This window comes from Homo sapiens, chromosome 13 (assembly GCF_000001405.40).
Source record: "Homo sapiens chromosome 13, GRCh38.p14 Primary Assembly".
NCBI classification, from domain to species: Eukaryota; Metazoa; Chordata; class Mammalia; order Primates; family Hominidae; genus Homo; species Homo sapiens.
The window spans coordinates 22,658,074-22,730,162 of NC_000013.11; the positions used below are offsets into that span (position 1 = coordinate 22,658,074).

Genomic DNA, 72,089 nt, shown 5'->3' on the forward strand with positions numbered 1-72,089 from the left:
TCTGGAAGGATTTATAATATGTATCTTTATTCACATTTTCTTTTGTGTCCCTTAGAGGGATGGTATATACATTTTTTAATCTAGTCATAAGCTTTCTGTTAAATGGATTCCTCATTGCCAGAGAAACTTGATCTAGTTCCTTAATTTTCTAAGTGTTTGTTACTAATAATTAGATACTATAGTATTTAATTTGTAAACAAAACCATTCTGATTTGTTTTGACAGATTTTAATTGCTTCTTGAGTCCAAATAGATGAAAATAATTATCAGTTTACCCCTACCTTTTCTTTCTGTTTTTATTATCTATGATAGTAAAGAAATTTTTCTTTTAATTCCAAACTCTCATGTCTTATCATTTAATATAAGTCTGATATTTTAGGTGTTCTATATAAGGTTAAGCAAATATATCCTCCTCTTCCTTGCTTATTAAGTGTCTTTATCAGATTGTACACTCACTTTTCAGTGTCCTTATTAAACATCGTAGGGATACTGGTAGATTCTGAAAGTCTTACTCTGATATTTATTGTCTATTTTAAACTTGTAATAATAAAGTTCCTCAAGTTTTAGCTGAACACACAACTACCTCAAAAGAGGCTACTTCCCAACTTTTGTTGAAATTAGGCCATGCAGTTAATTTCTGGCCAATGGAATGTGTGCACAAGTGATATCAGCAACACGTGGCTTACTTCCTTAAAGGTAACTCCTTTTTCTAGGCTCTCTACCGACTTCCTCTAGACTTTTTCCTTCTGGCATGTTGGGAAATAGCAACAATTGGAATAGCCACCTTGGACCGAGAGATGGAAGCTAGTTGTTGAATTCAGTAGAGTCCACCTACCTGATTGAAAGCCCGGACTCACTCAAGAAGCAGAGTAGTTTATCAGTCAGGACCACTGTCTTCCTGAGACAAGAGACTCAGGTAAGGGAGATATATATGTACATATATATATATATGCACAAATACTTATATATGTATGTATAATTTAAATAAATTTAATGTAAAATATAAATATGTTATATATACAGGTATACACAAATTATACATTTATACATAAATATTTAAGCAATTGTGGTCTAGTGTTTCTTTCTTAAAACAGCTAAGTCTATACCCTAATATACATATCAATTAATATAGGCTAGTCTAATAATCTTTCCATACCATGCAAAATTTATTGACTACTATTTAACTTACGGTTTTTACATGTGGTTTTATTAATGAACTGGCCTGTACTTGAGAGAGGCAAGATGGCGTGAGAACAGGGACTCTGAAGCCAGACTTCTTCAGTCTGAATCAGGTTTCTCTTTCTTTATGGCTCCAACCTTGAAGATATTTACCATCTCTGTGATTTATTTCCTTCACATTTAAAATTGGGAAAGTCATCACATGTATTCCAATGATTGATGTGATAATGAAATAAGTAAATATAAGTAAAGGACTTTAGATAGTACCTGGACAGAGTAATGCTCAATGAATTCCACCTATTATTACTGTTATTGTAAGTGTGAATGTGTGCATTTGTTGTTGTTGTTGTTGTTGTTAACAGGTTTTAGTGTCCTGGTTATCCTACTGCCTTTATTGAATCAATGTTTGTTTTTTCCCATTTTTAATTTCTTTGTCGTGAAACAGTTTAACTAGCATCGCCATCATCGTTTTGAAGTTTGTGGGTTTTCCTTTACACAGTTTTAATTTATCCTGATGAAGTTGGGCTGCCTCTTTTCTTTTCCATGATTATTTTATCTTCTGTTGATCTTATTCTAGGATTGGCTATTCCTGGAAATTATCTCTTCTAAATCACCACCATAGGGCTGAGGCTTCCTGAAAGTTAGCATTTGCCTAAAACCAAAGCTTAAACGCCCCCATATAGATTGTGGCACAGGTCTCTCTAAGTCCAAGGAATTGCTCTGTGCCACATCAAAGTGAAATTATTGGGACAGTTCAGATTAATTATTGAAATTATCCAAACTTCTCAACTCCCGTTTCCTTTCTTCAGCACAGGCACATGACTTGTGAACAAAGGTGCCTGTTCGGCCTGTTCATGCACACAGCATGATAGTAATAAGACAGTACAGGCTACAGAAGATGGGGAACCTGAGACAAGTCATGTTGCTGCAGTTTTCAAGACATGTGCTCTTCTATGTCTTCCTGTCACCCCTCTCAACACTATTGAGAATGTCTATATGTAATGAACATTATGGGAAATATAATTAACTACAGATCAGTCACCCTTCTGCCAAAAAGCAACAGCTGAAGTGATGAGGCTACATGGAAAAGGAGTTATGGTTGCTCTAGTGGTTTGAATTGCTCCCCAACATTGGCCCCAACAAAGAAAAAATGATATCAAGTTCTAAACCCCAGTGCCTATGAATGTGACTTCATTTGGAAATAAAGTCATTGAAAATCTAATGAAGTTGAGATCATGCTGGATCAGGGTAGGCCTAGATCCAATGAGTGGTGTGTTCAGTGGATAAAGGAGAGGGAAATCTGTACACAGAAACACACACACAGAGAAGACCACTGGAGACGGAGGCAGAGGTCTGAGGGATGCAGCTATAAGCCAGGAAAGGCCAAAGATTGCTGGCAACCACAAGAAGCTAGAAGAGGCAAGGAGGGGTTGTGCTTTTCAGGCAGAGCTTGGTCCTGCTTCCTGATTTCTGACATCTAGGCTCCAGAAGTGTAACAGAATAAATTTCTGTTTTAAGCCAGTCAGTTTGTGGCACTTTGTAATGGAGCCCCCAGAAAATTATTACCGATTTTGATATCAGGATGTAGAGTGCTAAGTAACACATACCTGAAAATATGGGAGTGACTTTGGAATTGGGTTATGGATGGAGGTTGTAAGCATTCTGAGGCATATAAAAGAAAAAGCCTAGATTGCCTAGATGAAGTCGTTGGTAGAAATATGGACAGTAAAGACACTTTGGAAGAGGAGTCCAAAAGAGACTGCAAGTGTAGAGAAGGCTTCTGTAGTCTTAGTGGTACCTGTGTCTTTACAAACATAATGTTGGTAGAAATAGCAGCATTAATAATGCTCCTGGTAAGGTCCCAGAAAGAAACAATGAACATATTATTGGATAGCAGTGGAAATGCAATCCTCATTATAAAGTTGTAGAAAATGTGGCTGAATAGCTGCATTACTATTGTGAAGAAGGAAGAACTTGTAAGTGACAAACTTGGCTACTTAGTGGAGGAGGTTTCCAAGCAAAGTATATAAGGTGTGGTCTGTTTCTCCTTGCTGCTTATAATAAATTGTGAGAAGAAAGAGATAAATTAAAGAAGGAACCATTAACAAAAAGGGAAGCAGCACTTAATGATTTGGAAAATTCTCATCCTATCCATATTACAAAAGATGCTGAAGCATGCTCTGGAGACAACATCAAGGATACAGCAGGACAACCTTCTAGGGGGGAGGTGAGGCGTGTCTGCTCAAGGATCCAATCAACCATCATGGCAGCAGTCAGGAATAGTGATTCATTATCTGGGAAGAACCAGTGGACAATTCCCTTGTCTGCTGGTGTGGTTTCCCTTGACATACGTGAAACACACAAGGGTTTTAATAATGTTATACAAAAAATAAAATAAAATAAAAACCTGCCACTTTGACTGAAGGGAATAGAAATGGGATAAAAGAAAGGACAATTGTCATATTCAGGGATTTCATAGGCAGAAAAATGGCCTATAGAATTACTCGTCTATGAACGCATGTTGTCTTTCAAGAAAAAGGGAAGAGTGACTCTAAAAACAACGAGGCAGAGGCCAGAGGCCAGAGGCAGTGAAGTTGTCCCAGAGGACAGAAATGTGTGCCCCAGGATAGGCCTGAGAAAATCTATCCTATGCCTGTCCCACCACTGCATTTTAGAGGCAGAGAACTTTTTCTCTGGTGTCATAAGTCCACAGCTAGGGAGAAATTTCACTCAAAAATGAATCATACCCAAAGTCTTCCTGAAAGTTAACATTTGCCTAAAACCAAAGCTTAAAAGTCCCCATATAGTTTGTGGCACAGGTCTCTCTAAGTCCAAGGAATTGCTCTCTGCCACATTAAAGTGAAATTATTGGGACAGCTCAGATTAATTCTTGAGATTATCTTACAAGTGAAAGACCCAAAGTCTTACCCATATTTGATTTAAATAATTTAAATGATAAGATTTGGGACTTTTTGAGCTAATGATATTTAGATGATATTTTGGACTTAGAGTTGATGCTAGCACAGGTTAAGGTTTTGGGGGATGTTGAAATGGGGTGAATATAATTTGTATATTGAAAGAATGTGAATTCGGGGAGGGGACAGAGGACGGACTGTAGTGGGTTGAACTGCATTCCTCAGAAAAACGTTCGGGTCATAGTCCCCAGTCCTCGTGAGTGTGACCCTATTTGGAAATAGTACATCATTTAGTGCTTTTCTCCTGTGGTTGCAACAAGTATGTTCGTTCTCAACGTTTCCATTCAGCATTGTTCTGGAAGCCCCAGTCAGAGGCATAAGGCGTGAAGCAAGAAAGCATTCAAATTGGAAAAGAAGAAGTAAAACTATACTTCTTTAAAGGTGTGATTGGTAGACATAGAAAAACTTTATGAGATATTCCAAAAAGGGGGAAAAAACTAATTAATAAATTTATCAGGGTCACAGAACTAAACGGTCGATATACACAGATTCATTATATTTCCACATAGTAGTAAAAACTGAAAATGTGTATTTAAAAGTATAAATTGAAATTTTAAAATAAAATTTAAAAGCATTTTAAAAATCAAAACATGTAGGGATAAATTTTACAAAATATGGGCAAAAATTTAAAAAGACACTTCAAAAGCGAAGACACTTACAAATGCCCAGTAGACAAAAGTACCCAACATCTTTAGTCATCAGGGAAATATGAAATCAAACCACAGAGATGCAGTTTCACTCCAACTAGAATGGCCAAGGGGTGGCAGATGTGAAGCAACTTGAGCACTCCTGCGTTGATGGTGGGAGGAATTATCAACGTTGAAGACGTGTTTGGCAGTTTCTTGTACAGTTAAACATACTTTCACCTTTGACCCAGAAATTCCTTTTTTCTTTGGCATTTACCTAAAAGCAATGAAAACATATATTCATAAAAATACTTATTCAACACGTACATAGCAACCTTATTCATAATACCCAAAATTCATGAATGGTGAATGGAGAATAAACAAATTGTGGTACATTCTTACAGTGAAATAATAGCAAAATAAAGGAAAATCTACTACTGATACATGCAACAACATGGATTAATCTGAAAAACATCATACTGAGTGAAAGAGGGCAAACACAGTAGAATCTATGACTGCATGATTCAGTTTATATCAACTTCAAGAGCAGGCAGAAGCTCATCACTAATCTTAGAAATCACAACAGCGGTTGCCGCTGGGGTGCACTTGAAAGGAGCCTGAGGTCAGCTCTTAAGCATTGAAAATGTTGAGCATCTTGTTTTGGGTGGTGGTCACATGGGCAATCAATTGTTAAATCTCACTGAGCATTTAAAATCTAGGCATCTTATTTTGTGGAAATTACACACCCATGAAGTAAAAACAAAAAGAACAGTACTATCGGGGAAAAAAAAAAATGAGTATTTGCAGAAAATTTCCAAAGCTTTGAGTTGAATAAAATCCGAAAGAAGCATGTATTTATGTGAATTTTAAATCTCTTGTCTAAGCTGTCCTAATTCCCAGTTACGATATGAGTAAGAAAAACTGGAAATATTTTACTTAAATCATGATAACTTAAAAAACTTTTTTCAAAATCTCCTTCTTTATGGAAGAATTCACTTTTAATTTCCCTAATATTTCTCTTTCTAGATATGTTAGCATTAAAGCTCCTTTCTGTCTTCTGTGCCTGCATTGTCTCCAAAAGGCAAGCTGAACAAATTCCTATATTTCTAAGAGTTTCCTCCAGTGACAAGCAACTGGACTTTCTACTCCAGGCAAAAATAAATAAATCACAGAGATTTCCCAGAAGGCAAAATGTTCCAATTCTGTGGCACCGCTGTTCACTACCTACACATATACGAACCCAAAGATGGAATGTTCTTATTTCAAATCTACTCTGTATATCATATCAGACCATGGGGTTTTTTTCCCTTTCTTTTCTTTTTTTTTTTTTTTTTTTTTGAGACGGAGTCTCGCTCTGTCGCCCAGGCTGGAGTGCAGTGACGCAATCTCCGCTCACTGCAACCTCTGCCTCCCAGGTTCACGCCATTCTCCTGCCTCAGCTTCCCGAGTAGCTGGGACTACAGGTACCCGCCATAACGCCCGGCTAATATTTTGTATTTTTTAGTAGAGACGGGGTTTCACCGTGTTAGCCAGGATGGTCTCGATCTCCTGACCTCGTGATCCGCCCGCCTTGGCCTCCCAAAGTGCTGAGATTACAGGCTGAGCCACCGCGCCCGGCTTCAAATGCACTTTTTTTTTTTTTTTTTTTTTGAGGCAGAGTCTTGCTCTGTCGCCCAGGCTGGAGTGACCCAGTGGCGTGGCTCACTGCAAGCTCCGCCTCCTGGGTTCACGCCATTCTCCTGCCTCAGCCTCCCCAGCAGCTGGGACTACAGGCGCCTGCCACCACGCCCAGCTAATTTTTTGTATTTTTAGTAGAGACGGGGTTTCACCGTGTTAGCCAGGATGGTCTCGATCTCCTGACCTCCTGATCCGCCCCCTCGGCCTCCCAAAGTGCTGCGTGAGCCACCACACGCGGCCAGTTTTTCCCTTTTGTTTTCTTTTTTTTTTAACACACTTTACTTTTACTTCCAGGTGAGTATTAATTTAAAACTCACTTTAGATAGTTTAGATAATATGGACAAAAACTGAAAATATATTTCTCAAGAGAAGATATACAAATGGTCAGTAATTAAATGTAAAAGTGTCTCATAAATTTATTTTCTGTATGCAAATTTGCTTATTTTTTAGCTATTTTAAAATATTTTTAACTTTGTTTAGTACCTACATTAGACCCGTATAGTTAAAGAAACTTAAATACAAGTGATAACCTAGTTAATGTGTCTCATTTTTTAATAAACACTGAAATAATATCTATTTAATCCCAACTGAAACTGAGTCTGGGGCATCAGCTTTGTCTTCGGGATTGTTGTTTGACATTAATTTAGCTATTTCCTTCACACAGATTAATATTTCCAATTACAGAGTGTTGACTCTTGTGTTATTTCCACATTACAGTGTTTTGGTATTCCACATTAGAAAGTTTTCTTGTTTGTGGTTAAAACAATTGATAACCTGGGAGCAGTTTCTCCTTTATACATGTCTCTGAAGCCAAAAAAGACTAAATGGCAACTGGTATACATTATTCATCACAAAGAATAAAACAATATAGATACACTTTATTTCATTATTAGACTTCACAGATGGACATAAGGTTATACTTGGAATATTGATGATGGTCCAGCCTTCAGCAGCTTTTCCCTCCTTTGTATCACATACTCTGAGTTGACAATGTCTACATGGGCTTAGAAGCCTGTTCTCTTCGAAAAGGCTTTGAAGGAATGCAGTTACTTCATTGCTGTATAGTAGCCTGTACCTCAGGATATCCTAGAGATGAAACAAATAAATATTGGGATTTGCTATGTCATGTTTGATCCCTCAGTGAGAGCATAATGACAGTGCAGAGCCTGCTCCAGACATCCTCAATGCTGTAGCTTTCCCTCCCCAAAAGTAAACAAATGTTTGGCAGAGAATCAGTTGGTCCATATGCTTGTAGGTGGCAGAATATTTACACAGAAACGTGTTCCAACCTTTATTTTCACCTCTCTCTTTTAAAGTGTTTGTTTCAGCTTTCATGAGAAAGGATTTCCAAAATAAAAATACTTTCCTACAAAGGCTTTAGCTGTCACCTTAAATTATTACCTTAAGAGCCCTTAAAATGTCATGTTAATAACAGCAGAAATATAGGAGGAAAAGACCTGCACTGGAGAGTAAAATATATTTTGGAAAATTTGTATTTTCTAGAACCTTGTCTACTACTTGAGGTTTTGTAGAGAGGTGGTGAGGGTGGTATGTGGGGTTGGGGGGAGGAATGGAGTATATTGCTGGGGCTCAATCAATGAGAGAACAAGACTAATAGAACTTTAAGAAACAATGTGCCTGATTTTACAGATGACTTCTGTACAAGCATCCTCTTGATTTTTAGAAATGCAGTTGAAACTTGAACAACACAAGTTTGAACTGAACTGGTGACTTATATGTGAATTTTCTTCAGTTTCTGCCATCTCTGAGACAGCAAGACCAACCTCCTCTTCCTCCTCCTCCTCAGCCTACTCCAGGTTAAGATGACAAGGATGAAGACCTTTACGATGATCCATTTCCACTTAATGAAGAGTACATATAGTTCCTCTTCCTTACGATTTTCTTAATAACATTTTCTTTTCTCCAGCTTATTGTCATTGTAAGAATACAGTGTATAATACATATAACATACAAAATATGCGTTAATCAACTGTGTATATTATCAGTAAGGCCAGCAGTAGGCTATTAGTAGTTATTTTTGGGAGCCACAAGTTATATGTGGATTTTTGACTGCTTAGGGCCAGAGCCCCTAAGCCTCGTACTGTTCATGAGTCAACGGTGTGCCTTTTACTCATGCATATCTTTTACTGTAAATAAAAGATGAAGGGCACAGTGGAGTGCACCTGTAGTCCCAGCGACTTGAGAGACTGAGGTGGGAACCCAGGAATTCAAAGCTACAATGAGCTATGATTGTACCGCTGCACTCCAGCCTGGGCCACAGAGCAAGACCTCATCTCTGTTAAAAAAAAAAATGATTAATTAAAAAAAATTAAAGATAATGAATGCATCAGGAAAATAGGGTGATTTATTCTAAAGCACATTATATGCCCAAAAATGGCCAAGATTCTGAGGCTATTTAACTGATTTCCATTGAGTGAGTGCCTCTGAATAACTGAAGTCTAACTGAAGTCCAGAATTCAGCCTACCTAAAAACACTTTGAATGTTGATATTTCAAAGGCTTGTATTCCCAAGAGTTTCTTTGAATTTGTAAGAAGTAAATTACTAAATCAGATTTATATGTATGAGGTGATTTTATTCCCACCTGAGGATGCTGAAAAACAGATATAAATATTTGTCTATAGAGAATGGTATGCATATTTATTGAGATCTTTAGTTTACTTTTAACATACGTGTTCAAAGAAATCACAGGCATGCTGCTGTCAGTTTTCCAGCAGTTCTAAACATCAATAAAAGTAACCAAACAGGGTGCATATTTTTATTGGAAGCCTGGTTTAGCAACTTTAGAAATATTTTTAGTAGGAAAATATCATAAAAGTATCACAGCCATTCTGTTACAAATTCGGCTAATATATTATCTAAGGGAAATAACCCAAATTTCTCTCCTACTCACAGAAATTCCATACAAATTTGTGTGTGCGTGTGTGTGTGCACACATATGTATGTGCACACATTTGAGGCTTATAAGCTCAATCGTATTTCACAGGAATGAACACTAGTTCTTTTAGATTTTAAAGCAGATTAATGATATTAATATTGAAGTTTACCAGAAGATTCCTGAAATTTTCTAGAACTGATTACAGAATGTTTGAGATGGTACACTTGACTCATTAACTTATTTAAATACTGAGTGATCCCAATTCCTTTTTAAGACCAAGACAATGCTGGTTTTCTAATTTCTCAGTCAGGAAAGGAAATAGAACAAGACCAGCTTTGTGATTTACCTCCAGCGAACTGCATGGTGAAAAGAAGTTTTAGAAATCCCACTGTAGAAGACTGTATGGAGACACAGAGAAAAGGAAGGAGCATGTAAAACAAGCTGAGCCTTCCTACCCCTGCTTCCATCTCACGGACTCATAGTGGAGACACGATCCGCAGATAGCTGCCCCCAGAGGCCCCTTTTGTTTCAAGACTTTCTCGAGCTGAGATTACTGACCCCGCCTCATGGAGATAAGAGAGACCTAAGATACGTCTCTTGTCTCCACTCATTTTATTACAATTTATTTTGTTATCACTTGATATATAACATGAGTCCTATTCTTCCCCCTTAAATAGGGGAGATCTCTAGGTAACAATGTGAGAAAGTAAAACAGGCAGTTTTCATAATTCTGCTTGGTAAACCTTTTCCTGAACAGAGTTTCAATGCAGAGGAAAGAAGTAGATGGCATTTGAATATAGAATTCTTATTTTTAGGGACAATACACAGGTTATGTTAGACTCCTATCAAATCAAGTAATTACCTTCTCTCTGGCTATTAGGTCCTTTTCCCATTTTTTCTTTCTTTCTTTTTGTTCAGTTAATCTTTCAGAGAGACTTCAAGGCCCTAACTGTCTTCCTAGAAAACCCCAAAACTAACGAGGAGTAAGCTTTTCAATCAACACTTTCATATAAAAGCCCAGGTCAAGGATCACATTACCTAGAGCTTTGCTGACAGACTGGCAAACTTTACTCTAGGAAGTGTAGCAAGATTCATTTCCCCTGGTTCTGGGTCAATAGGTATAAAACAATATGATTCGCTTCTCTCTTCGTTCCTATAGTATTTCTCCTAAGACCTGATCCTCATGCTTCCAAACAGGAAACAGGAGGACTGTTGGGATTAGCCTGTCACCTGGTCACTTAACCCCACTCTCAGCAGCCTCTAGTTGTGACAGACGGACCAACAAGGAACTCCCCACAAGCTCCCTTTCCAGGGCTTCTACCCCAAACTGTTGTCATGAAAGAAAAACAAGTCCAACTGCACTTGTTTATCACAACGCTCCTACCTCATTTGGAAAGAAAAATAAACAAGAATTAGTGAATTTTTATAGACTGATTCTGCAGGAGAAAAATTAAATAGATGAATTATTATCACTTTGTTTTGGAGTCTTCCATGATCCTTCAGATAACAAATTCCATGAAAGAAAGGAAAACTTTCTCATCAAGTCATAATTTTATATTTTTTTAAATAAAATTTTCCAAAAAAAGTAACATGGTATAAAAGTGTAAAAGCTTAAAGAAATATATCTGGGCTTTGAGACTCCACTGAATATATCAACATATACTTTCTATTTTGCAAAATAGATATTAGAATTTAGATATCTAGGGGTGCCAAGACTACAGATGTTTCCTTCGAGACCTTTTAAAAACAGAAGTCTAATTTTATTAAAATCTAATGAAAATCATAATGGCAATTTAAAAGTTCCAGATGTTAGAGTCATCAACATTGTTCATCTTTTCTTTTCTTTTTTTTTATGGAGACGGAGTCTCGCTCTGTCGCCCAGGCTGGAGTGCAGTGGCGCGATCTCGGCTCACTGCAAGCTCCGCCTCCCGGGTTCACGCCATTCTCCTGCCTCAGCCTCCCGAGTAGCTGGGACTACAGGCGCCCACCACCACGCCCGGCTAATTTTTTGTATTTTTAGTAGAGGCAGAGTTTCACCGTGTTAGCCAGGATGGTCTCAATCTCCTGACCTTGTGATCCGCCCGCCTCGGCCTCCCAAAGTTCTGGGATTACAGGGGTGAGCGGCCGCGCCCGGCCTGTTCATCTTTTCTTTCACCTTTATCACTGTGAGTGACCTTGTGATGCACAGTGTGGTCAAGGGGTGAGTTTAAACAAGTATTCATCCCATTAGTGTACAATATAATACTCAGAGTCATAAATCAAGTGCTACACACGGTCACATCATCAAAATTCATCCTTTTTTTGGCACATTTAATTTTTAAATCACTTACACAAAAATTTAAAAAATTCAAAATTGTTATTATTTTTGTTTCTCCGATGTGTGACTGACAAGCTTTTTCCCTCAGTCACTCTCTCTACCCGCCACCTCTCTCTTTCTCTCTACACACACACACACACACACACACACACACACACATATGTACACACACGTATATATGTACTATATATATATAGTGTCAAATGAACAAATGAAAGAAAATGGCTCCTCTAACTCCATCCAGCTCAGTGCTTCTAAATAAGGATGTTGCTTTTTGACTTTCGCCCTACCCTCCTCTGGGACGCTGGGTGCCAGTTGGATAGCATATCCATAGCTCTCACTTGAGAAAGCAGGAAAACTTAAAAATATTTGCCATTTTTCAACATTCTCCCCTTTCCTCTCCCTCTGCACATCCGGGGTAGATACACCAAGTACTCATGGTACTGCTATTAGTACTTTCTAAATGCTGCCTACACAGAAAGTTGTCTCCATTTTGCCTGCTTGTGTGCTCCCAGAGCTTAGCTTAGACCCAAGCTTCCCTATCAGAGCACTAGCAAAGATCTACAGTGAGGTGGCTTCAGGCTGCTAGCCTACCCTATTTCCTGCAACATCTTCCTCAGCCCGGACTTGGTACTCTGTCATATTGTCTGCGGGACACATGCCCCAACAAAATCACAATTTTTTTTTTCATTTAGATACTGTTATTCTAAAAAGTGGCATTATGCTATGGAAACCAAAAGTAACAACAATGTATTGAAATCAGATGACATTACAGATGTAATGAGGGACATTTGTCCCATGTGAACCTTCATGGCCATGTAATTACAGAAGACCAGCATGACTGGCGTGTCCGTGTGGCCACAGACAGCTGCAGGAGGAGTGCCATATGGGCTCCAATGCTTGCCCCACATGCGTATCTTTTACAAAACAAGCATTTGTTATTTGATTTTTCTCAGATGTGCCTTTCCCTGACTATCTAATATGCCAAAGAACCAATGCAGAAGTTACTTCTTTTGACTACAAATATGGCTGTAGATTTACTGAGAGTTTGTCTAAAAAGTGTAGAATTACACCAAAACAACGTTGATCTAACCCAAGGTTCTCTTGGAGACAAAGTAGGAGAAGCTGCATATCTGCTTCCTTCCCACAGGAGCCACAGATCTGCAGAGCAGCTTCAAGAATTCTTTGTTTTGTTTTGTTTTGTTTTGAGATGGAGTCTCGCTCTTTTTTTTAGTAGAGACGGGGTTTCACCGTGTTAGCCAGGATGGTCTCGATCTGCTGACCTCGTGATCCACCCGCCTCGGCCTCCCAAAGTGCTGGGATTACAGGCATGAGCCACCGCACCGGCCTACGAATCCTTCTTAGAATGTTCATCCCATCTTCTCCGACCTCTTGCCTTGATCATCTTGTGGATTTCCAATACTCTGTAGCCAATTCTCTGACCTACTTTCCTAACTTCTTCACACTTTGCCTTAGCACTAGTTCAGAACTAGTCCAGGGACACTGTGGATTCTTCTTACGCAGGCAGAGATCAGTGGAAAAAAATGAGAGTATGAAATGAAACATCGTTGGCCAAGCGCGGTGGCTCACGCCTGTATTCCCAGCACTTCGGGAGGCCGAGGCGGGCGGATCACAAGGTCAGAAGATCGAGAGCATTCTGGCTAACACGGTGAAACCCCGTCTCTACTAAAAATACAAAAAATTAGCTGGGCGTGGGGTGGGAGGCGGAGCTTGCGGTGAGCCAAGATCGTGCCACTGCCCTCCAGCCTGGGCGACAGAGTGAGACTCCGTCGCAAAAAAAAAAAAAAAAAAAAAAGAAATGAGACATCCTTGAGGGGCATTTCTCTCTGTAGAAGGGAGTTTAAGTTTCCATGTGACCACCTGGAACAGGTGGTTTCTGTCCTCCAAGAGACCACGTCCCATCTGAACTCAGAATCCCGGGAATGTCAGACAAAATTTCTTCCTTCTGACGAAACTTGAGTAAGAGAGGGAGTGTTCTCTGTATCCAGAGCCCACCAAGGACACACCCCTGGTTAACAAGTTGGTTTTATACCAGTTGCTATGAGGGGGAACACACAACATGGGCAGGTGTCAGAATGGCTTGACTGTGGGACTCGGACTGTTTGATGATTTGGGGAGATGGTGAAGAGTTGGGGATTTCCTCTAGATCTGATGTTGTCAGGAAATGGAGATCCATGATTAGATATCTTAGTAAATTTTAACTGAGAGAGAAAACCATCCAAAGGTTGAATCTTTAATTGGTAAAAAGCAGTAGTCACTCCTAGTGGCCAGGCTAGGGGGATGTTGGGTCACTCTTGTGGCTTGGACAATGCTAGTGTCTACCTGGATTCAGACATGATTACAAAGTGGTCTTGCTTTTGACTTATCTGCCGTGATCATAGTAGCCTGGCCTGAAGTTGAAGTGGTTTATGTTCAACTGAGGGACACCATTGCCCAGCTGTGCGTGCCAGGCCAGCTCCTGGATGCCAGCTGCTGCTTTTCTCTTCCTCAGTCCCCTTGATTTGGCCAAAAGCAAACAAGTTAGGCCACAGGGTCTTAATCAGTCCCCTCGGATTTTCACCATGCCTGATATTTTTCTGTGCAGGAAGTTGTTTAGAGAACACAGTCTGTGGTTGGACTTGGATTAATTTCTCCTGCTTCAGGAGATTTGTGGGATCATTGGACATGACAGTAGCTGCCTAGTAGCACTTTAGAGTCTGTACAGGACACTTCAACTGATTGCAACAAAAGCAGTTATCAGGGAAAACAAAAAACAAACAACTCTTAGTCCTTGAAACAAGTTTTGAAGCCAGGGGTGGAGATTATAAAACCCAGTGAATCCAGCTGAATCTGTTTTAGAGAACCAGGTGACTTTCTTTTTTCTTAGTTTCATCATGAGCTTATTTGTCCTGCAGTATGTAGATGTAATGAAAAGTGTTCCCTATAACATGGATTTCCTCTTGGCTAGTTAAGGGGAAAACAAGCTCTATGTGATTATCTGTAAGAAGAGTGGTTTGTTGGATTTTTAGGCTTTTGTTAGAGTCAAGGAGAGATTTTGGACTAACTTTCCATTTCAGTATTTCTAACGCGACAATTGCTGTTGACCACAGCATGCATATAGATTTATCACAATTGTCACTTCAGGAAATTTTATAAATAGACTTGTATAGACCTCACTTTAAAAGTTTCTGGGTAATTTTTCAACGGAAATATTATCAACGGGAGGTGTGATAACTTTAAATATTTGCAGACCTCTAACAATTATCCTGAGCCCACGGAATGCTTCTGTGTGATGGGCAGGTGTCAGTCTGTTGTCAATATAGGAAAGAATGATCTGGCGATACACGGACTGCATTAGGAATGAAAGTATTGTTTACTGCAATAGGAAGGAGCCTGTTTTGTGTCCCTTTATGAAAACAAAATTTTTTTTTTTGAGACAAAGTCTCACTCTGTCACGCAGGCTGGAGTGCAGTGGCACCATCTTGGCTTACTGCAACCTCCCACTCCCGGGTTCCAGCAATTCTCCTGCCTCAGCCTCCTGAGCAGCGGGGACTACCGGCACCCATCACCATGCCCGGCTAATTTTTGTATTTTTTTAGCAGAAACGGGGTTCCACCATCTTGGTCAGGCTGGTGTCAAACTCCTGACCTCGTGATCCACCCACCTTGGCCTCCCAAAGTGCTGGGATTACAGGCGTTAAGACACCATGCCTGGCTGAAGACAAATTTTTTGAGTCAATTTTAAATAAAGTGTCTGGAAGAAAACAAATTCAGCAAAGTGGTCAGGGTAGCCCCAATGTTAGTGTTCTCAGGATTGACCAGTCCTTGTTGATAGGACTGTAATGACCTCAGCAGAATCATTTTGATAACACGAATTAAGGTTCATATCTTAGAAGACTGAAGGTTGGTAGTAGTAATGTGAAGGAAATTTAGGTATTAGATGGCAATATAAAAAGGGAATCTATTCTGTGAAGAATTTGAAAGAACACCTTTGGGGGTGTGGTCTCAGACCCAGCAAACAGTATTTAAGAACCCATTTTTCCCTATAGGCTTAGAAAAATGTTCAGAGCTTTGGATTTCCTCACGTCAAAGAAGAAAACCATAGAAATAAAATATAAATATACATTTATATATTATTATATAAATGTATATTATATAAATATATATTAATATATTATATAAATGTATATTATATAAATATATATTATATTATTATATAAATATATATTACATAAATATATATCTATATATTATATAATATATATTTATATATTATATTATATATTTATATATTTATATATTATATAATATATATTTATATATTTATATATTTATATATTAAATAAGATATATTTATATATTATATAATATATATATTTATATATATTATATAATATATATTTATATATTTATATATTATATAATATATATTTATATATTATATATTATATAACTATATTTATATATTATATAATATATAAATATAGTTATATAATATATAAATATATAATTAATTTATAAATATATTAATATTTATATAATCATATTTATATAATGTATATTTACATTGTATATATTTATATTTTATTATATTATAAATATTTATATATTTATTTATATTTTTAAAAATTTATATGTATATATGTGTGATAAAAAAGAATGATTATTATTAGTGCTCTAAAGGTGGCCAGATTAGTGGTAGAGTGAAGAGATAGAAAAGTGTGTGAATCAGAAATTAATCTTATTTTACATCTCGGGTGGAAAATATCTGCTTCTGTAGTCAGTGGCTTCTGAAAGCCTCCAAGGAATCCTTGGTCAGGAAGCAGTGAAGTATGTCTTTTATGTGAATCTGAAGATCAAAACCTTGAATTTTCCTGATACGTCAGTCATTCACAGTACCTGGTGAGATCTTTTTCATTGAGGCTCAAGGACAGCTTTTCTCTGACACCTTCACAGTCTTGCCAGGGTCGCACCGTTGGCGGGCAGTGTGTGCCTTGGAAACATTGTCTGCAATGCATCTTGCAGTGAGCCCACCAATGTCAGGCCATCAGTCTCTGCTCTTGTGAAAAATATTGTGAAACATCTTTGCTAAAATTCGATTTTCAGAATAGCCAACTTCTTAGATAATCTTAATGCATATCAAGGCTTTTTAATTGTCCATTTATTTTAGAGAGGTTTTTGGAGATGTCAGGCCATTTCTTGGTTTCTGAAGCAGGTTGAAGATATTGACACATCTAAAATCATGTACCTACTGGCCAGGTGCGGTGGCTCACACCTGTAATCCCAGCACTTTGGGAGGCTGAGGTGGGCAGATCACAAGGTCAGGAGATCGAGACCATCCTGGCTAACACAGTGAAACCCATCTCTACTAAAAATACAAAACAAAATTAGCTGGGCGTGGTGGTGGGCGCCTATAGTCCCAGCTACTCGGGAGGCTGAGGCAGGAGAATGGCGTGAACCTAGGAGGCAGAGCTTGCAGTGAGCGGAGATCAGGCCACTGCACTCCAGCCTGGGCAACAGGGAGAGACTCCATCTCAAAAAAATAAATAAATAAATAAAATAAAATAAAATCATGTATCTACTATCAATAAAAGTGTGTGTGTGTGTGTGTGTGTGTGTTTCAGGAGGTCTGGAAAGTGGTAAGGACATTTTTGTGTGTTGATAGATTATTTAACGATTCTCCTTCAGTCAGTTGTTTTCTGTATTCAGTTACTTAATTCTCATCCATATATTCTGGTCTTACCTACGAAATCTGAGAAAAGGACAGGTTCTGGAAAGATTTCTTAAGATATAGACATATTCAGTAAAGAAACAGACTTGGGATGACCAGGCTGAATTGTTAATAAGACATGGAATGGCTAGCTTAAGAGCAAATATACAGAAGTTAATACAGAGGGGGGATAATAGGATTGGCTTTATTACTAGGGTAATATACCAGGGATATGAGTTGATGTCTCAGTTTATGTAGTTTACTTGTTTTTTATTGTTTTCTTTAAATCTCTTGGTGGATTTCCTAGTTTCCCTAAGTATAACACTTCAGCATATCTTAAGAGACCTGTAGACGTCCTTCTTTGAATGATATAACCACAAGAAGCAGCTATGGATCTCAAGAAGCGATCTGCGATGGTCCAGAACTGCAAGAGTGGGCCCATTCCTGGGGATCGCGACGGAAAGGAAGGTTTCTATGAAGAGCCGGGCTTGCTTTGCAGAGCTGACGTTTTGTTATTGAAGAAACCTTTTCAAACTGGAATTTGGAGAGGCATTTTCACTTCTTATAGATCTTGAAGGCATTTTCGTTTCTTGTAGAATGCTCAGACACTAGATTTCTCATAAGCATCATTTAAAACATGTTACATTTCAGAAAAAGTTGACCAGAAGCGTTCAGTTTTTGCCTGCCTGTTTTTAATACCTCATGATGTGCTATTGGGATTTATGGTTTCACTTGTCATATTGGCACCTGCGATGGAGAAGATCATTAAAAACTTTTTTCAAGTTTTCATTTATTGTACCCATAGAAAAATTATATTTCTATTAATTGTAGTTGGAAAATTTTGAAAAGTGTGTTGTAAGCCATTCCAGATAATATCTTTCTTGTTGTATAGCTATTACTCAGACCTATCTAAAGAAACGGTTGAGTGTGAATTACCTCAAAAACAAAGTAGTCACTTTAAAATTTGAAATGCATTATGCACCTGAGGTGCTGACAGCAAAGCCCGTGCCAGGCATTTGATCCACTGATACCCATTTTCCAAGTACTCCAGATCCTTAGATCTGCGTCTCTTCCATTTTTGCTGTGGCCAACTTTCAAATAAGGGATCGGGAAACAGTTTAGTGATCATAAATCACATTGATGGTTGGAAAAATAAAAAGTGTTCCTTTGCTTCTTCAGATGTGTTTCCATACATTTTTACACATCTTTTGGCTAAATCAAAAATCCAGATGCAAAATGATTGGTGCTTACAAATGCAGTGTCTATTTGTGACAACCCATGGAAGAACAGAGGGCCGGGAAACCAAACAAGGCTCTTCTCTGGCATAACAAAGGGTAGGTCAACACTGCCGAAAGCAACGGGCGACAGATTGCTTAAAAGTGGATGTGGGCCAGGCGCAGTGGCTCATGCCTGTAATCCCAGCACTTTTGGGAGGCCAAGGCAGCCAGATCACGAGATCAGGAGTTTGAGACCAGTCTGGCAAACATAGTGAAACCCCGTCTCTACTAAAAATACAAAAAATTAGCCGGGTCTGGCAGTGTGCACCTGTAATCCCAGCTACTCGGGAGGCTGAGGCGGGAGAATCACGTGAACCCAGGAGGCGGAGGTTGCAGTGAGCCAAGATCACAACACTGCACTCCAGCCCAGGTGACAGTGCGAGACTCCATCCAAAAAAAAAAAAAAAAGCGGATGTGGTTGCCATTGCTGTGTCTGCATTCCACCAAATGATTTATTCAGCCAAAATACCGCATTCGCTGCAGTGGATAATATTAAGGAAATATTTTGACCTACTATTAAACGGTACATAGTAACAGCTTCACTTTGACTTTTAAAAAGTCCAGTCTTTCTGATAGGACAATTGACTATTCTTTCCTTATTTCACCTTTTCTTTATTTCCCAATGTATTTTTAAATAATAAAAGCATGTTACTTTTCTAATCATAAAAATATATTTAAAAGTCCCTATCCTGTCTTGGAGACGCTATTTAAATCCTACTGTTGTCCCTGGTTCATCCCCTCATGACAACACCTTCTCCAGCTCCCCTCTAGCACATATTTCTGGTGGTGGGGACTCCTCATTTGATGTTCATGTGTTAAGTATCAATTTGAACATAAGTCATTTTTTTCCCGATGTAATTGCAGGAGCTTTGGCTGTCAGGATAATTTATGCAGGCTTTGGTATGTCTTGGAGTAGTAATACAACATTAGCACAAAGTAGATATTTGGTGCACACTAAGCTTTCTCTTCTGACGTTTCTTCTCCCTGCTTTCCGTAGCCCTCTTTCTATGCCTTTTTAAGGGGAGGGGGGGACAAAAGAAAATGTACCAAATTTCAAACCCTTAAACTCTGGCTTAGAACATTTCTGTCAGGCTTACTATCTTTATATTCCTACCACCCACTCTGAACTTCGTCTTGCATTGAGTAAACACCTTCCCTCCTTCTTGTAGAATAAAGTCTCTATTTATTACCGCCAATCTCCAGATCTCTGTCCCCACCTCAATCTTAATCTGGAGAGAAAGATAGTACTTTTATTAACTTTATGTTGGATAATAATATAATGGTGGTTATTTTAACAGCTGAAATGTTCTAGTTTCTTAGGGTCTTACCTTTATTTTACTAAGCATATTTCCTTTATTTATACTTATAATTAATTGTGCTCATTTTGTTATTTTATTTTACTTTTATTTTTGCTTGTTGTGATGGTTAATACTGAGTGTCAACTTGATTGGATTGAAGGATACAAAGAATTGATCTTGGGTGTGTCTGTAAGGGTGTTGCCAAAGGAAATTAACATTTGAGTCAGTGGGCTGGGGAAGGCAGACCCACCCTTAATCTGGGTGGCCACAATCTAATCAGCTCCCAGCAAAGCTAGAATATAAGCAGACAGAAAAATGTGAAAACAGAGACTGGCCTAGCTTCCCAGCCTACATCTTTCTCCCGTACTGGATGCTTCCTGCCCTCGAACATCAGACTCCAAGTTCTTCAGTTTTGCAACTCAGACTGGCTCTCCTTGTTCCTCAGCCTGCAGATGGCCTGTTGTGGGACCTTGTGATCATGTGAGTTAATACATAATAAACTCCCCTTTATATGTATGTATGTATGTGTGTGTGTGTGTGTGTGTGTGTGTGTATGTGTATACATATATATATACATATATATACATATATATATATATTCCACTAGTTCCACTTAACATTTCAACCCCAACTCCTACCTCTGCTTACATCCCTTCTCCTTATCTTGATGTGTTTGTTTATTGTTCTATAACATGTCACAATTTTACATACCCACTGTGTTTACTGTTAATGTTCTGCCTTCTCATGATAACATGTGAGCCTTAGGAGATCTGGATCCCTTGTCTGTTTATACACAGATGTTACCTTAAACACGTATAACAGCAAGTGGCATATAGTAAAGTACAATAACTTTTTATAAAGTCTGAATAAACTCCACCAAAATTCCAATGCCACTGGACACCTCCTATTTCAGATGGTGAATCTCATGCTTCACTCCCAACTTGCCCAACCTTAAATCTGCATTTTCCATCCTGCCTCAAACTCTGGGCTTCGGGCACTGAAGAAACACCCACTCCAGAATCAGTATCAAGGACACGTGTTCAGTAAGTATCTCTTAGAAATAAAATAACATTCTAGGCTTTAGAATTCAAATAGTTTAAAATACATCTCTTAAATGCCACAATATTGTAATCTAAGTGAGAAGACTATGCACGGTAGCAGAATATACATGGCCAAGGAAGGAGAGGTGGGTATGGGATGGGGGGAAGATAAAATACTGCTCCCCGTTTAAAACACACATTACACCACCACCACCATTACTGTCAAGCACATCATCATTGCCTACCCCCACCAATACCATCACCGCTATCATCACCAGTATTACCACCACCACCGCCGCCACAAACACTACCCTCACCACCACCACCACCTTCACCACCACCATTACCATCTGCACCACCAACTTCTTCACCACCAACATCATCACCATTACCACCATCACCACCACTTTTACTACCATCACTGAAATCATCACCATCACCACCATCACTGTCACTACCACCATGATCATCACCATCATTATCATTACCACCACCATCACCTCCACCACTTTCACTGCCACCACTACCTTCACCATCACCACCATTACCATCAACACCAAAACTGAAACCACCACCACTACAACCATTACCACCACCACCACTGAAGCAATCACCACCACCCCCCTCACCACCACTCCCACCACCCCATCACCTTCACCACCACCACCGTCACCATTACTACCATCACCATCACCACCATCCTCACCAGCACCATCAGCACCACAACATTAATCACCATTACCACCACTATCACCACCACCATCAGCACCATCAACGCCACCACCATCCCTATCACCATCACCATCAAATGCATACATGCACAGTCTTTCCAACCCTCAGTTTCTATGAATGAAAAAACTGAATCTGTCAGCAGGTGATAGAATAAATAATAATCCACAAACCTATTAGCTCACATAATACAATTTACATTGTGTTTGTATTGGGTTACAGTAGACATTTAAAATATTTCAGTAAGACAATAACTGAAAAGCTAATAGTAAGCAATAATTTGTATTGAGACCTCCACTGGAGTCAGGTTGTGCTCGCAATCTGAATGCCTTTGCTCATGACGTTACCAGAGGGAAGAGAGAAAGGATGTTACAATATGGTCTCTGACAATAAGCTACTGCAGGGGCTATCAAATACAATGATTTTTAAAAATCCTAATATTGGATGTATACCATGCAGTTTGTGCAGATAGCAGATAACACAATGGTTCACAAGAAATAAAAGAATCTAAAATATAAAGCCAAGCAGGTCTCATAAGAACTTAAAATAGGCTATGAAAAAAATTGAATTTAGATGAGGTGAGAGGAAAGAGTATTGTGGGGGAAATATATTTTTCAAAGTCACTGGACCCTAATATTTGTGGAATACAAGGTAAGGGTTCAGATGGAGACCCACATGCTAGGTGTCTAAATATTTTAAAATTATCAAACAACCTAACAAACTGTTTATCATTCCACTCTAATAAATAGCTTTAAAACAACAACTTGAATCTGGGTTTAAATTCAGCAGTATCAGGCTCTCAAAAAGTCTAAGCTGGAACATGGAGCAGCTCCTGTCCTTCTCTAACCTCCCTCTGCATCATCTCACCCTGCAAGGGATCTCTTTCCTGCACTTTTGGATACACTGGTCTAAACATCTAAATTCCAGCCATATTCGACCTCTGCAAATCCACCTTCCAGTTATCCCTGAGGCCTAATGGTTCGCATACCAGCTGCACGGTCTGCCCTCAGGAGGAGTGAACAATGAACACAGGAAGAGGCCACATAGATGCTGGAAGGTCCAGGATCCCAGATAACCTTGGTCTAAAAGGAGCACGCAGGCACCAATTAGCATGTCCTTAGCCCCATGACTTTCTTGGCCTGGAGAGAGGTGCTTGGCCAGAGGAGACCAGAACAGGGACCTCTCTAAAACTCAGAGCCCAGGGCAAGTCTTTCTTGCCTGGGTTTAAGTGTACTGAGAGGTGAAGCCAGCCGGACTTCCTGGGTCTAGTGGGGACTTGGAGAACTTTCCTACAAAAGGTTTGTAAAATGCACCAATCAGTGCTCTGTAGCTAGCTAGAGGTTTGTAAAATGCACCAATCAGCACTCTGTAAAAATGCACCAATCAGCCCCCTGTAGCTAGAGGTTTGTAAAATGCACCAATCAGTGCTCTGTAAAATGGACCAATCAACACTCTGTAAAATGGACCAATTAGCACTTTGTAAAATGGACCAATCAGCAGGACATGGGCTGGGACAAATAAGGGAATAAAAGCTGGCCACCTCCAACCAGCAACAGCAAACCCCGGTCAGATTCCCTTGAAGTCTGTGGAAGCTTTGTTCTTTCACTCTTCACAATAACGGTTGCTATTGCTGCTGCTGCTCACTCTTTGGGTCCATGCCATCTTTAAGAGCTGTAACACTGGGCTGGGCACAGTGGCGCACACGTGTAATCTCAGCACTTCGGTAGGCCCAGACAGGCGGATCCCCAGGCCAGGAGATGGAGACTATCCTGGCCAACAGGGTGAAACCCCATCTCTACTAAAAATACAAAAAAATTAGCTAGGCATGGTGGTAGGTACCTGTACTCCCAGCTACTCAGGAGGCTGAGGCAGGAAAATGGCGTGAAACCCGGAGATGGAGCTTGCGGTGAGCCGGGATCATGTCACTGCACTCCAGCCTGGGTGACAGAGCAAGACTCCGTCTCAAAAAACAAACAAAAAGCTGTAATACTTATGGGGAAGGACTGCGGCTCCATTCTTGAAGTCAGTGAGACCACGAACCCACCAGAAGGAACAACTCTGGACACAGTGCTACTTCAAGTTAAATATCAGAGCAATTTCATAAGAAAGTATAGGGTAAAACAGTACTGAACATGTCCGTTCTCACAGCATTTTGAGTTCAGAATAAAGCAGTGATGCCTCTCATTAAAAATTATTTTGATATATATTTTTATTTTGTGAGAAATTGTATCTTTTTCTTAAAAACTAAAAAATCCTAAAACTGACATTAAAAATATTTTATGTAAATATTAAAAAACAGTGGATTGTCACCTACGAGGGGTAAGATAATTTTGCTTATGCATACTGTTCAGAGACAGAGTCTCCAAATGTGTTAATTCAAAACTTAATTTAAAAAAATCTAAAGTTGAATATTTTAGGCTATATTTAACTGCCTGTATATAATTTTATTAAAGTAATATTATCTCTCTATATCACCAACAGATGAGGAATAAAGTGAACAACATAAACTGTTTAATAGACGATTGTAATTACATAAAAGCAATAGAATGAAGATGAAACAACCCTTCCCATTCTTACTCTATGGCTATGGAATTTGGAGTCTATGATGTCAAAAAAAAATTTTTATCATTTAAAGATATTTATATATTTACACATATCAAATTTCAGGGAGGACAGCATATAGGCATGTGGGTTCGGAATTGTGTTGGTTAAAGTGACATCAGTAAAGCAAGGGAAATGAAAGAGTATCAGTCAAGGAGAATCTCTGAAAGATATCTTTCCAAGGTGTGTCCTAGTTGATCAATCATGGGCTTGCAGATTGCTTTTAATAAGATAGTGTAACAATTGGTTCAAGTTTGTTTGGATAAATGTGGATGTTTTGTCTGTTTTTCTCATTTTGTTTTTGATATTTCCTTGTTTGGAGGCATGGCTTGACCTGGTTCTCAGAACTGAGGTGCAAGTTTGCAGTATTTCATTAAAGAAGGAAAAATGTCTACTCACAGACTTGGTATGCTTTTCCTGTTAATTTCCTCATAGGATACTGGCTTGTTATGCTTGTTACATGCTGACAGATGGTTAGATGTAGAATTTATCTTCAAACACAGCCACATTTTTTCGTGAAGATTTTTGAAGCCTAGTTTAACCTGTTTAGCAAATGACTATGATTATGTTCCCATTAATTTCATCATGAAAGAAAAAACAAAATGGGTTATTCCAAAGAATTTGGTTTTTAGATTATATGAACTTTGGGCTGCATTTCCTTCTTAAAGGCAGACCTTTCAGACTGGATTTCTGTGGACAAGGACTGTTGGTGTTTCCTGTAGTTCGGCTGATTATAGAGTTACTAAGTCAGTTCAAGTGTTTCCATAGAGCCTCACTGATGATTCGTTGAGATTGGCCTTGACTTTGCTGGTTGAGTTGTTCATTGACTTTTTTTCTCTTTTGGTTATCATATACTTTGTTATTTTTTTCCCCAGTGGAATCTAAAAATCCAACTAGACTTTATCAAAGGTTAACTTCATCCCAACAGAAAAATATAGTGTCTGCTGGAAAGAATACTACCTGCACTAGCTATTTATTTTTTTTAACCTCAGATATAGTGACATTCCACTTTGCTCCAATAATAAGAAGCTTGTAGAATTAGAGAATTTGGGTTTTTTTTAAATTTCCAAAAATTTGGTCAGACGCGGTGGCTCACGCCTGTAATCCCAGCACTTTGGGAGGCCAAGGCGGGCGGATCATGAGGTCAGGAGATCAAGACCATCCTGGCTAACACGGTGAAACCCCGTCTCTACTAAAAATACACAAACAAAATTAGCCAGGGGTGGTGGCAGGTGCCTGTAGTCTCAGCTACTTGGGAGGCTGAGGCAGGAGAATGGCGTGAACCCAGGAGGCGGAGCTTGCAGTGAGCTGGGATCGCGCCACTGCACTCCAGCCTGGGCGACAGAGGGAGACTGTCTCAAAAAAAAAAAAAAAATCCACAAATTTAGTTTTATTATAAAAAGAAATCAGTAAACTACAATAATCAAGGATCTATTTTTCAGAGGATTTAGAAAATCATTTTGATGACAATGAGAAGAAATTTTAAGTGAAAAAGAAAGCATGCGATTTCCTAGGTCAGTGACGAGGGGGATATAAACACATGAAATAAAGCAACAGGAATAAAAAGAAAAAAATAATTTTTTTATTATTATACTTTCAGTTCTGAGGTACATGTGCAGAACGTGCAGGTTTGTTACATAGGTATACACATGCCATGTGGTTGGCTGCACCCATCAACCCGTCATCTACATTAGGTATTTCTCCTAATGCTATCCCTCTGCCAGCACCCCCAGCCCCTGACAGGCCCAGGTGTGTGATGCCCCGCCCCCACCTCTGTGTCCATGTGTTCCTTTTTTTTTTTTTTTAAGACGGAGTCTCGCTCTGTCACCCAGGCTGGAGTGCAGTGGCGCGATCTCGGCTCACTGCAAGCTCTGCCTCCCGGGTTCATGCCATTCTCCTGCCTCAGCGTCCCGGGTAGCTGGAACTACAGACCCCCTCCACCATGCCCGGCTAATTTTTTTGTATTTTTTTTTAGTAGAGATGGGGTTTCACCGTGTTAGCCAGGATGGTCTCCACCTCCTGACCTCATGATCTGCCTGCCTTGGCCTCCCAAACCCGTGTCCATGTGTTCTCATTGTTTAACTCCCACTTATAAGAGAGAACATGTGGTGTTTGGTTTTCTGTTCCTGTGTTAGTTTGCTGAGAATGATGATTTCCAGCTTCATCCATGTCCCTGCAAAGGACATGAACTCATCTTTTTCTATGGCTGCATAGTATTCCACGGTGTATACGTGCCACATTTTGTTTATCCAGTCTATCATTGATGGGCATTTGGGTTGGTTCCAAGTCTTTGCTATTGTGAACAGTGCCACAATAAACATACGTGTGCATGTGTCTTTATAGTAGAATGATTTATAATCTTTTGGGTATATACCCAGTAATGAGATTGCTGGGTCAAATGGTATTTCTAGTTTTAGATCCTTGAGGAATCACCACACTGTCTTACACAAGTTGAACTGATTTACACTCCCATCAACAGTGTAAAAACGTTCCTATTTCTCCACATCCTCTCCAGTATCTGTTGTTTCCTGACTTTTTAAAGATCGCTATTTAACTGGTGTGAGATGGTATCTTGTTGTGGTTTTGATTTGCATTTCTGTAATGACCAGTGATGATGAGCTTTTTTTCATGTTTGTTTGCCACATAAATGTCTTCTTTTGAGAAGTGTTTGTTCATATCCTTTCCCCACTTTTTGATGGGGTTGTTTTTTTCTTGTAAATTTGTTTAAGTTCTTTGTAGATTCTGGATATTAGCCCTTTGTCAGATGGATAGATTGTAAAAATTTTCTCCCATTCTGAAGTTTGCCTGTTCACTCGGATGAGAGTTTCTTTTGCCGTGCAGAAGCTCTTTCGTTTAATTAGATCCCATTTGTTTATTTTGGCTTTTGTTGCCATTGCTTTCTTCACAGAATTGGAAAAAAACTACTTTAAATTTCATATGGAACCAAAAAAGAGCCCACATAAGACAATCCTAAGCAAAAAGAACAAAGCTGGAGGCATAACATAATTAACTACATAGAGAATCCAAAGCAATCTCAAAAAAAATAGAAAAAATAAAATTACTACAATAAAGGTAAATTTACGAGGCTCACAGGATGCGATCAATATGCAAAGACCAATTATATTTTTATATATGAGCAACAAAAATTTTAAAATGAAATTTAAAAAGAATACCATTCATATACATAGTAACATAAAGCATTAAAAATTAAATTCTTAAGAATAACATATTTAAATGTGCAAGACTGTACCTATAGGAGACATACTGAGGGAAATCAGAGAAGATATAACTGAACGCTGACTATACTGTGTTCATGTTTTATAATATATAAACTTGTTAAGATGTCACTTCTTTCTAAATTAATCTACAGACTTAATGTAGTCCCAATCAAAATCTTAGCAGTCATTTTTTTTGTAGAAGTTAACAGGTTGACTCTAAAATATACAAGGAACTATAAAGAAATAAAAATAGCCAAAGCAATTTAATAATTGGCTTTTACTATTTGATTTCAAGACTTGCTCTAAAGCTACAGTAATTAACAGTGATATTGGCATAAGGCTAGGCAAAATGATGAATGGAAAAGAATGGAGAGTCTAGAAATACTTCCTCTCCACCCCTACACACACATATTTATGGTCCATTTGTTTTCAACAAAGGAAACAAAGCAATTTAATGGGGAAAAGGATAGTCTTTTCAACAAATGGTTCTAGAATAGTAGCAGATCCCTATAAAGAAAATCTACCTTAACCTGTACTTTATATCATATCTAAAAATTAACTCAATCTATGTCATGTACTTATATATAAAATTTAAAGTTATCAGGCAGCTAGGAAAGAAGTCAAAAGATAATATATTGTTATAAAGAGATTTATTAGAAAAGAAATAAAATTAACTAGCCATAAAGAAAATATTGATAAATTAGACTTACTCAGAATTAAAAGTGCCCATCAAAAGGTAGAGATAGACAGTAGGCAATGCAAAATACTTGAAATTTCTATATTTGAAACAGGACTTGTATCCAGAATATATTTTAAAACCCATCAAACTCAATAATAGTGATAATAATAATTATTTAAAAATTAATTTTAAAATGGACAAAAGATTTTACCAGATACCAAAAAAAGAGGACTACACAGTAAACAACTGAAAAGGCAATTAACATTAGTCATCTAGGAAATGCAAATCAGAGCCACAATCATTTCCATTTCACAAGTATTGAAGACTCACAATACCAAATGCTGAAATAACTGAATTCTAATATATGGTGATGATTGTGTAAAATGGTAAAACCTTCTTAAGAAACTGACAGTTTCTTACAAAGTTAGATGTACATCTACCCTACGACTTAACAGTTCTATTCCTAGTTATTCCCCCAAGAGAAATAAATGCAAATCTTCCAAGAAAGACATGTATAATAACATTTATAGTAACTTTATTCATAATAGATAAAACCTGGAAATAGCCTCCAATTTCAGAAACAAAATGAGTAATCAAATTGTTGTATTTTTTCATGCACCTTTTTGTTTATTGTTTTCAAATTGATTTTATTTTTAGAATAGTTTTAGATTTATAGAAAAACTGAAAAGATAGTAAAGACAATTCCCATATACCCAATATCCAGCTTTCCCTGTTATCATCTTACATTGGTATGGCAGGTGTTACAATCAAGGAACCAAACTTGAGGCAGAAGAATAGGGTCTAGAAACAGGAAACCTAAGGCCAACCCATGGCTGCCTTCTTGGAAATGAACTGAGAGGAAAACCCCACCTCACCATGACCACGTAATGTTAGGAGCCAAATGCCCCTCTCTCTCCAAACCTCCCCTCCCCTACCTAGTGAATGAGAATGTTTGTAACTGGTCCATTCTGGAACCTTCATTTGCATATACATCACAGGCAGGATGCCTCTGATTGGTCCTGGGCAGAATCCTGCCACTGACTGGTCCTGGGCAAAATCCTTCATTTGTATAGGGTGTAACTTATCAGAGGCCTCTAAAGGGTACTGAGGGGTTTTACCATGTTTTTAAATTTTGATTAAAAACCCAAGGAACATTACAGCCAGGGCTCTTGAGCCACTTGCTTGGGCCTGCTCCCACTCTGTGGAGTGTACTTTTCCTTCAATAAATCTATGCCTTAATCTTCTGTTGTTTTGTTTCTGTGTTTTTTTCAATTTCTTTGTTAAATATGCCAAGAACCTGGACAACTTGCACTCAAGACTTCCATCCAGTAACAAACTAATACACTGTTATTAACCAAAGCTCATGGTTTACTCAGATCTTATTTTTACTTCATCTCCTTTTTCCCATCCAGGATACTGCATTACATTTAGACATCATGTCTCCTTAGGCTTCTCTTGCCTCTAACAGTTTCTCATTCTTTCCTTGTTGTTGATGACCTTGACAGTTTTGAGGAGTATCAGCCATGTAATTTGTAGAATGTCCCTTAATTGAGGTTCATCTGATTATTTTCTCATGCATAGACTGGTGTTATGGTTTTGGGGAAGAAAGAGCTGTGTTGATCACATTATACCGAGAATATATATTCTATGAACTTGATCTATCACTGTTGATATTGACCTTGGTCACTTGGCTGAGGTGGCATTTCTCAGGTTTCTTTACTGCAGTTACTTTTTTTTTTTTTTCCCTTTCCACATTGTGCTTTTTGGGAGGAAGGCGCTCAGTACAGCTCGCACTTAGGTGCAGGGAGTCATACATCCCCCCCTTGAAGGTGAAGTAAATTCTAGTATTTTTATATTAATGAATACTCAGCAATAAAAAGGTAAAAAGGACAGAAAGAAAAGGGAAGGAGCACAACTGAGACAAGGAACAACATAGTTGAACTTCACAAACATTAGGATGTGTGAAAGAATCCAGGTACAAACGTGTACATACTGTAAGATTTATTCATGTCAAAAACAGACAAAAATAATCTATGGCAATTAGAAGCAGAACAATGCTTGCATCAAGGGGCAGGTGATTGAACTAAAAAGGGGTACCAGGGAAATTTCTGTGGTTGATAAAATGTTCTATGTCTTGATTAGGATGTATTCACAACATTCAGTTAGCTGTAAACTTAAGGTCTTCGTTTTCACTTATGTAAATCATTTCTTAATTGAATTTTTTTTCAAAAAAGGTCTTCTGCATGTAATGTCAAAGAAGTCATTAACAATTCTGGTTAAAAGCAATTTCAGTACAAGCGTTGTTGCAGATGGTTTTTTGGGAGCTTTTAGTTAAATTTCCCTAAAAGACCTTCACAACGAAATGGAGTGAGTGAAAGAACAGCACTTACTGAAGATCACTAATTATACTTGAAAATTAGTGACATTATACTTGAAAATTAGAAGACAGAAATAGAGGAGTAAAGATCTACAAAGAACAAAAATCAAACTGCAGGAATATACAGTAACAGTGCTGACCTCATAAAGGAACTAAAAATAGTTTATTGAGCACCTAACTGTTACAGCAATCCAAATGGGAGAAACAAAATGCAAAGAGATGACTAATGTCTGCCAACACGCTTACCTCTAGACACCAGTCTAGCAATGTAAAAATCTTACATCCTTTTATAGTGATCTTTGGAGATTTGCTAAATCCTTGAAGCACTCTAGTAAGAAATGACCCCTTAAGTGTTATGGCTTTTCAAGGACACTCATAGGTAGTATGGAACTATAATTTTTAAAGCATGTGTAAAAAGACATATAAAACAATATATTGTATAGCACAAAAAATCGGGGCACAATTCTCACGGTCATTAGTTATCAAATGAGTTGGTGGCTGCATCTCATTTTGCCTTCTGTAATTTGAGAAAATCTCTAGAAAACTAACAAGAAAACAGAGAAAATAGTTAAAATAGTTAACAAACTAAACTTCTCTGAGAATATATAAGGAAAATTATCCAGCTTGCTGAAGACAGGTAAATCACAAAACTTCTTCCTGTTGAAATACAAAAAAGATAATCTATTCTTCATGGAAATTGGAGTTCTCAGAAAAACTAACCACTCTGGGATTTAGCACTGACCATGAAGCAAAAAAGAAAAAACACTGGTGCCTTTACTTTGTATATTTGTCCTTGGATGGGAGAGGGTCAGGATGGTTATACAAATTTTTTTTCATTACTTCATTTACATTAAGTCTAGAACTATAAAAAAGAGCTTGGAACAGGGAGTTTGAGGTTCAGAGACTTTAAAAACCGCATTTAAAAATGGTGGGACTAAGCATTTAATTATTAAAGCAAAAACCAGCCTTTGAAGTTTTGAATTAAATGAAAAGAAGTATTAAAATATTAATGCAGAAAATCATATTCTAGTGAAAAACAAGAAAAATACAGACTTTAATCACACCAACTTTAATTAAATCTTCCTTCTAGCACATCTAGACTTTAAGCAATCACTTATTCTACCAACATTAATTGAGGACAGATATTGTTCTCAGCACTTGGTTTTCTGTGATGAACAAATGAAATTCCAGCTGTCAAATAACTCACTGTTTGCATTTTTTTGGATTTTTTTTTTTTTTTGGTTTTGCCTTGTTTTTTGGAATAGTATTATTTCAAGACTGGGAGAGAGATAAGATCTTCTCTCAGAATTCCTTCTAATCTCATAATTTTATTAAACATCTTGTTGCCAACTCAAGAGATCAGCATCATAACTCATACACATTGGTAAGAGCTTAAATAAATATATAGTTATTGTTGGGCTTTGAGAAAGGATATTAAATTACATACCGAGGGAGCTAAGGCCAACATAAAGAAACACTTACATCTCTGTTTTCACATTGCATGGGGTTTTTATTCCAAAGAACTCCTGAGCTTAAGCTATTTATTTAAGCATTTCTCCAATATCACAATATCAACTGGTTATTGCATTCTGTGTACCTTGATTTTTTCACTATTTAATGAGTATTTTAAGTTGTTTCATGTTAAACTCAAAGTGTTTAGATAACTGAACAGTTACTCAGACAAATGAGGGTTAGTTTTCTTTATATCTCTGTATCTATAAGTAAAAATAGAGATAGATGTTTCCTACTAAGAAATGGTAGGGGGGCCTCATCAATCCATAAAATCAGCGAATAATTTTCATTGTAGAAGTACATATTGCCTCTAGCTATGAGTCCTCACTTTAATGTGTGAAGTAGAATTTCTATATGAGGAATAAAGAATTGCTGGATCAGATCTTTCCATGAGACTCAAGGATTGAATTTTGTCATAATTCTTTCTGAATCTGCCATTCTTATTTTAGCTAAAATTGTTTTGCCTTGAGTGGAGCTGAGCTGGGGAGGCTTAACACATTGTCTGGCACCGTTATTTGGGATTCACTAAAATTCTTTATTTTGATTTTAAATTGTTTCCAAAAATAACTTCAGAGACCATTAGGTAAAATCATCAAAAATATTCAATAAGGAAATAATTGCCAGAGTTAAAAGTCGAAGTTCATGTACCCTGGGTCTGGGATGGAAAGTTTTACACACACGCAAACACACACACACACGCGCGCGCGCACACACACACACACACGTGCATATTTGAAAATACTTCCATGATTGGTCATTGCTATCACATAACAGAAAACAGCTGCATTGAGTAAAGTAACAACTGGACAGCCATTGTAACCTTAGCTTTCCATTTGATACTCAGGAGAGAAACCTTCCTCTACATATGATAAAAAATATGACCACTACCATGATTAGTAAAGCAGTGAAGCAGCAAAACAACTCACTTCTCATCTCTCAGTCTCCACCCTCTGCCCCTTTTGGTCAGTTTTCTCAAGGCCAATATTGCCTATCTCCACAGGGCAATTGGACTATTACATAACAGGCGCTAATACTTGTTTAAGAAAAAACATATATGATCTTTTAAAATGCTCATCCCCAGGAAGCTTAACGACTTTAAAATTAAAACAAGGCAGCCATGGAAAAGCTATTATTGGTAGAACTACACAAGTTGACTTTTTTCTTAACTGTATTTATATTCTGGGGTCGATTTGGTAGCCTTAGTCCAAGTGCTCCAATGATAGTTTCAGGGATATTTTCATCTCTCCTCCTCTCTTGCACTGGCTTTTATTTTCAGTACTTCAGTCGGCTTTAGATGACACTTTTATCTGTTAGGGTTTCAAAATACAACAGCTGGCTGGGCGCGGTGGCTCATGCCTGTAACCCCAGCACTTTGGGAGGCCGAGGCGGCCGGATCACGAGGTCAGGAGATCGAGACCATCCTGGCTAACACGGTGAAACCCCGTCTCTACTGAAAATACAAAAGATTAGCCGGGCGTTGTGGCGGGCGCCTGCAGTCCCAGCTACTCTGGAGGCTGAGGCAGGAGCATAGCTTGAACCCAGGAGGCGGAGCTTGCAGTGGGCCAAGATCGCGCCACCACACTCCAGCCTGGGGGACAGAGAGAGACTCCGTCTCAAAAAAAAAAAAAAACCAAAAAAAACACTATTGTAATTTCTAATACCGAAGACTAATTTTATTTTTAAAGTTTGTATAAATAGAAATTGTATAGCATATATTTTCTTTCACGCCTGGCTTCTTTCAGTCATTATTATGCTTTTGGCATTTATCCGTGTTACTGCTTTTAGTTGTAGTGTATTTATTATCCTTACTATATAGTATTCTATTATATGAGTATAACAATATTCTTTTCTTAATTCTATTGTTGATAAACCTTTTTAGGGTTATTTTCCATTTGGGGATATTGCAAATAGTGCTATGATGAACTTCCCTCTATTTTTACTTCTCACGTTTTGCACACAGGTGAACATTTCACTGGATAAACATTTCATAGTAGTAGAATTCTAGGTCATAGAGTATGTAAATGTTTAGCTTTAATAGATATCAGCAGCCATTTGTTTACATTGGTCATTGTAATTTACCCTCTTACCAACAGTGAATGAGAATATCGATTGCTCCATTTACTTGCCTACTTTTGGTATTTTGGGTCTCGTTTTGTTTTGTCCTGGTTGTTTGGCTTTGAATTCTAGTAGGCATGAAGTGTTATCTCATTGTGATTTTATTTGCATTAGGCTAATGATTAATGAAGAGATCATGTTTTCATGTGTTCATTGGATGATAAAATTTCCTTTTTATGCTAAATATCTGTTAAATGTCTTGGTATTCATATTACGAATTCTTATTGTCAGTTGTTTTCTTATTGCTCTTTAGGAGTTATTTATATATTCTTGGACATAAGCCTTTCATTGCATTATGTGTATTGCTAAATCTCATGCTCTGTGATTTGTAATTTTACTCAATTAATAATGTCTTGTGATAAATAATTTTTATATTTATTAAACTGTTTATCAATCTTCATTGTCAGTGTTTTTATTTGACCTTTAAGAAAATTTTGCTTACACAATGGTTACAAAATATTTTCCTACATGCAAAGTTTTTTATTTTTTTACTTTCCTCATGTGTATTTAAAATCTATCTGAAATTGACTTTTAAGTATAGTCCAGTATATACTGTACTGATTGTGTATACATGGTAGGAGTCAAGACCATTCTGTTCTCTAAAGCTGTTCTACCCATTCATTCATGTATTTTATTATGAATAATGAATAATAAAATTTCCTAATTGAGAATAAATAATTACATTTATTCAGACTGCATTCTTCCCCTATGTCACAGCATATCATAAAACAACCTTGTGTATATCATCTATATCTAAATTATGTATTATTCCATTAGTCTGTAATCCATTTTTAAGTGTCATGTGGTTTAATATTAAGTCTTAGTATTTGATGTTGTAAGATTTCAATTTTGTTTTCTTCTTCAAGATTAGTCTTGGTTACTTGGGACCCTTCATCAGTACTCTATAAACATTTGAAAGTTCTTAGCCAGGCCTGGTGGCTTGTGCCTATAATCTCACCTACATGAGAGGATTGATTGAGCCTAGGGGGTTCAAGTCTGCAATAAGCTACAATTGCGCTACTGCACTCCAGCCTCAGTGATAGAGCAAGAACGTCATCTGTAACAAAAAAAAAAAATTTCTTGTTATTATCTACAAAAGAAATAACAGAAAACTTGCTAGAATTTAGATTAGAATTTGATTGGTTTTATAGATAAATTTTAGAACTGATAGCTTTACATGTTGAAACTTTTAATCCATAAACATAGCAGAACACAGCATTTCTTCCTCATTAAGTTTATTTCTAGAAATTTGATTTTCTTGTTATTATAAACTGTTCTTATAAAATTTCATTTAATAAAAGATTATATTTATTTGACAGATATGGAATATTCATATTTTCTATTTCTTCTGAGTTTATTTAGTATTATAAAAGTTGCAATCTTTCTCACTGTATTACCAATATTGCCTGATATTAGCTGACTATACTAATTCTTTTAAAAAATAGTGTTTGTTACATTTTTATCCATTCCTCTATTTTCCTTTCAAATCATTATATATAGGGTCTGTATCCTAAAATTTAAGGGTTTATGGCTATGTAAGCCACATATAGGGGTTGTTATTGTTTGTTGTTACTGTTTTCATCCAGACTGTTAATCTTTTTTTAATTGGATAATTTAGGCCATTTATATTTAATGTAATACTGATATATTTAGGTTACAGCTCACATTTTACTATTTGATATGTATTTCTCATCTTTTTTCTGTTTAATCTTCTGATCTTATTTTAGAGTATTTTTTATTTTTAATTAATAAATTTATTTTAAAAGTAACCCATAAAAATTGCATATATTTATCATGTACAACATCATGTTTTGAAATATGTACACATTATGGAATGGCTAAATTGAGCAAATTAACATATGCATTACCATACATACTTATTTTGTGTGTGTATGTGGTGAGAACACATAAAATCTCTCTTAGTAATTTTCAAGAACACAATACATTGTTGTTAACTATCATCAACATGCTGTACAATCAATCTCTCAAACTTATTGCACTAACTGAACTAAAATTTTGGATCTTTTGACCATCTGCCCAAACACTTCTGCCCCCAGCCCTCGATGTCCACCATTTTACTCTCTGCTTCTATTAGTTCAACTTTTAAAAATTCCACATAAAAGTGACATCATGTGGTATTTGTCTTTCTTTCTGGCTTATTTCAGTTAACATAATGTCCTCCAGGTTCATTCATGTTGTTGCAATTACAAGATTTCCTTTGTTTTAAAGGCTAAGCAGTACTCCATAGTGGATATATTATTATTTCTTGTTTAATTGCTCAATATTCATATTGACATTAAATATTTTTCAACATTGACTTGCATTATTTTTACTATTTTCAGTGATTTCCCCAAAGATTAAAACATAATTTTTATTTATTATAGGTCAATGCATCAGTTATTTTACTAATCTATATTTAGTTATATTATTTATAATATACTAATGTATATCAATCATTTTGCTTTCCACGCAACTCTTTAGAACTCAAAAAACCTTGTAACTGCATTTAACACCTCATTTTTGGTGTTAATGTTAGTTGTTCATATATTTAAATCATCATATCAGATTATATTTTTATTGTTTTATAGTAAATATTAGTTTATATTTTCTCATGTTTACATCCTCTTACTCTTCATTCCCTCTTACATTTTCATGTTTCCATCATGTTTTGTCATTTTTGTGAATGACTCTTATTTTTATTTTGTCTAAAACAAATCTTAATGAGAATAATTATTTTGATTTTTGTTAACCATATCCCTTTTTTTTTAGTTTTTTTCTTTTTATTTTCCACTCATTTTTTACTCTGGAAGTTTCAGTGATTTATTTTTCAGTTCACCAATTCCCTCTTCTACTACATCCTAGCTACTGTGAGCTCATCTTTTAACTTCTTAATTACCATTATTACATTTTTCAATTCTAAGATTTTTATTATGATTTCCTGAATTCTACATTATGGAGCATACTAATCTTGGTTATTTTTGTATCTGTTTTTCATACTTCTATTAACTGGATCATTGGTAAGAAGTGTGCTAATTTTTTTCTTGAGTATTAAATATTATATATGAAAAATCAGGGAGACTCTGGATTGTTCTCCTCCTCCAGAAAGGTTGCAACATGTCCTCTGATGGTGAGATTCAGTCAAGGCATATCATCTTAATCTAATTTAGGACAAGGCTAACTTAAGCTAGGTTAGAATGTGTTTAAGGCTCTGTCTCCTTGTAGCTTACACTCATTCCTAGGACACTGCCCTCCAGTTGGTCAACCTGAAATCCTGAGGTTTCTTCCGTCACCGTTCTTGAGTATGATTACTGTCTCTAAATATTTCCGGAAAATTCCATTATGTTTTTCAGTGGCTTTCTGATGTGCTTCTTATCCTTCTTTAGAATTCAGCAAACGCCTCTAAGGGAGAAAAAAAAATGTCCTAATTCTTTATCTCTCTTTTCTCAACAATAACTTGATTTCACATCTCAGCTGTTTTGAAGTCACAAACTTTAGCTTATTCCTCTTTAGTCCTGTGAGATTAACAAATAGTGTGCTGATTTCTCTGCTTTTTTTTTGGGTGGGGGTACCAAATTTCTTTATTTGAAGGAATGGTACAAATCAAAGAATTTAAGTGGATGTTTTGGTACAACTTATAGAAAAGGTAAAGGAAACCCCAACATGCATGCACTGCCTTGGTGACCAGGGAAGTCACCCCACGGCTATGGGGAAATTAGCCTGAGGCTTAGCTTTCATTATCACTGTCTCCCAGGATGTGCTTGTCAAAAAGATATTCTGCCAAGCCAGATTCGGGTGCTCCCATCTTGCGCAAGTTGGTCACTTGATCACCCAATTCTTTGATGGCTTTCACCTGCTCATTCAGGTAATGTGTCTCAATGAAGTCACACAAATGGGGGTCATTTTTGTCAGTGGCCAGTTTGTGCAGTTCCAGTAGTGACTGATTCACATTTTTTTCCAAATGTAATGCACACTCCGTCGCATTCAGCCTGCTCTCCCAGTCATCACAGTCTGGTTTCTTGATATCCTGAAGGAAGATTCAGCCACCTAGTTGGTTCTGCAGCTCCATCAGTTTCTCAGCATGTTCCCTCTCCTCATGAGATTGGTGAAGAAAGTATTTGGCAAAGTTCTTCAAAGCCACATCATCGCGGTCAAAGTAGTAAGACATGGACAGGTAAACGTAGGAGGCGTAGAGCTCCAGGTTGATCTGGCGGTTTATGGCGGCCTCTGAGTCCTGGTGGGAGTTCTGGCGCACCTGCGAGGCGGACGCGGTCGTCATGGCGGCGACTAAGCAGAGGCGGCGGTGGCGGCGGCGGTGGCTGCGCGGCGCTGGAGCGGCGGCGGGGGCCCTGGGGCAGTCCGAGGGTGCGGTGAAGAGGTGACGGAGGGCTGGCTATGGACGGCCGGCCCGGGTGCGGGACGAGCGCCGGGTTCCGTCCAAGCACTGTTGAAGCAGGAAACCCCGACGACTCTCCGCGAAGAACGTCTCTCTCTGCTTCTTATTTGTATTTCTCCACTTAAAACCTTGGCTTCTAATTTGTGGACCAATTAAAAAATGCCCAAAGGAGGGTGACTCTTAGAATGACCTTGTAAGTTTCTGAGTTTTTTTTTTTTTTCTGCAAACCCCTCATCTTTCAATTTCTAGTTGCTTTGGCAGCTCTCCGCTGTATTCAAACAAATGGTTTAGTCAAATTTTTCTCTTTGTTTTCAAGTTGGCTTATTGGTTTTCTGTAAGCTACTCCATAATGAATGGAAGCAGAAGTTTCAAAGAATAGCTGATAAATAAAAATGTTGTATAATTGCTGCAATTATTACTGTTGTTGATGCATTATTATTTTTTTAATTCCATAGAACCAAAGCTTCTACACTGTTTTCACTAGGCAAGAGTAAGTGGCAATTGACAACCAAAAATTGAAAACCCTTATCTGTTACAGGTGTTCAGGTATTTGAGGTAGGCATTAGCTTTTAGTAGGGCATGGAGCATATCTCAAATGCAATAGCTTCCTATGAATACCTCATCACCAGTCACCAGTATTGCTATAAAATCTAAAAAATTCAGCTTTTTTTTTTTAATGTAGCTAATATTTGGCCATCTATAAAAGTCAGATGTGTAATCTTTGCACATCCCCAAAACATTTTACGCTGTATTTATCAATATGAAATATATAATTTTTAATTGAAAATACAAATCTCCTACTCCTCAATTAATCTATATTTAAAACTTTATTTTTTCACAGATTTATAGAGAAAACTTTTTGCCCTTTAGTCCATGTGCCAAAAATACTTTTGGGTATAAAAATAGTTCTATTTCATCAGTGATTAACATATACAATATATTACAGAAAAAATCTTTTCCATATTATATTTTACCTGACATGTGTATTTATATAATATCCAAAACTTTTCATTGTGACAATTTTTTTGTCATCTTGAGAATGTGTGTAAATATCACTGAGTGAAATCAATTGCTTTAAACTATAATGTGATGCAACTATGTGAAGTGGCTGCTTTAGTAAAATGTAGTTTTAATATGAATTAATAGAAGTAGAGTGCCAGAACAAGACATGTGCAGATCCTGCTATGTTCTGTTGTGATCAGGACTTACTTCAATTTTGGTACTCTGCTTTAAACATCATACATTAAAGGAAACATCAATTATAACATTGCACACAGTGTCACTAGATAGTGAAAGGCTCTTAAACACTGTTTGGGAAGAATAATTCACAGGACTGAAATGAAGACAAGATTTGTCAAGTAACACATTCTCTAATATTTAGAAGTCTATAACACACAGGCTTAAGAGACATCCTGGGTCATTATGGGGGAAAGAATCCCAACTGGTCAACATATGAGTGAAAAACATTTTAATAACTGGAATTGTACTGTCACAGATAAATTAATATAGGAAGTAAAAAATGTATAAACAATTAAAAATATTTGATGATTTCACAGAGATGGTATCAAGGGGATAAAAACATCCTACCAGGAATAATCTAGGTGATTCCTAAGATTTCTTCCAATTCTAAAACTGAGATTAAACAACGTTGTATAAAGTCAGATCTCTGCTTTTCTTTCTCATTTAGCATCTTAAAATTCATTTATGTGGAACATCAATCGTTGAACTGATTTGTCTCTTACGATTTGGGGGAAGGATTGAAATTTGAAAGTGATAATATGTATAATTTTATTATATCATAGTATTTAGCTCAAAAATTTCTGCTGTACGATCATTTCTATAACTAGCAATAATAAAGGAGATAGGACCCATGGTTCAAGATCTTAAATCAAGCTAAATTTCCTGTCACAAGGCTGGCTTTTCCTTCTGTGCCTAATAATATGTTCATCATTTCCTTCTGAGACCTCACCAGGGGCATGTTTAACATTCATATTTCTGCCAAGCTGTCATGTTTTATCTCAGATGCTGTAAGCTTTCTCTACCGTGTTCCTCACAGCCATCTGAATTCTCACCAGAATTTCTTTTCACTCCACATTGCCACAAATCATTTCTTTGAGGCAATCTGGGTTTTCTCTATCATGGTCCCCAAAATTCTTCCAGCCTCTGCCCATTAATCAGTCTCAAAACCACTTCCATATTTTTAAGCATTTGTTACAGCAGCACCTCATTTCCTGGTACCCAAACCTGTCGTTTCTTGGGGCTGCCATAGCTAAGTACCACAAACAGCGTGGCTTAAAGCAACAGGAACTTACTCTTTCACAGTTCTGGAGGCCAAAAGTCTGAAGCCAGGGTGTTGGCAGGGTCATTTTCCATCTGGAGACTCTGACAGAGAATCTGTTCCATGCCTTTTGGGTTATAATGCTTCTGTTCCAAGGCGTTCCTTGGTTTGCAAATCTATCTCTCCAATTTCTGCCTTCACGGCCTTCTTCCCTGTGTGTCTTTGTCTCTGTGAATGTCTCCTCTTAAAAGAACACAAATCATTGAATTTGAGGCCCATCTAATCCAGTATGACCTCATCTGAATTAATTATATCTGCAAAGACCTTATTTCCAAGTAAGGTCACATTCTGAGGTTCCAGGTAGATGTGAATTTGGGAAGGACACTGTTCAATCCACCATATAGGTTCTGTGTTCCTTAAGGTTTGTACCATGTGTGGTTCTAGAAGTCAACACAGTGCCTGGCACCTAGAATGAATGAACGATTCAGTGAATTTCCTCCATCACTAACTCTGTCAAATAAGAACAGTTAAGTGTCAAAGTTGAGGTGGATACATTAAATAATGCTCACTTTATTTGAGCAAGATTTAAGAGTCAGCCTTGACTTTCAATTCTCTTGTGGGCCACATAAGCATTGCATGTCACACTGGGGTCTAATCTCACTTGTCTGATTGTTCCCAAATAAGCTTGCTTGAGAAAAACATCCCCTCCATCTACTGAGATAGAAGTTTGCCATTTGCAGTTGAATCTATGCTATTCTGGAAAGATCTGTATCACATTCTTTACTCTGGTCCCTCCTACAAGAGAGGATCCTACTAGATCATCAACATTTCTGTATATTAGGAATGTGACTGTGTGACCTCAGTAAGCCACTTAATCTTTTTTCGCTCTGTTGTTTTGTAAAATGGGATTATTAATGTTACCTACTTTGTAGGGTTGCTATAAGCATGAAATAAGTTAATTTCTTAAAGTACTCAAAACTGTGTCTGGCACAGAGTAAATCCATGTTTGTTTAATAAATAGTATTTAATGTCAATCAATCAAAATCAATGAAGTTTCTCTGTAAACAAAGTATTAAGCAGCTACCAAGTTCTCAGAAGGGGTTGCCTGTTTCTTATAATTTTCTTAGAGACATAGCAACTTAGAACTGGTTTCATCAAGGTAGTTACTAAATTCAGCGACATGAAGGAAAGTTTTCTGAGAAGCATTTTCCTGGCTAAGCTTAAAGGTCTGTCTCTCAAACACTTCTGTTTTGGAGATATGACATTTTATAGCATGAATGGAAAAAATTGTCTGGAAGTTATAGTGTTTTTTTAACATAACACTCACTATTGTACCTCACATTTTACGGTTTACAGAATGTTTGTTTTAAGTAGTCAGTAGGGTTGCAGAAAGTATAACTAACTTGCATCCTGATTTGTGAATCGCGTGTAATCTGAGCGCATCTGAAAGCCTGTTGGTGTCCTTTTCTTGGCTCATGGCTCACATACTCCCTTGAAGAGCTGTCAAAGTTGGCATGGCTTAAATGTCATTTTTTAAATTACTAAGGATTTAAAGTCAGGCTAAGGTTTTGTGTGTGTGTGTGTGTGTGTGTGCGTGCATGTGTGTATGTGTTGAAGATGAAAGAGTTTAGCAAATATCAGTTTATTGACTATGAAAATGTATCCAGACTTCACTTAAACCACTTTTCTCACCCACCCATAGAACTGTTTCAATCAAGTTCAATCAAGGTGACACTAATGAGCTAACAGTCTTCCAGGTAGCAGTGACATTGACATCAGAAACATTCTATAGATCTTAGCCTTACCTTCTTATATGCATCCCCTCCCCCATCTTTTGTCTCTTTCCAGAGCCTGAAATCTGTTATTATTCCTCTTGGGAGGTCCGTTTACATTGAACACACATCTGGCTTAATTAGGTTGACAGCTGCTACAGGTACCGTTGGACAAGGTCCAGCCATCTCAGTGCATTCCCATTTACTTGACAGCTTAACCTTTCACAATCTCATCTTCAGAGTGCAAATGAACTTGAGAGATGTGCTTTTATTATTTGTTAATACATGCTCATTCTCTACCTTGCCACCAAAATCGTAATCAACAGAGACCACACTAAAAAGTAAAGGGTATTTCCCTAATGCCAACTGGTGAACTGCAAAGACCAAACTACCCAAACCTATGAAAACTTGGCAAAAAAGCATAATAAGAAGTGGTCCAGGGCAGTTGGAGAAAAGGCTGAGAAAACAATCCCACTTTCAAGCTTATGGCTTGAGTTTGCTTACATAAAATCTTTAGGCAGTAAAAAGTGATTACAGTTATTTCTGCCTTCAGCCACAGCCAACAAAGAAGGTGGTCTTCAGATTCCCCACATACACTGATGTTTTTCATCTACGCTGTTGTACTTCTAGCAATGGAGTGACCAAACATTTTGCACGTGCATACAGGAATAATCTGTTTGCTGCAAAGCCACTTGGTCTGTGTTTTTTTTTTTTTTTTTTTTTTTTTTTTTTTTTTTTTTTTTTTTTTTTTTTTGAGACGGAGTCTTGTTCTGTCGCCCAGGCCGGACTGCGGACTGCAGTGGCGCAATCTCGGCTCACTGCAAGCTCCGCTTCCCGGGTTCACGCCATTCTCCTGCCTCAGCCTCCCGAGTAGCTGGGACTACAAGTGCCCGCCACCGCGCCCGCCTAATTTTTTGTATTTTTAGTAGAGGCAGGGTTTCACCTTGTTAGCCAGGATGGTCTCGATCTCCTGACCTCATGATCCACCCGCCTCGGCCTCCCAAAGTGCTGGGATTACAGGCGTGAGCCACCGCGCCCGGCCTTGGTCTGTGTTTTAAACCACCTGCCTTAAATGCCTTTGCAGTTGTTTTAATTAATTCATGCATAATTTTTTTCCACTAGAGCTTCATGTAGAAACAGCATTGAGAATAACAACTACTTTTGGCTGCCTCAACCCAAGCCCAAGCCCAAATTAATAAAAGCAGAGTCAATTCCAAAAGTCCCTTCCAAAGAAAGGTGGTTAGCTTTTTCGTACCATATTTACTTACAGCAGGAAAGTCCTTTATTTAACAAATTACTATTTGACTTCCTGGAAGTTTAAACGTTTGATTCTCTGGGGCGATTGTATTTTCCCAAGAAGCAACACCTTTGGGAGGCCAGAGGACAAAAGGAAACTGAGGGTCATTCCGTTTTCCTGGACCATGATTTTCCTTTGGCTATTATTTTGAATCATTATAGCTAAATTGTTTTTCTTCTCCAAGAACTAAAAGTAGATCTACTATTCAATCTAGCAATCTTACTAGTGAGTATCTACCCAAAGAAGAAGAAATCATTATATCAAAAGAACACCTGCATGCGTATGTTCATTACAGCACAGTACACAATTGCAAAGCCATGGAACCAACATAAGTGTACATCAATTGATTTTTGAATAAAGAAAATATAATATATATACACTATGGAATACTACACAGCCATAAAAAAGAATAAAATAATGTCTTTTGCAGCAACTTAGATGGAGCTGTAGGCCATTATTCTAAGTGAAGTAACTGAGTAAGAGAAAAACCAAATATGTTCTCATAAGTGAGAGCTAAGCTATGGGTAGGCAAAGGCAAACAGAGTGGTATAATACATACAGAGTGGTATAATACCTACAGAGTGGTATAATACATACAGAGTGGTATAATGGACATTGCAGACTGCAGACTCAGAAGGGAGGCAGTGGAGGGGCATGAGGGAACATTTACACTGGCATCCTTCTCCTTCAGTGCTAACTTTTCAGTCACAATAGAACACCTTGAGCTCAGGGAAACTGAGGGCACTCTTCCTCAAAGCAGCCAGAGTTGCAAGGTCTGAATGGTCATCAGATTCATCTTTCTGGGTAAATAGATGGCACCTCGTAACTATGAAATGATGATGTTTATTAAGAAGAGGTGGAGGTGCAGTGTGAAGCTCTCCTGAGTGCACCATGGTTTTTGGCAGCACTTCAGAGGTGAGGATGGCTGCCCTAGGTCAACCTGTCTGGTGTCAGAATAGGTTTTGCCTTTAGGGCAGACTAGGATACCTTCAAGGCAACCAGGAGTGAAGTTGTCTCCCTCTTGCTGTCAAGTGACTGACAGGAATGATTTGGGGCCCTATACTGAACTCCCAGACAGCCATCCCCCCACACCAAGCCCTGGTGCTGGGAATAGCATCTCCTGGCCTCCTGGAGCTAACTCATCCAGAGAAAATAAGGGCTAGGGCTCCCGGGATACCAACAAAATCCCAAAGATAAAATATTCAGGCAGTTAATTCTGGTATATAGTATGTATAAATAATCATACTTCTTAGAGATGCTGATCTACAATAAGGAAAAAAACTTACTTTTGTACAAAACCATTTTACCTACCACTATGATGTTTCTCACAATGTACTGGTAGATGTCAAACAATAAAGAAGCAAGATTAGAAAAAGTTTTATCATCTTTGCTGCCCCACCAGTGCATTAAACAAACAAGAACATTTAGCATATTTATTTAAGAAGTGTATTAGCAATTAGCTATTGTGTGTGCTTTGATCCATTTCCTAAAATCAAACAAAAAATAAGATAGGCAGTTGAGCAAGCAAGAAATCAATTTGTGCTGCTTCAAATTTCATGGAGATGGTCATCAAATTTGTGCCCTTGATCAAACACTGCAAAATAAGTACTTTTTCTTTTTTCTTTTACAAATCTGTATACCACTCAGGTCAAATGCCTGTTTAATTTATAGAAACATAAATAAATAACCATACAATAAAATTTTATGATCTAATCACACCATGATCTGGATGTTAGTCATAGGCCACTGTGCTTTCTGCCCACTGTAAATCACTCAGCACAACGGCTGACTTATTTACCACAAACCGTTTTAACAAATGTAGTCCTGCCTTTCCCTCCATATTAATTAATACACATAACAAAGGATAACGCTATCCCTACGACAACAAAACCCTTTTGTTCCCTGAAGCCTCCAGGCGTCCACTGAGGCCCCTTTGTAGGTGATTTCTCCTCGCGATTAAAGGAGATATTTTGTGTGTTCCAGTGAGAACTGGGAGAGTAATCCTGCACCTGTTGGAGGCTTAGGAAACTGGTGAGTAAACCTCTCAAACCTCCATGGCTGACTCAGTTTTCTCAGCCTGGAGGACTGGCAGAGAGCTTCCCAAAACTGGAAAGATGTTTCTTGAAGCTTTCCTCGTGTCACCTAGAGCCATTCCCGTTGCATTTCTGAGAGCTTCGTCTTAATTTTCGGTTACTCATTTTTTTAAAAAGGCTTTGACAGTCAGATCCAACAAGTAAGTAGAAAGCATCCAATTTCAGTGTGAAAAATACAGCAAAAAAATGAGGCTATTTGATTTATTTTAGATCAAACATCCAGTTATTTGGAAATATCTATTTTTGACTAAATTTTTGTTCTCATCCAGATGTTTGACATTTTTGTAGACATGGATTAAGTGCCTGCATTGTATTAAAAAGACCCATTTCAAAAGGAAAAATGATATAATATTCTTGTAAATTCGAGTAAACCAAAAGATTGGCTTCTTTCTTAGCACAATCAAAACAAACTTTCCTCACCTCCCTTATAACCTCACATCCTAAAGGGAAGGGGGCGATATCTATAAACTATCTGGGGTTTTTTTTCCATAATAATATTCTTACACAAATCTGCAGCTTTTGGACAGTCAAAAGAGAGACCCACCTGGCACACAGGAAGCCACACACGGGCAGCAGGACCACTCCAGGCCGTCGAGGCCCATGGTCGGGACGCTGCTCACCATATGTGGAGATGTTGCTTTCCTCCAGAAGCTCTGTCACATTAACGTCAAACTGGTCTTAGATGTCATTGAGGGCTTTGGCATCATTCTCCTCAGACACAAAAGTGATGGCCAGGTCTTTAGTGCCAAAGCAACCTGCACAGGCCACTGGGTGGAGGTAGGTGTCCGAGTCTTCAGGCATGCCATAGTTAAGACGATGTTGAATCACTCAATTCCTACAATGGTTAGGAAATGACTGAAAGTGAACACGGGGACTCTGAGCAAACCTGCTGAGATACAGGCTTGGGGCTGCCTCAGTAAATTCCTCCAGTGAAGTGGATGGGATTATGGTGTGGATGATGACAAAAGAGTAGAAGAGAAGTTGTCGACAGATTTGCACAGAGGCCATTGAAGATTTTATAAATAAAGAAAAATGTCTGCAGCCAGTGGTTTATGCCAAATATCTTCCCAAGCCTCCATATCCCTGTGGATGTTGCAACTGACTGCAAACAGATTGATGTCCACCAGGATCCACTGCTGGAAATCCTTGGACTGCTAATAGCGTGACAGGCATTCTTCCTGGGCCATGGCCAGGAAGTTCTGCTCCATGAGGAGCTGGGCCGGGGACATGCAGGGCTGTACCGGCTTGATGAAGATTGCCACCTGTTTAAATTCCAGCATGTCCAGGAGATCGAAAAGCTTGCAGTTCTTCTCAGTGTCCTTGAGCTTGAGGTAGTCCTGCTGCGGTGTGTGCAGCGTGCGCTTGGTCTCGTCATCCACAAACACATCCATGGGACCCTGCATGGACTCCCTGCACACAGGCCAGATCTCCTTGCTCAGGGTGGCACTGAACATGATTCACTGCTTCTGCTGGAATATCAGGTGGGAGGCCTCCCACATGTCCCGCCACATGTCCAGCCACTGCAGCATCTCATCCAGCACAAAGTGCTTCACATTCTTCAGGTTGAGGCTCCTGTTCTGCACAAGTGCCACGATCCAACCCGGGGTCCCCACCATGACACAAGGACAGTTCATCAACAATTCTTCATTCTTTTTGATAAAGAGGCCTCCGAAAAACACGGACACCTTGACACTGGGCATCTACTTGGAGAAGTGCTCATTCTCACTCCTTGCTGATCTGGAAGGCCAGCTCCCCTGTGTGGCACAGATCAGGACCGTCACCTGTCAGTTGACAGGCCGGATCTGCTGCACAGTGGCCGGCACAAAGACCGCTGTCTTGCCCTTCCCAGATTTGGCTTGGCACTGGATGTCCATACCCAGGGTGGCCTGAAGAATGCACTCATGCTGGACCTCAGGAGCTCCAGTTGCAGCAGAAAGTCCCAGAAACCAGAGCTGTGGACGGAAACGTAGGATCCCTTGACATCTTTCTTACGGGGAACCAGAGTGCTCCCTGGAGACGCCTAGGGCTCTTCTTCATAATCCAAAAGCTTATTTTCCACATCCTGTTCTGCCATGTTGCTGAGAGCAGAGAGAGGCAGGGCCCTGGTTCCTCATTCTCCTCCACATGCCACGAGGGCATGCAGTTGCTAATTGTTTATATCTATTATAAGAATTAGCAGCTAATGGCCAGGCACTGTGACTCACGCCTGTAATCCCAGCACTTTGGGAGGCTGAGGCGGGTGGATCACGAGGTCAGGAGATGGAGACCATCCTGGCTAACGTGGTGAAACCCCGTCTCTACTAAAAATACAAAAAATTAGCCAGGCCTGGTGGCAGGTGCCCGTAGTCCCAGCTACTCAGGAGGCTGAGGCAGGAGAATGGCGTGAACCCAGGAGGCGGAGCTTGCAGTGAGCCGACATCGCACCACTGCACTCCAGCCTGGGCTACAGAGCAAGACTCTGCCTCAAAAAAAAAAAGAAAGAAAGAAAGAAAAAAAAAAGAATTACCAGCTCATTAAAAAAAAAAAAAACAGACTGAGAAGTTAGGCAGGGATGGAGCTGGCGAGACTTCTCATAAAGCAGCCCCTGTCAACAGGAACCATCCTGCAAGCCCTCCTACTTTGGCTGTGAATTGAGGGGATGCAATTCCCAAGGTCATTGCCATACCAATGAGTAGAGGGTGCAGATGGAATCTGGCTACTAGCTCTGCAGGGTTTAGAGGACAAAGATAGAACCCTGTGGCAACAACATCACACAGGCAGACCTTTAAAAGACTATTAAGGTACTTCACTCTGGGGACTGGGTGTCTGAATTGGGGTGGTGCTGACGGACACAGTGAGAAGTAATCTGTTTAAAACATAAGCAGGGCAAAGAGTTAGGAGTGTTTTCTAGGCATTTTGGCCTGAGCAGCATTGTAAATGGTGTGAACTTGGGAATACAAGAAGAGGAAAAAGAATGTGAGTAAAAAACAAACAAAACCAAAGGTCAGCTTGGCACAGGCTTAATTTGGGTTACCTGCAGACACCTACAGAGGACGTGGGCAGGTGAAACTCTGAGGCTCCACACCAAGGGCGATGGCAGAGCTGAGATGTGAGTGTGGTGCATGAATGCAATTTAAAATGATAGGTCTTCATTCAGCCTTAGGTTATAAGGATAGAAAAGGGAAGAGAACCAAAGATTGGGTGCCACAGTGCTCTGACATTTCAAAGTCAGGAAGAAGAGTAGGAATCCCACATGGGGATTGAGTCAGACATGATCTTCTCTGAGTGGTTTTCCTTACCTCATCATTTCCCAAATTCTGAGTTAGATTGTGATTCTACAGAAGTCTGTGCTTGTCCACCATAGCATTTATCAAGTTACATCACCAATATTTTACACTGGATAGTACATTCATTCTGTAAAGGAAGGGACTGTGTCTTGCTACATCTTGAAATTGACTCAGGCAAATGGTAGACTGTAAAACCACCAAGTATGGAATAAAGGAAGAAAATTTAGACCCCAAAGCCTACACAGATAGCCTAAAATATTATCCCATTTCACAAGTAACTTGCGTTACTAGCAGCTTCAATCCTACAATCGATGGGCTTTGAGTAGATGCTATTCTATCAACACAGGTGGCCCTTGGTGTATCTGGAATGTGTCATTTTACCCAAGTATGCCAAGGGAAGAAGAAATCTTAGTATCTCTCTCTCTTCCCTCCTTCCAGTTTTGGAGAGCTGTAGCTAGAAGTAAATCCTCTAAAGATGAAGACTACTAATTACAACATTTCACATTTTGCGTCATTCTTTATTCACAAAACATCACTGTAGCCACCACCTTAGCCTCTCCACTTCCAGCAAAGAGATCTGGCCTGTATGCAGGAAGTCTATGCAGGATCCCATGGAGGTGTTTGTGGATGCCGAGACCAAGCGCACGCTGCACGCACCTGCAGCAGTACTACCTCAAGCTCAAGGACACTGAGAAGAACTGCAAGCTTATTTCCTGGCCCACTGCACCCCAGCCCTGCCTTATGCTAAGTCTCCATGTCAGAGGATGACATATACACCTGCACGTGCACATGCATATTCACCATCTGGCCCTTGTTCCATTCAGGTGATTTATTTCTTGCATCTTGCATCTCCTTATTGAATTCATAAGAAGATGCATGATAATTCATTTTCTTTGTCAATTCCCTGCTTCTCATTTTGCTAATTCAATGCCACACTAACACTTCTATTAATTTGGCACTTGGAACCGATAGATTTACTGTGTGGCATTCCATCTCTAACTAAACAAAAATAAAACCGCAGACTTGGAGCTTTTTCCAGTGTCAAAGTTTTGCTGCTGCTGCTGCTGCTGCTGTTTTGGCCACTGCTGCATTGTATGAAGCTTATCCACATCCTTTAATCATATACTCATATTCTCTCGAACTGAGGTATATGGGGATAATACCTGAAGTTTTTCCACTTCATGGAGGCATTGTAAATATTCCTGAAGTGAAGAATTCTGTGGTTAAAGAAGTCATCTTCCTTATAAATCACAGGGTTCACTTGAGTCATAAGGCGACCTGTTCTTCTATAGCAAATGCTTGCTTGCTGCAAAGGCCTGGACTAGGAGTCTCAATAGTGATCACCCGCACCTTGTTCATGATATCCACATATGTAGATGACATCTCTGGAGACAATTAACTCTGTAAAATTTTAGGACAATCAGTTGCCTATGAATCTGAATAACATCTGCAGTTATAGCAGGGAGGATAAAATTAGCAGAGTGATCAATTCTTATCCTTCAGGATGTAAACTAACAGCTGGATTGAAAAAGAAAGTTCCACAATCAAATTTCATCAGTGATCTGTTGCAAAATGAGTGGTTGGCCACACTAAAACTCCTAGCCCAGGCCTTTGTTGTAAACAAACATTGGCTACACATGAGCAGATCCTCCTTTTCACCCAGGCACACTCTGTGATTTCTAAGGACATTTGCAAGGTTTGCAGTCCAGAAGCCCATTTAAACATCAGGTATCTATCAGGGTTCGGAGAGAAGTGCATCACCAATTCAAATGCCAACCAGCCTAAAGGATGCTGGGAACATGCCCCAGGGTAACCACTGCTAGGGTGACTGATCTATCTGAAGTTCAATTAAGGAAAAATGCTCGTCCTCACTTCCAAGTTTTGAAAACAGTTGGGCATTTTTGAACATTTTGAACTGTCTTTCTCCCCTGTAACCACTTCTTTTCTGCCCTGAAATCTGTAGTGGGAAAGAAACGTATTTAGTAATTTAAGCTCTCATCTTAAGAAAAGTTCAAAGTAGGTGTGGAGTAAATGTTGTGAGAGGGAAACCTGAACCTAGAGTTAGTGTAATAAGCCCAAGTCCCAGACATATCAAGAAAGTTAGCAATGCCAGAAATAAACACAGCCGAGCATAAATCAACAGAGACTGTGGATGGAAATTTCACTGCGGGTATCACTGGGAACAGGAATAAAACAAGCAGATGGTAATATTGGAGAGAAAAGGGGAAACATAAGAAGAAAACATAAAAAGTGGAAATATTTGACTTTTTCATAAAGTAAAAGAAATTTTAATTTTTTTTTCTACTTAGCAAGTTCTGAGTAAGAATTAAGCATCATGATGAAAATAAATAACATTCAAGAAAAGGATTATTAAAAGGCATAGAAGAACTTTCAGATTTAAAATGGAGTCCCCAGGCAATTCTGGAAACGAGGTCCGTTTGTATTTGCCTAGATTAAGCCAGTATTACCCAATATTAGTAGCAAAACTGCTTACCTCAAAATCCAACTTAGCTTTGAGGAAATACAAATCAGTCTACAGACATGTTAAGTTTCAACAAATCCAGTAAATCAGAAATATAGTGTGAAACAAAATTGAAAATTAAGATTTTTCAAAAATCATGCTCTTAGGCCGGCGCAGTGGCTCACGCCTGTAATCCTAGCACTTTGGCAGGCCGAGGCGGGTGGATCACGAGGTCAGGAGACCGAGACCATCCTGGCTAACACGGTGAAACCTCGTCTCCACTACAAAAAAAAAATTAGCGGGCGTGGAGGCGGGCGCCTGTAGTCCCAGCTACTCGGGAGGCCGAGGCAGGAGAACGGCGTGAACCCAGAAGGCGAGGCTTGCAGTGAGCCGAGATCACGCCACTGCACTCCAGCCTGGGCGACAGAGCGAGACTCCGTCTCAAAAAAAAAAAAAAATTTATTGATAATTGAAAATACGTGTTACCTAATTGGCATGTTTTGCAAAAGCAACAAACTGGGCATTGCTTTTGTTTATTTATGAATTATTTCAATAGCATGTATTGTGTGTGCACCACACTCTTGGCAGACTGCTGGGTGCCAAAAACACAAAGACGCACAGCACATGGTCCCGCCCTCAAGGGATCTGGACTAGTGGGTTGTTAACTTACTCTGGTCACATAAATATCTTCAGATTTACACCAAGATATTTCACATGGAAATCCACAAGTGATTCCATTTCAAATGCGAAACAATCTCATCCATTTATACTTAAACATGTTTTCCTCGGAGACCTCCCTCCCTGACCTTCTGAATCGGCTTAATTCCATTCATGAGTTCCCGTGGAAGTGCACAAGGCACTTCCTTGTGCTTCCTCTACCAAAATACTCAAGGTAGTCTATGGCAGTTTTGCCTACTCTTTACTCGCCACTGTCCTCATTACTGTGACCCAAGGAATTAGTAAGTAACTTATGAATGAATGATTACATGATAGAAGAGCTGAATAAATAAATGAACTGATCATTAAACTGAACTGTCCCTGAACAACTGGACAAAATAAGTGAGTCTATTTGCCTGGCCCTAGTTTTTTATATTTTCTCTGAAATTATGAATGTTAGTTTGGACTATAAATTCCTTTTTAATTGGAATGGCAGGTCCAAATTTCTCTGCTTCTCTCTTGCACTTTACCGGATAATCCACGGGTCATAGGTTTTTAAGCTGATTTAATTCCTACAGCCTCTTAGAAAATGAAGTGCACAGCTTTTACAATGACAATTACTGTTTTAAAAATTGCTTACAACACACAATTAGACAGGAGAATATGGTATAAGCGTGATGCAGATATTTTAAATGTGTAATAGTGCCATCAGAAGTACTGATAAAAGATAACTTTGTTCTGGTATATGTGAACAAGTTTATACATCTTGAATACTTCTTGCAGGTTTATTATGAAAATATTTTCTATCTTGAACAATGGATTCATTGTCAGAAATCTGATATGTTCAGCAACAGAAAGAACCTTGCTTTTCTGATGGAGGTGGATTTTCTGTACAGGATTAGTTCAAACTAGTTCCTATAAAAACACACAAGAAAGGATACGACACATTCTTCCATAATATTGCAGGAAAGTGAGTTCAGAATTTAAAGATTACCTCATAGTTTTATTAATATACTGTAATTAACTGAGCTTCTCCGTTTAAATTACTAATTGGGGGATTCCTATCACAAACTTGAGCTGCTTTTCCTCTCAAGAATATTCACTTCTAAACTTGTTGTAACATTCTGGTCTCATTAAGTTACCAATTCATCTGCTATATACAGCTGTCTTCACACTCTCTTCCTTCATAAGAATCGCAGCCAACAGAAGCATTTTCTATGTTTCACAATTACTGACTACTACAAGGGAGACCAAGGAAGCTGACAATAGCTCAACTCCATGACTGCCTGGACTTACTAACTGTAAGGTGTGTTTGACAAAATGTAGACATATATAGGATTAATGGAATGAGTTGTATTTCAGAAGTAGGAAACCTTGTCAATACCAGTTATAGTTTCTCTTTTAAAGCTATGTAAAAGAATATTTTTTATTCCTTTTAAAGTTACTTTTAATGCATCCAATCTTCTGGTTTTTCACCTTAGTTAAACTCTCATTAAATTGAGTGGTTTTATCTTTAATTTAGGGGTTTATTTCTATTTTTCAAATACTCATTCTGCTTTCAAACAAGAGAAACATAAGCACAGGTATTTTAAATATCTAATAGTGCTATCACAACTACCGATGAAAGAGCTGTGTTGAAAAATAAAAACAAAACACAAAATCTTGTTTTTACTCAAGAGTTTCACAATAAATTCATTGGTCTGTGACAATAAAATGTATTTATCTGTTAGCAATTGACTCAAGAATTGAAGCAGAATATTAAGCTGAGTAGCAAGGTCAATGTTAGTTCATTTATGAAGGTGTCACACTGGTAAATAAGGAAAGATAAAGGGTACTCTCATACTCGAGAAATGTATAGCTATATTCTCCCTCAAGAGATTTTGAAATAATGTTAAATTTGGGGAAGTCTTGGTTTTAGACAGCCACGATTTTATTCCGTAAAGTTTCTAAACACTCTTTACCTCTATAGAATCATCAACATAAGAGAAATAACAGAAAGTGGACCAAGGACAATATTGTTCTTAACTGCATGTTTATGAAAGCCCAAGCCTCAAGTGACATACTCCTGCATTTGCTTTATAATACAATAATAATCAAGCTCAATTTGGATGCGCAAGTTACAATGTGTAGTTCACCATTGGACACCAGGCACCTGGGAAATGGGGTTCAAAAGAGGCACATCTTAGTGGCCCCTTGGTGCACAAATAGTGGCCCCTTAGTGGTCTACTAGCTTCTCATTGGCACCTTTAGCTTCTGCACTATCTAGAAATGCTTGAGGATCCTAAATACAAAATTAAAAGATTATGGTGTTTCCTCAACTCTTAATTCTAATTTAGAATTAGATTCTAAGTTCTAATTAGTTTAGCAGTTGTGTTCCCTCACACTGGAGTTCTATCTATCCTTCCAGACCTTTTCTCCAAAGCAGTGTCTCTGTAGGTGTTCTAGATTACAAAGTTTGTGATAAATCAGTGGATGGGTAAAAGCAATCCCTTTGTCCTGTGTACTAAGCTAAGCTGGATAGCACCACACTTCTGACTACGGGGAGACATCTGAATATCTCTGGGAAACTCAGAATCCAAAACAAGGGGCTTAAAACAGCAGCAACAAGAAGAACAAAATAAACGTTCTTGCTTTGACCAGGAAAGGGAGAGCATTCCACACGCCATCAAATTCAGCCCCATTCAGATTTAATCTCAGGAGAGAGTCTACTCCTCTCTTTACACCAACTCTCTCACCAAGTCCTGGCCAGAGCTCCAGAATTCCTGTCTCCAGTTTTTTGTTTTTTGTTTTTTTTTTTTTGTTTTTTTTTTTAGCCGGAGTCTCGCTCTGTCGCCTGGGCTGGAGTGCAGTGGCGCGATCTCGGCTCACTGCAAGCTCCGCCTCCCGGGTTCACGCCATTCTCCTGCCTCGGCCTCCCGAGTAGCTGGGACTACAGGCGCCCACCACCACGCCCGGCTAATTTTTTTATATTTTTAGTAGAGACGAGGTTTCACTGTGTTAGCCAGGATGGTCTCGATCTTCTGACCTCGTGATCTGCCCGCCTTGGCCTCCCCAAGTGCTGGGATTACAGGCGTGAGCCACTGCGCCCGGCCTCCTGTCTCCAGTTTTTACATGAGTTCATGGTGCAGATTTTTGTTGTTGTCGTCGTTGTTCTGTAGAAGTCCCCATATATAATACGTACAAGGTCTGGGGCATAAACATCTGTTTGGAAGAAATAAAAAAATTTTTTTTGAAATAACGTAACTTGATTTTTATCTCCTGGCATGCCCCAATTTCAGTAAATGGCAGGAAGTTCATGTTAATCACATCCCTGTGACCCCCGTCTTCCGAGGGCATCCTTAACACCAGGGCATCTTCAACACCAGGGCATCTTCAACACCAGGGCTTTGGTGGGCACAGGTGGCTGGCCCTATTCCTGGAGATCCTGCTACCTTATCCTCAGCAGGGCTGGCTGGGTCCCCTCAGCAAGGCCACCTCCCAGCAAGCTCCCTTCAGGTCTGTTGCTTCTTTCCTCAGGCACTTCTGACTCCATTCTGGGGTGAAGTGACACGGAAGCATCGAGTGGTTTTTGCACAGCCTCTGCGGTTTCCAGGAACACTCCAGGGCAGCTTCAGGGCCTCACTGTCTCCGGCATCGCAGCAGCAATTAACTGGGTTCTCCAGTGCTGGGTGCTGGGATGCTGGCTGCTTTCACAGGCTTCACCCAGTAAATAAAACCCTCACCTGCTGAATTTTCGGATATTGTGGAAACTGAGAGTTTTTGTCTATCCCCACACACTAGTTAGCAATAAAACAGAGTCTACCCTATGCCTTTTGAGAAATGCATTAACATGTAATGGATATTAGATATGGGATGTTCTAAAAATCCCAAAGAAAAAGTTTAACCCCTCTGGGGCAGACAAAACCGACTTATAATTGAATTGTTCCAATCTTTGATAATTCCATAAGCCTCATGCACCAAGTTCTTTAAAACCTAACAGGCCAGGCACAGTGGCTCACACCTGTAATCCCAACATATTTGGAGTCCAAGACAGGTGGATTGCTTAAGCCCAGGAGTTCGAGACCAGAATGGGCAATACAACAAGACCTCTGTCTCTACAAAAATACAAAAATTAGCCAGAAGTTGTGGCGTGTACTTGTAGTCCCAACCACTTGGGAGGCTGAAGTGGGAAGATGGCTTGAGCCTAAGAGGTTGAGGCTGAAGTGAGCTACGAAGGCTCCACTGCAGTGGAGCCTGGGCAACAGAGCAAGACACTTCCTCTAAGAAAAAAAAAAAACAAGAGAATTAATAGAGAGAGATCCCAGATACCCTTTACCCAGTTTCCTTCAACAGTAACATCTGGCAAAATTATAGTAGAATAACACAACTAGGAAATTGGTGTTGATACAGTCCAGATATAGGACATGTCCAGGACCACTATCCTTCCCTTTTTAATGCCTGGGGATCACTAATATATTACAGTTTTGTGATTTCAAGAATTTTATATAAATGGAATCTCAGATATATATTTATATATTTATATTTTACAGATGTTAATATATATTTTTATTTAATATATATTTGTATTTTATATATAAATATAAATATATATATAAAATACATAACCTTTTTTGATTGTCCTTTTTCACCGAGCATAATTCTCTGCCAGTTCATCCAGATAAATGGATGAATCCTTTTTACCACTGGGTAGTCTTCCGTGATATGGATGCACCAGTGGGTTTAGCCATTCACCCATTGAAGGACATCTGGTTTTTTTCCAGATTTGAGCTTTTATGAATAAAACTGCTGTAGACTGGGCATGGTGGTTCACACCTGTAATCCCAGCACTTTGGGAGGCCAAGGCAGGAGGATCACTTGAGCCCAAGAGTTCAAGACTAGCCTGGGCAACACAGGAAGACCCCATCTCTCCAAAAAGTAGATTTAAAAAATTAATCCAGGTATAGTGGTGCACACCTGTAGTCTCAGATACTCAGGAGGCTGAGGTGGGAGGATCTTTTGAGGCCAGGAGTTTGAGGCTATAGTGAGCTAGGATCACACCGCTGCACTCCAGCCTGGACAACAAACCAAGATCCTATCTCAAATAAATAAATAAATAAATCTGCTATAAATATTTATGTATAGGATTTTGTGTGAATACGTATCTTCATTTCTCTAGAATAAATGCTCAGAAGTGCAGTTGCTGTGTTGAGTTGTAGTTGTATGTTTAGCTTTTTAAGCAACTGCCAAACTATTTTCCAGAGTGGCCGTACCATTTTACATCCCCACCAGCAACGTCTGAGTGACCCAGTTTCCCTGTATTCTTGCCAGCATTTGGTGATGTCATTATTTTATTTTAGCCATTTTAATAGGTGTGCAGTGACACCTCATTATGTCTTTAATTTGCATTTCCCTAATGACTAATGATGTTGAACATCTTTTCATTTTTTAATATGCCATCTGTAAATGTATTTTAACTCCTTCCTTCCTTCCTCTCTCTTCCTTCCCTTCCTTTCTTTCTTCCTTCCTTCCTCTCTTTCTTTTCTTTCTTCCTTTCCTTTCCTTTCCTCTTTCCTTCTTTGTTTTTTTGGACAGGATCTTGCTCTGTCGCTCAGGCTGGAGTACAGTGATATAATCATGGCTCACTGTGGCCTCAAACTCCAGGTCTCAAGAGATTCTCTGGCCTCAGCCTCCCGAAGCTCTAGAATTACAGGGTGAGCCACCATGCCCGGCCTTCGCTATTTTCTAATGGAATTGTTTCTGTTTTTGCTGTTCAGTTTTGAGATTTTTCTATATGTTATAGACACCTGTCCTTTGTCAGATTTTGTTAGTTTGGAAATTTTTTTTCCCAATCTGTAACTTGTCTTTTCACCCTCTTAAAGGATCCTTTGCAAAGCAAAACTTTTTAATTTTAACAAAGACTAATTTGTCAGTTTTTCCTCCAAGAATTCTTTGCCTAGTTTAGGTCTCAAAGATTTTCTCCTATTTTTTTCTGAAAGTTTCAAATGAAATGATTAGTTAGAGCTAATTTTTTGTATGAGGTGTGAAGTTTGGGTCTGTGAATGTTTGATTGTCCCAGCACCATTTGATGAAAGGCTATCTTTCCTCCAATGAATTGCTTTTGCACCTTTGTCGAAGACCAGTCAGGCATATCCATGTAGGTCTTTCTGAGTTCTCTCCTCTGTTCCATTAGTCTATGTATCTAACTCTGCCAATACCACACAGTCTTGATTACTGTCGTTGAATAATAAATTTTGAAACCAGGCAGCCTTATGCCTTTTATTTCATTTTTCTTTTTCAAAATTGCTTTAGCCCTTCTAGCTCCTTTGCCTTTCCACTACACACCTATGAAAACGTCTAAAATAAAAAATTGTGACATTGCCAAATACTGGTGAGGTTGCAGAGAAAATGGGTCATGCAGACATTGCTAGTGGGAAAGTAGAATGGGACAGGCACTCTGGCAAACAATTCGGCAGCTTCTTAAATTAACTCAACATGTAGCTACTATACCAAAACTCCAGAGAGGGATTGTGTAGAATAATATCGAAACCACTGTGGCTATCAGACTCTCATTTCAGAAAAAGGATATTTATATTGGCTTATCTCAAGAAGAGTTCTTATTTACATTCCTGAGCCTATTTTACATTTGAGTTCTGCATTCAGCCAGACTATCAGAGAAGCTGCTCTCGCCCCTCCTGCTGTTGATCCTCAGTCCGCTGTGTACTGTAACAATGCCAGCGAGCACAGGGCTTCCTCTGTTCAGTGAGGCTCTGCTGGATGCGCTAACAGTTCTTTCTGCAGGGGCTGCATGTCCTGCCACCCTGCACCCTTCAGGACAACACGTCCTTAATGTTTGTTTCCAAGCTGTTATTCTTCCATTCTCTTGAGCAAATCATTTCTTTTTCGATGCTTCTACTACTCAACTGTGTTATCATCTCCCTCCCCTTGCTTCTGGGAGTGACCAGTCTCCTGGCTACGTCTTTCATTCATCAAAGACATGGCCACACGGGTCATGTCCTCCCCTTCTTCCCCTCCAGACTTTGTAAGTGGCTTGAGCCTCTTGGCCTTGTGTTCACCCTACTCAGGCAAACCATGGCCTGGCCTGGCTCTGGCATTACCCTGATTGCCCAACTCCACCAAAGTCCCTGTGGCCACAGTTTCTTTTCACTACCACTTTCTCTTTGTTCCTCCCTTCTGCATTTTCACACCGATTCTCTGACTATGTGAAATCTTTCATCTCTCAATGACTCCATAAGCCTCTGCCTTGCTCCCATGTGTTTCTTACTGTATTCACTTCTTTCCCTTTTCAGCGCAAACTCCAAGTCTTACTACTTCAACCATACGCACGCCAATACCCAAATCCTGTAGCCATTGTCCATCTCTTTCCCTCCATGTGCTGAATCCATATTTTGGGATCAGTTCGGCTGTACCTCTTCCCTGCACACACTTGGTATGGGAGCGTGATTGGAGAAAAATCACACAAACACACAGGAAGATATTTTTTCAGATCCACAGTCCTGTTCCTCCTCTGGGCCCTTGATTCCATTCGGAATTCCTAGTCATCATTTCCTCCCATGCTCAAGGGGAACTCTCCACACCTATAAGCCTCCGATCATTCCTCTTCCCTTATCACTCCCACAAATGGCCTTACCTCTTCACAGAGAAAACGGAAGCGAGATGGAAACCATTGCAGCTTTCTGTTTGTAAATTAACAAACAGACTTGGCCCACACCAGTGCTTTCTTGCTTTACTCCTCTGAATATGCAGGAGATGAGCCTTCTTCTAAGCACAACCCCTCTATCTGCTCTGCATTAGACTCTCCTACCTCCTTCAGGACTCTCCCTCTACCAAGTACTTCCTCCACCACCTCCGGATTTTCACCTCTCCCTCCACTCACAATGTCCTGTGCACATGTTAGTATGTTGTATGTCTCTGTCATCTTGAGAAACAAAAACAAACTTTTCTTTGGCCCAACATTCCCCTTCCACCATTGGCCTATCTCTGTCCTTTCCTTCACAGCCAAGCCAATTTAAATGCATTTGACAGTTGCTCTCTCCATCTATTACATTCACACCTCCAGCTGACTCCTTGATCTGATGCAATTTTGCTTTGGTTTCCAGTGCTCCACTAAAACAGTTATTCCCCAAAGTTCCCACATATCTTTTAGATGCTAATCTAATGACTTAATCATTCACTGCATGGCTTAGCCATCTCTGTAGACTGGTGACCAGGCCTTCCTCAGAGAACAATTCTCTTCTCTTGGCATCCATGGTACCATGCTCTCTTGGTTGTCTTCCTTCCGTGGTGAGTGTCATTACCTGTTACCTTACAGGTTCTCTTCCTCTGCCAATCCCTGAAATGTCAATGTTCTCAAGTTTCCCACTGTAGGCACTCTGCTCGTCCCCTTCTATTCCAGGGGAATATTTGCACCACAATTCACCTACTTTCCAAGACACAAACCAAGTACTATCTTATCCCTTCTGTCTTCTGCACCACGGCTGGCTTCACAAGCATGTGACCCATGGAGTCACACAGGGACAACCCTTGCTTAGAAAGCCCTCATGCTTGGTTTAGTTTTGAACTTTCAATTTTTTTTTTTTAGAGAGAGAGAGATTGACTTTTTTATTTTTTATCCTTGTGGGTATCTAGGGGGTAAGTATATTTTTGAGTACGTAAGATCTTGTGATAGAGGCATGCAATGTGTAATAATCACATCACGAGAATGGGATACCCATCCCCTCAAGCATTTATCCTTTGTATTACAAACAATCCAATTACACTCTTCTAGTTATTTTTAAATTCGCAATTAAATTATTATTGACTATAGTCACCCTATTATGCTATCAAATCACAAGCCTTATTCATTCTTTCTATTTTTTTGTACCCTAAACTTTTAAATTCTTGAACAAGGGGCCTCACATTTTCATTTTTGCACTAAGCCCTGCAACTTACGTACCTAAGCTTGCCTACAGGCTATGTATTCAACGTCAGTCTCCTCCTACCCCTCTGATTGGCCATCTTCATCCATTGCTAAGATGGCTATAGCAGTGTTTTACCTGGGCCCCTGTTTCTACTGTTACTTCTTTCCATTGTGATCCCAAGAAATAAAATAGGTGCAGGAAAATTTAAAGCTATGTGTAAGATTAGTACATAAAAGGCAAAACACAGAATATTTTACATTTTTTTAAGGCTAGATATTTGGTTATGAGTTTTCTTGCAACCAATGTAAAATAAATAACTCTATTTTCCACTTTTTCACTGTTATACAGTATCACATCTTATAGACACACCAAAATATGTTCTCTAAATTATAGACACTTAGGTGTTTTCCAATATTTGCCATTGCAGATAATGCTACAGTAAATGTAGGTAGATAGGTAGGTAGGTAGGTAGGCAGATAGACAGATAGATAGATAATCTCCCTGTGTACTATGTACACAAGTTTTTGCAAGTGGAAGTGCTGGATAAAATGCTTTGAATAGTTTCAACTCTGCTTCAGAGTCAAATAACTTGCACAGTAGTTGGACCAATTTATAGTCCCCCAAGCAGTGTATGAAAAACAGTGTGGCTCATTTCTTTGCCAGGTTTGGTATTGTCAGGGCCAATGTAATGGATGCACGTGGTCTACCATTTTGCTCTGTTTTACATGTTTCTGATTATTAATGAGGATGAGCAACTCTTCACATATTTATCAGAGTGTTGGGTTTCCTCTTATTATATATCCATTTTTCTATTATTTTCTACTAGACTATATATATGTATATACTAGACTAGAATATATGTATAAGTGTTCTGTATATTCTTTTACAACTATATGTATATTATATAACTCTATATATGCATTTTCAATTATATGTCTTGCAAATACATTGTTCTAGATATTTGTCTTTGCACTTTGTTTATAGTATCTTTGGTTGTACACAATTTTAAGAACTTATTCTGTAAAATTTATTATATTAATTTTTTTCTTTTAGGTGTTTGCTTTTTGCGTCTTAATATAACAAAACAAACAAACAAAAGTGAAAAAATAACCTTCCTTAATCCAAGGTCATAGAAATAGACTTCTACACTATCATCTAAATATTTGAAAATTTGCCTTTCTTACTTAAACTTTAACCATATAGAATTAATTTTATAAGGTCCTGATGTAAGCTCTTATTTATTGAATAGTCCATTATTCCCCAAATGATTGATAGTTTCACTAGTATCACACATTGTGCTCACAAATTTACATGGCTTCTGATCCTCTCCTTATCAATTTTCTATCCCCAGAAAATATTATTTTAATTACCATTTATGCTTTTAGCTTTATAAAAACTATTAGATCTGGTAAGGTGACTTCATCTTCTCTATTTTCTCCTTTTCCTCCTCTTTTATCTTATTTAGAATTCTCTTGGATATTTTTCTCTTCCATGTGAAGCAGCGTCACCTTTTATTTTCAAATGCCCATTACTAACTTGAGTAGAATGACACTGAATCTTTAATCTGAGTACAATTGACATTTTTTGTATTTGCTTTTCCCATTTAGCAAAAGGATGTATATCTCCATTTATTCTGATTTTCTATGTCCTTTTTATAAACTTTGTATAGCTTTTTCCTAAAAAGTTCTTGAACAACTTACATTAAATGTATTCCCAATATCATATAGGGTTTTTGTTAATATGAATGATATCTATTGTTTTACTATATTATTTTTCTTCATCTTACAAAAATTCTCTACTATTTTCCAATACCAAAAGTTTTGCATCTTTCCAATTCAAATGTCTTAGATCTGATTAAAACCTCTAGAGCAATACTAAGTGCTAGGGATGATTCCTAAATAGAATGAGAATGCATCTAATTTTTTACCACAAAATAGCTACTTTTAATAGACATTAAAGTTAAAAAAAAAAACTTTCTATCCACTTTGCTAAGGATTATTACCATAAATATAAACCAAATTTTGGAATGCTTTTTCTGCATTTATTGTGCTGAACATATTGTTTGTCATTCACCCTACTAATGTGAACAATCTCAAGCATATGTTTTCTACAGCTATACTAATTTTGCCTTCCTGTGACAACTTTCACCTGCCCATGCTGTATTTTCTTTAAATACTACTATATTGCTATTCTTTCCTGTGTTTCTGGTGAGTTTTTAAAAACATATTCATAAAATTGATCTACATTTTAATTTTCCTTGTCTAAAGTTGTTAATAGAATTGCATTCGCTTTATAAAATAGATTGCATTTTTTTTTTTTTTTGCTATGTTCTCTGAATAATTTGCCTTGATGTTTTCTTAGAAGTTACCTGTAAAAATCTCTAGCCTTGTCATTTGGAGGAATCAAAGGAGAGACTAGAATAAAATTTTATTTGCTTTAAAAGTTGTTGGTTTAAGTTTTCTTTAAAAAAAAAAGAAAACTTTTTCTTAAGATAATGCATGGAAGTTATGTTTTTCTACATATCTCTTATTTCATCGGTAGTTTCAAAGTTTTCTTGTTTTAAAATATCTCTCTGCTCATAGTTATGCCTACTTTATAATTCTTACCATTGTTCATTTGTTCATTTCCTGCTACTGATTTCCTCCTGCTCATTCTGTTCATAGGATAGTTTATTTATTAAACCTCTCAGAGAAAAGTTTGAGCTTTTCTCTGAGGGAAATATGTATTAATTATACGTTTTTATAATTTGTATAAATTTTATAATTATATAATTTATAATTATATAACTTATAAATTATATAATTTATTACATAATTATAATATTTATAATTATGTTTATAATATTTATAAATATAATATAATTTATAATTTTATAATTTATATAAATATGTATTAATTATATATTTTGCTAACAAAGTATGACAATGTTCAATATCTCTAAACTTCTGCCAAAACTACAAGGATCTTGGGGGAGTTTTTTTGTCTGTTTTTCAGACAAGTCTTATTCTGTCGCCCAGGCTGGATTGCAGTGGTGCGGTCACCTTCAGGGCTCACTGCAGCCTCTGCCTCCTGCACTCATAGCTCACAGCAGCCTTGAACTCCTAGGCTCAAGGAGTCCTCCTACCCCAGCCTCTCAAGTAGCTGGGACCACAGATGATTTTCTTAAAAGTGCTCTTATATATTTTCAAAACATCTCTTTGTCTTTTGGGGACACATTCTGAGTAAATGCCATGGGATTGTCTTTAAGGTCTCTAATTTTCTATGGAATTAGAATGTTTAGAATTTGGATTGATATGCACACTTTTTCTATAGATGAAAATCTCCATCTTTCTCAGTTTGTCTGTCTCTTTCTACCATACACACACATACACACACACATTCCATACTTACCTTTCTAAAAATTGCAGTTGTATATATCTGCCCCAGAAGCCCCACTCCTGAGTCCTGTCTTCTGAAGGTCCGGGTCTCCTGCTCTGAGTTAGCTGTTCAAATACTGCATAGCGATCAGTCACTGTGGCCGTCCATTTTGTTTTACTTCCTAGAAGAGAGGCTAAGGCAGGGTTCCATGACTTCTTAGACACATGGGTTAGTATAACACGTAAGTTAGAATAAGTCACAACCCCAGCCAGCATAACTTAAACTAAATTAACAAGTCTTGATCAGTCCCTCATTATCATCCATTTAACCAACGTGAACTGCAGCTATTTAGGGACATACTGTGCCAGAAGGACCCTCTAGCCCTTGGCCATGCCACACTTGCCACCACATTTCTGTTGGCCCTTTATCAAGCACCTCAGCAGGACTGCATTTCCCCCCTTTGACTTTAAGGAAGTCATATTCTATTGTGGGAGAAAGACAATAAATTGACAGCTATGGAAATAACAAACGTGAAAAAGCAATGTTAGAGGTACGCACTGAAGACTAGACAGTGAACCTAGCTCAGGGGTAAGTTTGAGGAGTGCTTAATGGAATGGCCCAATATATTAGCCATTCAACATTGACTACTTCACTTCTATGCACTATATTAAAGTTGCTGCTTCTCTCACACATGAGTTCCTCAAACGTGGAGACCAAGGAGTCATCCTAACTCAGTCTCTGCCTCACTTTTTAAATCAGTCATTCAATAAACCTAACATTATCTCATATATATATATATATTTTTTTTTTTGAGTTGGAGTCTCGCTCTATCGCCCAGGCTAGAGTACAGTGGCACAATCTTGGCACACCGCAAGCCCTGACTCCCAGGTTCACGCCATTCTCTTGCCTCAGCCTCCTGAGCAGCTGGGATTACAGGCACCCGCCACCACGCCTGGCTAATTTTTTTGTATTTTTAGTAGAGACGGGATTTCACAGTGTTAGCCAGGATGGTCTCAATCTCCTGACTTTGTGATCCACCCACCTTGGCCTCCCAAAGTGCTGGTATTACAGGCGTGAGCCACCGTGCCTGGCCAGAATTTTGCTTTTTATATCCCATGTAACAACTTTTTTCTGATCTTTATTATCATAACCATTGCATAATCCCCTCACTAGTCATCCTGATTTAATATTTAAGTAAAAATTAAGTCCTATTTTTTCCTTTTTTTTTTTGAGAGGGAGTCTCACTCTGTCGCCCAGGCTGGAGTGCAGTGGTGTGATCTCAGCTCACTGTAAGCTCCGCCTCCCAGGTTCAGTCCATTCTCCTGCCTCAGTCTCCCGAGTAGCTGGGACTACAGGTGCTCACCATCACACCCGGCTAATTTTTTTGTATTTTTAGTAGAGACGGGGTTTCACCATGTTAGCCAGGAAAGTCTCGATTTCCTGAACTCGTGATCCTCCCGCCTCGGCCTCCCAAAGTGCTGCGTTTACAGGCGTGAGCTACCGCACCCAGCCAAGTCCTATTTTTTTTTTAAATGCTGTTAAAATTTATTGTTATCCATGCATAATGAATTTATCTTCTTCAAAAAAGATCAAAATGTTTATGCTTTTTATTTTTTAAAAAATAAAACAACATTTAGTATGGGGCACTGTTCTACATGCTTCAAAATATTTACTCATTTAATTTTCACGTAACCTATGATGCAGATGTGATATTGTGCTTATTTTGCAGTTGAGCAAACTAAAACACAAAAAGTGAAGTAACCTTCTGAAGTCCTACAGCTAGTATGTATCCCTCTTGTTCTAAAGACCAGGCTTTTAACCACAGCATTTCAGCCACTATCTCTAGCTCATACAATTTTGCCTCTTAGGGATATTCTTAGGGATACTTAGGTCTGTAAAGTCTAATTGGAACACAACCAGCTCACTCCTTTGCATATTGTCCATGGCTGCTTGTGAGCTACGGCAGCAGAACTGAGTCGTTTTGCCAGAGACCTTATGGCCCTCAAAGCTAAAATATTTACTATTCTGACCCTTTATAGAAAAAAAAACAAAGTTGGCAATTCCTGCTATAGAGTCACAGTTGAGCCCCTAAAAGCAGTCCTCTTCTGCAGGATGTTTTCCAGGCATTTGCACATGTGTTTGCCCCTGCTTGTGCGGGTCGCTATGTGGAGCTGCTGACACAAACAGAGGCACAGGACACTGACACTCAGCTTCCCTCTTATTTCACATAATCCTGTAACTAAGACGTCAGAATTAAGAGGGACCTTGGAGACTGCCTTTATTCTGTGACTGGTAGTACAACGAATCCAGAGTAGAATATACTCAAGCTAGCAAAGGAGCCAATACTAGAAGCTCTTCACTCTTCCAAACATTGGCTCAGGGCCAGGTGCGGTGGCTCACGCCTGTAATCCCAGCACTTTGGCAGGCCAAGGCGGGCGGATCACGATGTCAGAAGATCAAGACCATCCTGGCTAACACGGTGAAACCCTGTCTCTACTAAAAAAACACACACAAAAAATATTAGTCGGGCGAGGTGGCGGGCGCCTGTAGTCCCAGCTACTCGGGAGGCTGAGGCAGGAGAACGGCGTGAACCCGGGAGGCGGAGCTTGCAGTGAGCTGAGATCCTGCCACTGCACTCCAGCCTGGGCGACAGAGCGAGACTCCGTCAAAAAAAAAAAAAGCATTAGCTCAGAAGGGTAAGCTTAAGGAATTATAGTGCAGATCTAAAACTGACATTTAACACCTTGAGTTTAAATAAAATATCTACTGGATTAAATGCAGAGCCTGGAAATGGCTAGTTTTCACATGAGCATGTGAGTAGATGACCACTCAGAAGCACCCTGCTTTCCATGCATTTAAACAGCAAACTGCTGCGGCAGGTGTGTGCTTGCCTGCTGCCTGCTGCCTGCTGCCTGCTGCCTGCTGCCTGCTTGGTGTGTGTATCCTGTAAAGATGACAAAGCCGTGGATTTCACCTGCCTGCAGTACATCTGCAGATTTTACCTGCAGATCATTGGGGCTAGTTTACAACTTCACTAAACTGCCCCCAGGGGACTATCAAATCTTTACCGCAGGTAAGTTTTGGAATGTAATGACAATAGTTTCAGGCAGGGCACGGTGGCTCGCGCCTGTAATCCCAGCACTTTGGGAGGCCGAGGGGGGTGGATCACGAGGTCAGGAGATCAAGACCATCCTGGCTAACACGGTGAAACCCCGTCTCTACTAAAAATACAAATAATTAGCCAGGCATAGTGGCGGGCACCTGTTGTCCCAGCTACTCGGGAGGCTGAGGCAGGAGAATGGACTGAACCTGGGAGGCAGAGCTTTCAGTGAGCCGAGATCGCGCCACTGCACTCCAGCCTGGGCGACAGAGCGAGATTCCATCTCAAAAAAAAGAAAAAAAAAAAAGTGGCACAAAAAGGATGATACCATGAAACACAAGTTACCAGTGCAAAACTATAAATGCCACGTCTATTAGCAAACTACAGGTCTATTCTTCCCAACGTTTGATCTGAGTGAAAGAAACCATCCCTGAACTCATAAGACAAAGAACCACACTCAAAATGTTTTTAATAAACTTTCCAGAGGTATCTTGTAATATTTCATTTTGAATTCTTTTGAGCCACGTTCACTCTACTAAGATATTGTCGTCCTACATTTCTATAGCTCAAATTTAATTTCAGTATCATATCACTTGATTTATATTCATTACATTAATAGTCTGTCTTCTTAAATTTATTTGTAGGTCACTATAAAATCTGTCTCATCATCTTAGTTCCTATTTTTGGCTAAAGTGGCTCATTCTGAATATGTTCATCCTTTTGATCAGCTAATGCCCTTTAAAGTTCTATTTAATAATTCAATGCATCAAGCATCCCTTAAATTTCTAGGATGAGGAAAAATATATGTTAGTTAAGGACTGCACTAACTTCTTCATCTCTTCAAAAACTAAGACAAAATTATGTGCACATACAGAGTGAACTTATCATAACATAAAATGAACGCTGTGCTTTGCATTTTTTGCTGTCGTGCATAAATCTGCAGATTTCAAGAGGAAGTATCATGGTGGTAAACTGAAATGGCAGTCCCCACTGGCATTTCCTTTTCCTTTGTATACACAGTAGGCAGATGTCATGATTAGACCTGACAGCTTGAATTTCGAACTCTAAAGGGAAAAGCCAAAAGACAAGGAGTCAGTGAGGTGGAAAGGAGAAATGGAGCTGAGGGAACATGGGAAGAGGCAGGGCCCGTGTGGGATGAGTTGGACTCGTTCCAGTAACTACTGTCAGGGTTTGGGTCCAGAGAAATCTGGCAATGTTCTTTCTCCCGTATCTGATCTCCTATTGAATTGAAGAGATGTGAACGATAGTATGTGCATTGCTATATTAATATCTCAGCAGTGTGTGTTTGCTTTTTGTTTGTTTTAATGACAATAATTGGGGTTACCTAGAATGTAAGTTCTGGGACACAAGATTTATACCAAGAGGAGACTGAAATTCGGAAGCTATCTGCCACATTTTCACTTGGCCCTCATATGAAGTGCAGATAGCTTCAGATGGAATATGGACACAGTAAATACATATGTGTGTGTGTGTGTGTGTGTGTGTGTGTGTGTGTACCTAACCCTACAAACACAGAGAGAGAGGGAGTTAGTTTTGAAAGCCATATATTTTCTGAATTTAAAACATTTCTAGAATTGGAATACATCAAGCCTCAAAGTTTGTAAAAATTTAAAAAATGCAAATCAAAACTTTAATGTGATACCGCCTTACTCCTGCAAGAATGGCCATAATAAAAAAAAAAAAAATAGATGTTGGCATAGACGTGGTGATTATGGAACACATCTACACTGCTGGTGGGAATGTAAACTAGTACAACCACTACGGAAAACAGTGTGGAGATTCCTTAAAGAACTAAAAGTAGATTGATTCAGCAATCGCACTAGTGGGTATCTACCCAGAGGAAAAGAAGTGACTATACGAAAAACATACTTCTACATGCATGTTTATAGCAGCACAATTCACAATTCCGAAAATATGGAACCAGCCCAAATGCCCACCAATCAACAAGTGGATAAAGAAATTGTGGTGTATACACACACACACACACACACACACACACACACACAAGAATACTAGTCAGCCATGGTCAGGATATAGAGACCAGCCTGGCTAACAGGGTGAAGCCCCAACTCTACTAAATATACAAAAAATTAGCCAGGCAAGGTGGCGGGCGCCTGTAGTCCCAGCTACTTGGGAGACTGAGGCAGGAGAATGGTGTGAACTGGGAGGTGGAGCTTTGCAGTGAGCCAAGATCGTGCCACTGCACTCCAACCTGGGCAACAGAGCAAGACTCGGTCTCAAAAGAAAAAAAAAGACTACTACTCTGCCATAAAAAAAGGAATGAATTAATGGCATTTGCAGCAACCTGGATGGAACCGGAGACTATTATTCTAAGTGAAGTAACTCAGGAATAGAAAACCAAACATTGTGTGTTCTCACTCATAAGTGGGAGCTAAGCCATGAGGATGCAAAGGCATAAGAGCGATACTGTGTCCGGAACTGGTTCCTTCCGGCAGGTTCCTGGTCTCTCTGACTTCAAGAATGAAGCCACCCCAGTGAGTGTTACAGTTCTTAAATATGCTGTCTGGAGTTTCTTCCTTCCCATGGGTTCGTGGTCTTGCTGACTTCAGGAGCAAAGCAGCGGACCTTCGCAGTGACTGTTACAGCTCTTACAGGTGGCGCATCCAGAGTCGTTTGTTCCTCTGGTGGTTCACAGTCTCGCTAACTTCTGGAGCAAAGCCACAGCAGACCTTCGCAGCTCTGAAAGTTAGTGAGGACCCAGAGTGAGCAGCAGCCAGATTTATCAGGAAAAGCAAAATAACAAAGCTTCCACACAGTCAAAGGGGACCCAAGGGGTGTGGGGGGTGGGGGAGGGGGCACCTTTTATTCCCTTATTTGGCCCCGCCCACATCCTGCTGATTGGTCCATTTTACAGAGCGCTGATTGGGCCATTTTACAGAGTGCTGATTGGTCCGTTTTACACAGTGCTGATTGGTGTGTTTACAAACCTTTAGCTAGACACACAACACTAATTGGTGTGTTTACAATCCTTTAGCCAGACAGAAAAGTTCTCCAAGTCCTGGCTGGGTAGGTGGCTCATGCCTGTAATCCCAGCACTTTGGGAGGCCGAGGCAGGTGGATCACGAGGTCAGCAAATCGAGAACATCCTGGCTAACACCGTGAAACCCCGTCTCTACTAAAAATACAAAAAATTAGCCGGACGTGGTGGCCGGCACCTGTAGTCCCAGCTACTCGGGAGGCTGAGGCAGGAGAATGGCGTGAACCCGGGAGACGGAGCTTACAGTGAGCCAAGATCGCACCACTGCACTCCAGCCTGGGTGACAGAGAGAAACTCCGTCACAAAAAAAAAAAAAGAAAGAAAAGTTCTCCAAGTCCCCACCTGACCCAGCAGCCCAGTCAGCTTCACCTCTCAATACAATGGTCTTTGGAGACTGGGGGAAAGGGTGGGAGAGGGGTGAGGGATAAAAGACTATAAATTGGGTTCAGCGTATGCTGCTTGGGTGATGGGTGCACTAAAATCTCACAAATCACCGCTGAAGAACTTACTTATGCAACCAAATATCACCTGTTCCCCAAAAGCCTATGGAAATAAAAATTTTTTTAAATATTAAAACAAAATTACCTAGTAAGGTATGGTAGAAAAAATGTAATTTAAAATCCACAGGAAATAAACAATTTTTAAAGTTGAAGTGTTAGAAAATCTTTAATTCAATATAAATATATCGTAGGATCATATGTATTTATTAAGTAGATGTCATTTTCAGTCATTTGAAAACATCTGGGTTTATCTAATAGGATAAGTTAATACAATAAATCAGAGACTATACACAACCAATATATTTTAATCAATTTTAATTGCCAATTATTGCAGTGGAATCAGTAGTTGCATTGGACACTCATTTCAGTAAATATATTTATAAAAAAATACAAGAATTTTTAAATGGGCATTTGTTTGTTAGCAGTGAATGTTTTGATATACAGGTGGGCTATGGTAAATTCAGACATCAGGATTGGAATCTTCAGAAACCAAAAGAAGTGAATTAAAGAGCTCTTTAGAAGAGATTCCTCTATGCTATCAGCTTCCTATTGCTATGCTTTTCTCTTCCTAATTTATATTTAGGTACATGTGCAAAATATTCCTCGATGGCAAATATCTATGAAATTGATTAGATAATTTTAAAATAAAGTTAATTTAACCCATTTATTATTATCTTCACAACTCTGAATGTTACATACAGGGCTGGTACCCAGTCATTTATAGCCAACCATTTATAGTCATTCACAGCACTGAATGACTACGTCAGCAATGAA

The 72,089-nt window shown here is 38.8% G+C and overlaps 2 pseudogenes; both read right to left on the reverse strand.

The window, feature by feature from the left end:
* Positions 37,789-38,710, reverse strand: FTH1P7 (ferritin heavy chain 1 pseudogene 7; annotated as a pseudogene).
* On the reverse strand, positions 47,164-48,139 carry DDX39AP1 (DEAD-box helicase 39A pseudogene 1; annotated as a pseudogene).